The sequence below is a fragment of the Populus alba genome, chromosome 17 (assembly GCF_005239225.2).
Source record: "Populus alba chromosome 17, ASM523922v2, whole genome shotgun sequence".
In the NCBI taxonomy this organism is placed as follows: domain Eukaryota; kingdom Viridiplantae; phylum Streptophyta; class Magnoliopsida; order Malpighiales; family Salicaceae; genus Populus; species Populus alba.
This window is the reverse complement of record NC_133300.1, coordinates 10,383,825-10,455,913: the sequence shown is the minus strand read 5'-3', so window position 1 is coordinate 10,455,913 and position 72,089 is coordinate 10,383,825. Positions and strand designations below refer to the sequence as shown.

Here is a 72,089-nt window from a genome sequence, read left to right as displayed (position 1 = left end):
TACATATTGAGCTGATCGTCAGAATAAATTACTGATGCAATAATATGGATGATCTTGTATCTCTTTTAATTTATAATAAGACAACTAAGTTATACATTAATTTATGCATATTGCTTTCTGAGTTTAAAAGTACTGTAATAATCATGTTTAAAGTATTTTTTTAAAAAAATCTATTAAAATAATATTTTTTTATTTTTTAAATTATTTTTGATATTAGCATATTAAAATAATATAAAAATATAAAAAAATTATATGTTTTTAAAAACTTGATTTGAATTACATTTTTAAATATGATGTAAAATCCCATGGTACACGCTTAGTGTCAAGTCTCTCCTCTTCTGAAATTTATTATTAAAACCCCATAATCTAATATTCCATTTGAAGAACTTCTTTTAATTTGAAGGTTAATTGATGAATCTTGGAAACGAAGAATATCCACGCACGCACAAGTGTATTTAACTTCAGGATCCAGCGAGGTTGTCACCAAGAAAAAAAGTTAATTCAAAACCAAAAGAAATAAAGTATTCTCTATTCCATCATTTTTCTTAATTTTTTAAATTTTAGAAATTGAAATTTTATTTTTCCAAGCCATTTTTTACTTCAAAGAATTCAAAACAATGTTAAATTGACTATAGAGACACATGTTGAATATCTAGTGAGTTAATAAATTATTGTTACCAATATTTCAGACATAGAAATCTAATTATAAATTAAACATGTTCTAAAACTAAGTAATAAAGAGATTCAACTAATCTAACTTTAATTTAACAATAAATGTTCGATGTAATTAACTTAACTCGGCAAAAGCTTGAGAGATAGTAGGTGATTAATTTACCTCCCGCAACACTACAACTTGGATCAAAGAAAATTTTACAGTAAAAAATTATGTCTAGGTTATAGAAATCTTTTTGATATTATCATCAATTTTGATGTAATTGTTAAAACTCGACTCATTTTTTCTTAATTTAAAATTTTAAAATTAAATTATATAATAATTACATATTATAACCTTAATCAACTGTCTAAAAAGATAAATAAATAAAGTTTAAACCAACTTACATTTATGGTAGAAAGAATAATAATTATGAGTGATGAGGAAATGAAGGAGGGGGAAAACTAAACTTCAATAAGGTACTTTAAAGGGTGTTTGGCTTGGAAGTATGATAATATTTTATTAAAGATACAATATATTTTAAGTATAAATCACACCTAATCATACCTTTAAAAATTATAAAAACATGCTTTTTATTTTTTTAAAAAATACAAGCTACTTTATATCCAAACGCTTTCTTTTTTTTTTTTAATTTAACGTGGGTGTTCGAGTTAGCTTGCGCGCACCTCGACTAATCTCACGGGCTCTGAAGTTAACGACCATGTAAGCCTCTGGTGGCTATCATATGAGCAACCTAAGGCTCAAACCTGAGACCACAAAAAAAACAAACCTCTTAATCCCAAGCTTTTACTACCACTAGAGTTAACACTTGTTTAGTGGGCTGGGTGATAGCTGGACGTGGGCGCGTGACGCGAGGGAGAGAGATAAAAGCGTGGGAACCCGACCATATTGAAGAGTGTTCCGACTAATTCTTTAGTCTTCGAAAGCTCACTAGCTTGCCATAATTACAATTTACAAGAACAGCAACGTCGTCGTCGTCGTCGTCGTCAGTATCACAACATATCCTTATAGATAAGCTACACAGTGAAACAACAACACCGCCCTTGAAATTCTAAAAAACAAAAACCCACGCACGTCCGCAGGTAGTTACGGTTTGTCTCTGTCCCGGTTTGCTCCCCCACGCACTTCAAAGTTTTCTTTCGGTCTATCTAATTGCAGAAATAGAAGAGAGAGATGAAGGACCAGAAGAGTGAGAGCGATGGTGGGTATGTGAGAGCAGATCAAATAGATCTCAAGAGCTTGGACGAGCAACTGCAAAGGCATTTGAGTAGGGCATGGACTCTGGACAAAAACAAAAACAAGAAAGATGGAGATCAAGGAGAAGGAGATGAAGAAACCCCAAGACTCGCCAGTAACAATAACAGTACAACCATAGCAAGACAAGAATGGGAGATTGACCCCTCCAAGCTCATCATCAAAAGTGTTATAGCTCGCGGCACCTTTGGCACCGTTCACCGTGGCATTTATGATGGCCAAGATGTTGCTGGTACGTTTCCATGTGTGCATGTGTGTATTCATATTTGTACATGTGTTCCCTTTCTTATTCTTCAAATGTCTTTCTTACCTCCGCCACACCTCCTCCTCCTCCTCCTCCTCCGCTACATCCATATAAATTGAACGTGTTCTAGTTTGTGAAATTAATGTTATTTATTTTTATGTAATTTGGTTTCAAATTTGCTATGATCAGAAGCTAGGGTGTGCCCTTCGGCTTTGTTAAGAAGTTAAAAATATTAATTAATTTTACGAGGAATCGTCATTATATAGTTAACCCTTGGCTTTATATGCATCAAAAGCGATAAAATCCTTTGAAACCATAAACATATTGATCATTAGAGCTTGTTTTTTTTTTTTTTTTTTCTTCCGCCCCTGGTTGCTGAGGAATCCTCGTGCATTAAAGAAGGTAAATTCAAATAATTTATATGAGCCATCTCATCAGCTGGGTTTAAAAGAGGAAAAGGAAAGGTGTTTTGCTTTCTTTAACTTGTGTATACCTTTTAGCAATCCTGGATCCTTGCAGAAACCCGTGATTTCACGAGATTTTATGATTTGGCAGTTGGACGCAGCAGCATCTCCGTTAGCCTTTTTCTTTTTCTAACCTCAACTCTCATGTGTCCGAATTTATTATTGTTATTGTTTAATTGTTTTTCTGTCATGTTTTGGCTTACTTTCTGGAAATAAAAGGTTTGAGAATTAATTAAGATCAACTCCAAGTGCTCCACCTAAATTAACACCTAAGAAAAGCCTTGCCCCACTATCATTATTTTTCTTTTTTCCTATTTTCTCGTGTTGAGTTTTATATTCTTCCTCTGGCTTAGTTAAGCTTCTCGACTGGGGGGAGGAAGGCCACCGGTCAGATGCCGAGATAGCTTCTCTTAGAGCAGCTTTTACGCAAGAAGTTGTCGTTTGGCACAAGCTTGATCATCCCAACGTGACTAAGGTAAGATTTTGTTTCATGCATGAGTACCCTTCTCTCCTCTTGATTTCCCCAGATAACATGACACTGACTTAAAAGTTTGAAAACATCCAACCTTCCTTCCATCTTTAAAAGATGCATGTGAACCTTCACAATAAAGGATGCAACTTGTTCTATCATTCAAAGTATCACGGATAATCAATTTCGAACTTTAAAGCAATGACGTGCTATACTTACTTATGCTTCCCTGGTTTGGATACTTAAAATGCAACTGGCTTATATAATTTGGTGCGTTTTTTGGAGTTTTCTTTGTTTTGAGTGGCGAATCGATTGAGTTTTGCAAAGTGTACTGTAACATTTCCATAGCATTTCTGGAGTATTTCAACATGTATTCTCTTCAAGTACCCGTCTTACATCTTCGATGAGGATTGCTCTCATGTTTATATCTACTTCCTCTGAATCAAGCCATACTCCTTCTGCAGTTTATTGGAGCTACAATCGGCTCTTCAGAGTTAAACATACAAACAGAGAATGGTCACATTGGCATGCCAAGTAATATTTGCTGTGTTGTTGTCGAATATTGCCCTGGGGGCTCTTTGAAATCTTACCTCATAAAGAATTGGAGAAGGAAGCTTACTTTCAAAGTGGTTATTCAAATGGCACTAGATCTTGCACGAGGGTCAGATACTCATGCCCATTTGTATTTTATTTTGACCTTCTAACCATTCGGATGTTTTCCGTTTCTGCCATTGAAGCAATGCTATGCAATTCGAAATTATTGAAGCTGCCTTGTTGAATTCCTTATAGGTTGAGCTATCTCCACTCAAAGAAGATTGTCCATAGAGATGTTAAAACTGAAAACATGCTTCTGGATAAGACACGTACAGTGAAGATAGCTGACTTTGGAGTTGCTCGCCTTGAGGCATCAAATCCTAATGACATGACCGGCGAGACTGGAACCCTTGGGTACATGGCACCAGAGGTATAAATTTAGAAGCCACACAGGCCTCTGCTTCTTGACAATTCAGTATTAAAGTGCTTTATCATTGAAACCATAGTGTTATAATCGAGAATGTGAATTTAAGACTCAAGTTCGGCCATGAAGAACAGCTGTATCTTAATTTTACTTGCATGCTCCAGATATTCTAATGTAGATTCTTTCGCCGGAGAAGATTGACATTTCAATATGGTGAATTGGGGGGGTTGAAAATAGTTGGAAGGATTATATGCATTACTGAAATTGTTATCGTTTGAAATTTCAGGCTAATGTGGCTTCTATTTCTGTGCTAGAGTTTGTACATCTATTTAAGTGGTTGATTGTCAATGAATAGAGACCGCTTAAGTTAGCAATTTCCAAGCATTCATTTCAGCTTTGATAACATTTTTATCTTATCTATCATCAAAATATTGTGATTCTGCAGGTTCTCAATGGCAATCCATATAATAGAAAGTGTGATGTGTACAGTTTTAGTATCTGTCTGTGGGAGATATACTGCTGTGACATGCCATATCCCGATCTCAGCTTCTCAGAAGTGACATCTGCTGTTGTTCGACAGGTAGATGAAGTGTTTTAAATGCTGTGCATGGTTTTCTGCAATGTTTGAACCTCACCTACTGCTGTAAAACTATAAATTGCTCAACAGCCAAGCCTTTGAAAGTTTTTTCTTGCTCCTCTCACAGCCAAGCTTTTTTTGGTCAAATTACCATCCTTTCTTTCCTCTTTTTACTCAAGTGGCCAAGCTTTAAATATCTTTGCCCTATCTTAATAACATCTCTCTGTACCCCCCCTCTCTCTATAGATGCTTAGTAATCTTTTTTTACCAGTTATTGGAAGTCATAATATAACGTTTATAATAATTTTAACAATCACTCCAATCATAGAAAGCTGAAAAGTAAACAAACGTTTATAACAGAATCTAAGGCCAGAAATTCCTCGCTGTTGCCCGAGCGCTCTTGGAAATGTAATGAAGAGGTGCTGGGATGCTAATCCGGACAGACGGCCAGAGATGGAAGAGGTTGTCTCCATGTTAGAGGCAATTGACACGTCCAAGGGTGGAGGTATGATTCCTTCTGATCAGCCTCAAGGTTGTCTCTGTTTTCTCAGGTATCGAGGGCCGTGAAAGGCTTCCTCCATGAATTAAATATCATCAGGATATCGACAGTGAATCCTATTGACTGCTTCGCCTCTTGTTTTATTCAAGACACTGGCTTTAAAGAGCTGGGGGTGTAGTCTGCAGAGGCTATATGCTAAAGAGGAGCTCTGCGATACCTGTCTTTCTTGGACAATGGATTCTGTTTTCTTTCTTAAAAGTCACACCTCAGTTCTTGCTTCGTTTTATGTAATTGATTGAACAGTGTTTTCTTTTTCTTTTTCTTTTTCTTTTTCTTTTCAAGCAAATGCGAGGGGAGTCATACTTAAGTTTGTCATGCAAGGTATTGAGATATCATTTTATTTTTGTGTTTGGAATTATATTTAAATATATTTTAAGAATATATTAAATTTTAAAAAATATTAAATTAATATTTTAAACACATTTCAATAATTTTAATGTGTTATATTAAAATAAAAAAATTATTTTAATATATTTTTTATTAAAAAATATTTTTATAAAACTAGCATTTATAAACTGTTATTTATACTCTAGGATTAGGATGCGAGAGAGGACCCAACTCTAATTAAACAATAAAATAATATCTTTGGGTTTATAGTAAACCATGAACCAAGAAACAAACCATCACACCTATTTTTTTAATTGAGGCAAAACATGAGCCCAATTAATAATAAAATAGTATCTTTTGTTCTATACTAAACCATGTACCAAGAAACAAACCATCACATCTATTTTTTTTAATTGAGGCAAACCATGAGCCAATTAATAATAAAATAGCATCTTTTGTTCTATAGTAAACCATGTACCAAGAAACAAACCATCACACCTATTTTTTTAATTGAGGCAAACCATGAGCCTAATTAATAATAAAATAGTATCTTTTGTTCTATAATAAACCATGTACCAAGAAACAAACCATCACACCTATTTATTTAATTGAGACAAATCATAGCTCAAAATCTTTAATGGATATTAATTTAGCTATAAACTTGACCTATTGTTTTTTTCTAAACCTTATATTCAATCCAACTTTTATTAAAATATAAAATCCACAATCATGCTGGCTCATATTTAAGTAAAATTCTAACACAACATGCCCATCATTGCCTGATATTTTTTCTTTTAAAATTAAAAAATATTACAATTTGCAAAACAACACTTTAGATAATCAAGTAAACATACAAGCTCAAAGAACAAATATATCAATCTAGTTGTATTGATAATATTGAACTATAATAGTCATTGCAACATTTATCGACGCAAATCACAAATATTAATCACTCAATGATATAAACCTCATGATGTGGCATGATGTCGTGTGAAAATTTAGCATAATGATTCAAAATAAATTATAACATGCTAATTTCAAATTATTCATTGGTAATTGAAATAGCTTTAAAATCTCAAACTAATTGGCAAATAGAGAAATATAAAAAAAGAAGCATAATCAATTGCACAAGAACATACAAAGAATTTAAGTGGTTTGATAACTTAGACCCACTTCACGGGCAAGACGATCATAAAAATTCATTATGAGAAAGTAGGATATTACAAGGTGTCAGAAAATTATTCTCTCACATAAAATCCCAAAGTAACCCAAAACTTACATTTTCTCTCTTCTCTTGAGCCATTAAAGTGTAGAGAATGTAAGCACTCATAAATAAGCATTAACCCTAAAATATGACAACTTTAGATTTTTCATATAAAGTAAGGAAATAGGTATCTCTTTTCTCACTTAGGCTTATAATTTAAAACAAACTCAACAAATCTCTACCTTTACTTAAATTGAGTCAACTTACAAAACTTAAACTTCTCTTTCATTGTCTCCACCAATCACGTTTTAAGTATTACACAAGCTAATCAAGTCCAAACAATGCTTGAACTTGATTGATATAATACCTTGTGACATGATATCTAGAATAAAGTGTTATCCGACAATAATATGTTCAATCATTTCATGATTCATTTAGTTCTTAGCCAGATGAATAATACTCAGGTTATCATAATGCAAAACAGTCAACTCATATGACAAACTAAGATTATCAACCAAACTCTCAACCATAAAGCTTTTTGAACTGCCTCTATCAATGTCATATACTCAATCTCTATTGTAGATAAGGTAGCATTGGATCGCAAAATTGCTTTCCAACTAATGACACACCTCAAAAAAGTAAAAACATAATATGTTAGTAACCTCTACCTATTCAAATCACCACCATAATTTAAATATATAAACCCCTCAACACCTTTTCTAATGCTACTACACTTATCATATACCAAGCAAAAATTTGGAGTATCTCTAAGATAATAGAGCATCCATTTTATGGTTTGCTAGTAAATTTTATCAGGATTTCTCATAAACCTACTAACCACACTAACAATATGTGAAATGTTTGAATAAGTACAAATGATAACATATATAATGCTTCCAACTATATTAGCATATGAGCACCTGACATGTATTCCTTTTCCTTTTCAGATTTTAGTGACAAAGTTGAAGCTAACATGAAATAGGTGCAATTAGAGCACTCATTGTCTTGCAGTCATACAAAACCAAAATGTTTAAGTATTTTTTTGAAATACTTTTTATGTGACAAAAATAACTTGCCAGTGTTTCAATCTTTACGTATCTCCATACCTAAAATCATCTTTGCACCTAAATATTTCATCTCAAATTCGTCACTCAACCCATCCTTTAAATTGTTGGTCCTATATATGTTCTTGGAGGTAATCAACATGTCATCAACATTCAACAACAAGCATAAAAATAAATCATTCAAGAGCTTTCTGAAACACATATAACTATTATAGTCACTCATAAAGTAACAATTTACAAGCATAAAAGGTACCAAACCTTTTATACCACTATCTTGGTGACTGTTTCAATCTATATAATGAATTCTTTATTAAGCACACATGGTTTTCCTTGCCTTGAGTAATGAAACCCTCTAGATGATATATACATGCCCTCTTATATAACTCACCATATAAAAAAGCTATTTTTGACATTTAGCTGCTCAAAATCTAAGTCAAACAAAGCAACCATAAAAAGCAATACTTGAATGAAACTATGCTTTACAATTCAAGAGAACACTTTGTTGAAACATTCTCTTTATGTAAAGACTTTCAAAACTATGTGTGCTTTAAACCTTGTATCATCAACTAACGAGATTCCATCTTAGTTTTATAAACCTATTTGCACCCAATAATATTTTGGCCCTATGATGGTTTAATGAGCTTTCGTGTTTGGTTCTTATAAAAAGACTCAATCTTCTCATCACAACAAGCATTCACTAAGAATTTTGTTTGCAAGAAATCACCTTTTTATAAGAACAAGGTTAATGACCATCAATATTCTTTATAACTTTCAAAGTAAAATCAACTAGATCAACATGAACATACTTAACTAATGTTTTTATTTGTCTTATTTATCTTCATGTAGCAATATTCTAAGGTTATCCTTCAGGTGCTTTTTTTTTTATCAATAATATTATGCACCATTTTCTTAAAAGGCACAATTGAAACAATTTCCTCCAATGTCTCTGAAGCTCTAACCTTAAGCTCCACTTATTTGTTATTACCCTGATTCATCTCAACATCAACACTAGTTGACTCATTTTCATTGCAAAATATAATGGACTCATCAAAGGTCAAATCCCTGCTAGTAATAAACTTAGCCAACCTGGGAATAATACTCTCCAATTGATATCTCTTCACTCTATATGCATAGCCTAGGAATATGTATTTTCTTGTTCTCATCCTAAATGTATCTTTTGTAACATGAGCATAAATAAGACAACTAAATACTTTTAATTTAGAATAATCAGCAAGAGAACTAGACCATACCTCATATGAAGTTTTCAACTCCAAAACTATCGATAGAGATTTATTCATCAAAATAACAAGTTATGTTTAACTATTTTAGCCCAAAAGTTCTTTTAAAATATATATAGGCTAAAACAAGGAAAACTAAAGAGATTATTTTACCATTAAGAAATAATAAAACAAAATAATTCTATATTTCTTAATAAACTTATTATCCCGCAAGAATATTACTATTTCTTCTCTATACATACTACGTACCTAGAAGTTCTCAGCATCTATCATTTGAAAACATACACAGAAATATATTTAAATCAACAAAAGGGCTATGAAGTATGATTTATTCAATTATAGAAACAAATCATTCAATCATAGAAACAAATCATTCAATCATATAAATGAAATCTTTCAATTATATAAATTAAATTTAAAAGAACATATTTGAAATAATTTCAAAACTTATTGATATCTAATATAAAAGGAAATATCCTTATCGCGCTACATGAATTTCAAGTTTTCTTCTCTATAAATATCTACAACCTCGAATTTCTTTAATACACTAAGTTTTCTCAACAAACACAATACTACAAGAGAAAAAAAAAAACAAAAAAAAATGGAGAAAGCTTCTTTCAAGTTGGTGTTCGTGATTGTTTTGTTATTTTCTACTACCTGTAAGTCTCTCTCATATTTTTCTCTCCAAATTTACTAGCTACTTCATCCTCTGCTTAATTTTTAAGGATCATGCACAGTCTAAGCGTTCATTAATTATTTTTAAATACATTTTCTTTTTCATTATTAACAAATCAACACATAATATTTTGCTGCAGGTTTTCTAGATGGAGTTAAAGGCCTTGGATATTGTTCAAGTGACTCTGATTGTCCCTCTCGCTGCCCACCAGGTTGCACAGATGCTCATTGCCAGTATGTGGCAGAAGCTGATTACGAGTGCTATTGCGGCCTAAATCCGTGTCTTGGGTGATCAACATATTTACTTTCATCACTTTAATTTTCATACATATCGAGCTGATCGTCAGAATAAATTACTGATGCAATAATATGGATGATCTTGTATCTCTTTTAATTTATAATAAGACAACTAAGTTATACATTAATTTATGCATATTGCTTTCCGAGTTTAAAATTACTGTAATAATTATGGTTTAAAGTATTTTTTAAAAAAAAATAAAAAAATTTTTTTTATTTTTTATGTATTTTAAAAAACTTGATTTGAATTACATTTTTAAATATGATGTAAAATCCCATGGTACACGCTTAGTGTCAAGTCTCTCCTCTTCCAAAATTTATTATTAAAACCCCATAATCTAATTTCCATTCGAATAACTTCTTTTAATTTGAAGGTTAATTGATGAATTTGGAAACAAAGAATATCCACGCACGCACAAGTGTATTTAACTTCAGGATCCAGCGAGGTTGTCACCGAAGAAAAAAAGTTAATTCAAAACCAAAAGAAATAAAGTATTCTCTATTCGATCATTTTTCTTAATTTTTTAAATTTTAGAAATTGAAATTTAATTTTTCCAAGCCATTTTTTACTTCAAAGAATTCAAAACAATGTTAAATTGACTATAGTAACACGTGTTGAATATCTAGTGAGTTAATAAATTATTGTTCAGACATAGAAATCTAATTATAAATTAAACATGTTCTAAAACTAAGTAATAAAGAGATTCAACTAATCTAACTTTAATTTAATAATAAATGTTCGATGTAATTAACTTAACTCGGCAAAAGCTTGAGAGATAGTAGGTGACTAATTTACCTCCCGCAACACTGCAGCTTGGATCAAAGAAAATTTTACAGTAAAAAATAATGTCTAGGTTATAGAAATCTTTTTTATATTATCAATTTTGATGTAATTGTTAAAACTCGACTCATTTTTTCTTAATTTAAAATTTTAAAATTAAATTATATAAAAATTACGTTATTATAACCTTAATCAATTGTCTAAAAAGATAAATAAATAAAGTTTAAACCAACTTACATTTATGGTAGAAAGAATAATAATTATGAGTGATGAGGAAATAAGGAGGGGGAAAACTAAACTTCAATAAGGTACTTTAAAGGGTGTTTGGCTTGGAAGTCTGGTAATATTTTTTTAAAGATATAATACATTTTAAGTATAAACCACACCTAATCATACCTTTAAAAATTATAAAAACTTGCTTTTTATTTTTTAAAAAAAAACAAGCTACCTTATATCCAAACACTTTCTTAGTGGGTGTTTGTTTACACAGTAGCTTCTGCTTTTATAGCTAACCGCGTAAACTAAGTGTTTGGTTATACAAGAAAGCAGTTTTTTATTTGTTGCTCTCCATAATTTTTTCCATCAAACCGGGGTTTTACAAAAGCAGCTGGGAGCTGCTTCTCTCCAGTTGCTTCTCTTTATTTACCTGGGCACTGTTTATAACAGTGCCCATGCCAGGTGATGCCATTCTATACCACTATCTTGTAAAGTAATAATTTACAAGCATAAAAGGTACCAAACCTTTTATACCACTATCTTGGTGACTATTTCAATCTATATAATGAATTCTTTATTAAGCACACATGGTTTTCCTTGCCTTGAGTAATGAAACCCTCTAGATGATATATACATGCCCTCTTATATAACTCACCATATAAAAAAGCTATTTTGACATTTAGATGCTCAAAATCTAAGTCAAACAAAGCAACCATAACAAGCAATACTCGAATGAAATTATGCTTTACAATTCGAGAGAACACTTTGTTGAAACATTCTCTTTATGTAAAGACTTTAGAAACTATGTGTGCTTTAAACCTTGTATCATCAACTAACGAGATTCCATCTTAGTTCTTATAAGCCTATTTGCACCCAATAATATTTTGGCTCGATGGTGGTTTAACGAGCTTTCATGTTTGGTTCTTATAAAGAGACTCAATCTCCTCATCACAACAAGCATTCACTAAGAATTTTGTTTGTAAGAAATCACCTTTTTATAAGAACAAGGTTAATGACCATCAATATTCTTTATAACTTTCAAAGTAAAATCAACTAGATCAACATGAACATATTTAACTAATGTTTTTATTTGTCTTATTTATCTTCATGTAGCAATATTGTAAGGTTATCCTTCAGGTGCTTTTTTTTTTTTATCAATAATATTATACACCACTTTCTTAAAATACAATGAAACAATTTCCTCCAATGTCTCTGAAGCTCTAACCTTAAGCTCCACTTATTTGTTATTACCCTAATTCATCTCAACATTAACACTAGTTGACTCATTTTCATTGCAAAATATAATGGACTCATCAAAGGTCAAATCCTTGCTAGTAATAAACTTAGCCAACCTGGGATTAACACTCTCCAACTGATATCTCTTCACTCTATATGCATAGCCTAGGAATATGTATTTTCTTGTTCTCATCCTAAATGTATCTTTTGTAACATGAGTATAAGTAAGACAACTAAATACTTTTAATTTAGAATAATTAGCAAGAGAACTAGACCATACCTCATATGAAGTTTTCAACTCCAAAACTATCGATAGAGATTTATTCATCAAATAACAAGTTATGTTAACTATTTTAGCCCAAAAGTTCTTTGAAAATTTAGCTCAATACTACATAATGAGAAAGCCCAAGTACCCTTCTCTATCATATTTGAGACCTTGGCATTCCATAAGAGCCTAGTAGATAACATCATGAAAGGTATAAGGTCACATAATTGTTGTCCATCAAACAATCAATAGTCTGACCATAAAAAGTAGTAAACCCATCACTAATATAGGAGATAAACTTCCATCTACACCAATCTATATTAAGAAGAATCTTTCTTCATAACTAAGAGGACATTGAAGGAGGTCTGACATGCTAGAAAGATCTACCCTTTAAGAAAACATTGTGAACATTGTGAACCTATCCCAACCAGACTGATGATCTATCTAAAAGGAGTTTTCAAACATGCTTAAGAATAACTGCTTTATTTCTAGTCTGAATCCTCTTAATTCCTAGGCCACATTTTTTAAAGGGATGGAAAAAATAGGCTTAGATGACCTTAGCCTTTGAGTGTTAAAGAGAGCAACATTTCTAAGGAAAGGTAGTGAAGATACCCTTAATTCTCTTAATAATAGAGCAATGAAGAATAAACATGAAGGATCAACATATATGAGTGGAGAAGAGAACAAATTTGATTAGTTGAAGATGTCCAATATAAATAAAAGAAGTTGAGGTCCACAACTTGATCCTGGAGAAATCTGTTATACTAAACGCATGTAATCAGTGTGTGTCAGTCTAGTAGATATCAATCAGACATCCAGATACCAGACTAGTAAGAAACCTTGTCTGAAACCCAAAAAAGTCTGCAAAGAGGTCTCAAGATCATCATCAACTCTTGATAATAAGACATTGCTCTTCTCTTGATTTATAAAAAAGTCCTGACAACTCTATAAAATCATTGAAAGCCCTCATCACAATCTTGACCGAGTCTATATTTGTCCTACAAGAAATTATTGATGCTTTTTTATTACAACAATGTAGTAAAAAGTCTTATCTTTTATGTAGTATTCAATATAAGTCTATTTGAAAAATTAATCTTACCAATAAGGCTTCTTATTCTAAGGAGTTTTATTTTTATTATTACTCATACTTTGTTTTTATTAACATTTATGCCTCATTGGTGTACTAAGAATACTAGAAAATTGTATGCTTGTAGTCCAAATACATATTTTAAAAGGTTTATTTTTAATTTGTGCATCCTCATACATTCAAAGATAACACGCAGTTCATTCAAGCAGGTGGATTTTAATTTTAACTTTCTCATAATATCATTAATATAAACATTTGTATTGTGATTAAGCATATCATGAAATATCAAGCTCATAGTCTTTTGGTATATTGCACCAGCACTTTTACATCTAAAGGACATCCTTAGTGAATTCGAACATCTAAATACAATCTTGAAAATATTTTTTCTATAATAAAGACCTGGTTGTAACTAGATTGACCATATATGAAATTAAGTATTTTATTGTTAGATATTGTATTTATTAGCGTATTAGCCATTGGTATAGGATATTCATATTTTGGAGTTGCAAGATTTAGATATTTGAAATTTATGTTACCTTTAATTTGCCATTTTATTTTTTAAAATTGCCACTATATTGAATATTTACTAAATATATCTTACTAGCATAATAAATCCAACTTCTAAGAGTCATTCAATCTCTTCCTTCACATGATCAACCATATTTGGAGCCATTTTTCTTAGAGGTGATTAGTGTGCCTTAAACCTAAACTTGATTAGTAAAGGATGTTCGATCAAATTTCTATCTAAATTAGGCATTTCATTGTAATCCTAGACAAAACAACCTTTTATAAATATTTAGCAGTATTACTAGTTGTTTTTTAAGCTCTTCTAGCATACTTGTACTTATAAAGGTCAGTACTATAAGCATGTCTTTAGTTCTAAAGTTAACCATAATTAACATGCCTTGAACTTCACCCTAACCATTATCCATTTTTAATGGTGATAGAGGAAGACTAATCATATCAAGCAAGATTAATACACAATCTTGATCTAATTCTATTGAATAATTTGTTGCAGTATCCAAGACTTATTTCCTAAACAAGGTGTATGGTTGAGACTCCTCTCCTCTTACCAAATTATTTAGGTGTTGCATTCTCTTAAACTAGGCTTTAAAAAACTATCTTTGTTTTTATATCCTTTCCAAATCTAGAAGATGTTGGTGATGCCTAATAATGTCATTCTCCTTGTCATTAGGCTTGAATTATTACTATTATAGCTAGTGTATGTGTTAGTCATTGTTAGGAGATCTTTTATTCCTAAATGTTTTGGCTTGTCTCCAAGCTATTACATCATCAACATTTCCCCCAAGTCTTTACCTTTTGAAAGAATTATAGACTGGTAGAGCACTTATATATCTTATAATAAGGCATTCTTAAGCATGTTAAACCATCATTTTGGATTTTCCATGATCTATGTATTTTTCCCAAAACTAGTGTTCGTGATCGAGTCTAACCTTTGTCATGGTTTATTTGTCTTTATCTTTTTTAAAGCTCACCATTTCCAAGGACCTATAAGGCTTAGGAGTAGCAACTAGTGTAATAATTTTAGGTAATGAATTTTTATTTATCTTTATATCTTTGTCTAGAAAATTGATGCGTCCAAACTTTAGAGCTTTTTAGATTTAGTTCTTAAAGACTACATAATTGTTAGTGTCATAATTCTAAGAGTCATGCCATTTAAAATATTTCTTTCCTTTAATTTTATTAATAGTAAAGATCATGTGATTTTCAAATAGCTTAACTTGCCATTTAAGAATTAATTGGTTGAAGATTTCTTCATCTCTTTTAATGTAAAAAAAATATTTTGTCTTCAACTATCCTTTACTTCTTTACTACCAGATTTTGTAGCCTTCTTAGGCTTTCTCAATATCTTTACTACCAAAATTTAGTAGCCTCATTAGGCTTTCTTAATGTTTTTAACTTAAAAGATCTTTAATCCTTGATTTCAATGACCAATTTGAGATGTTGTTAAAGCTCCTCAAAGTATTCATTAGAGTTTGAACAAATCAATGAGTGAGCACTCATGACATTATTTCAATATCCAATAGCATAAGTCCTTAGTACATTTTATTTTTCTTGTTTTTTGAGCATCTTCTCATAATGAGTAACATCATCTATAAAGGTATAAATATCTAGGTAATTGATTCCTATGAACCTCTTATTTATGTTTCGTTATATTTCTTTTAATAGTAACTTATGCACCCCTACTCATATATAATTATATTGTGCTTAGTTTTTAATATTCTAAATCATAAGGTACAACTTTCTATAACCTTACTTCGACTATTTAAGCTAGTTTATCTAATGTGACTTCTTGTTTTATCCTATATAAGTACTCAGAGAAATGAGTTTCCATCTCTTGATAATTATTAATTGAGTTGGGTAGTTGTGTGGAGAACCATTGTAAAGTTGTTTTGGTTAATGAAGGATCAAATAGCCTTAACTTTATAGTAGGGTTGGTTGAGTCTTCGTCATATTGATATGTGACTTAAAGATGTATTCCCTTGTTGTTTGGTTATTTTTCCTAGAAAATTACTTAAAATCAATAATTTTTATTTGTTTAGAGATTATGTATATTTTATCAACATATTAAAGGTATGAATAAAACAAGTCTTATTATTTATCCTATTGGCTAGTTCAACTATGTATCTCTTTTTTATTGTTGATCAATAATAGAGAATTGTTATTCAAAGGGGTCAAGGTTCTATTGTTGTCAAATAGTTAATGAGGAATACAATTTTCTAGTAATAGGTTATTATGTGGGATATAATTTTATGGGGTTAAGTAGTTAGCCTGTTGTTGTCTATATACCTGAAAAATAATTAGTATGTCAAGAGAAATTACATTAAAGGTTAGGCTATGTTTGTTATTGCATCTGATATATTGGGAAACACCATCCTATAATAAAGGCATACACATTCCAAACACCCTTATTATATTAGCAATTGCTTTAGATTTCCTTAGAATTTACCCCCAATTATTTATATTCATGTCTTATTAGGCTTATTCTAATAAATTTTAGTATGTGTCTGATTCAACTAATCAAATATGATTTATATGACTTTGGATGACCGCCATTATATTATTTTGGTAGGTTGTATTAGATGTGTTATCCATATCTATTTATAAAGCCCTCACATCAGTATTATAAATATTTATATGTTGATGTGAGATTCTCTTTCAAGAGCCACAATGGCCAGTTAATTGAAATTTACCACACAATTCCATCTGATCTATAAAATGGATACCTATACGATTGTGTATGGCATATTGATACATTAATATGCTAGTTTATGGTTGGCTATTGGAACAGATAGGAGTGTAAGATATGCATAAGGGCACTAGGGATGTATCCAAATGTAGTTATGTGTTGTAGTTTGCAATCATCTATTTTCACAATAAAAAATCAACTAACAAATCTTACAAAATTAAAAATAACTTCAATTGGAACAAAGGTCATGAATGAGACACATTACAATGATTAATATTACTATTTTTTTTATACGAGAAACACAAGTTTGTTCCATAGATCAATTTATTTTCTATTTATTAAGAAGCTGATTAGAGTGCGGTAAATATTATTTTTTAAAGTGTTTTTTATTTAAAAATATATCAAAATAATATATATTTTTTTATTTTAACATCAGCATATCAAAACAATAAAAAAACACTAAAAAAATATTAATTTAAAATATTTTCAAATAAAACAATTAAAAAAAAAAAAAAAAAAAAAAAACATAGTTGTACTACAATGTGCCTAAGCTGAGCAATTATTGCGTCCTCCTATGATGTGACGTAGGAGTGGAATTTCTCACCAGTGTAATTGGAGACTTGCTGAAATTATTACGTGGATAGGATTGAATTGAAGTTTCAGAAAGTTGAGTGAAAGGAACCTCAAATTATGTAAGTTGCTGAACATGAGGTGGTTGAGTAAACTCTTGAAGACATGTATGTGCACCTAATATGACCGAATTCAGTCTAATTTCCACTCAATGAAGGTGCAAGAAGTTGTTGACCCTCGTGATTGATTGCATATTGAAGTTTAGTTATCGAATATTCCTTAATATGGGAAATATTGAGCGATCGTTTATTGAATTGCAGGCTGATTAGTCATAACTTAACCAACATTTTTTTGGCCCTTAGAGTTGATTGGTTCGCCCTATAGTCGGTCATAAAAGCTGATTGTTTGGCCCTATAGTCGGTGCACATGCTCGGAATATAGCTGGCAACATGCCCTTGGAGTTCGAAGGGAATAGCAGCAGCAGCACAACTAAAGATTGTCCAGAAGGATAGAAATTCTTGGATGATTCCGTAGATCCTAGTTTATTCCTCGGTATGACATTATAGCGTCCCATCATTTGTGTCAATTTACGTGATGTCAAATTAAATCTTCCGAGGGAAAGACATATCTGGGATTGAACCTTTTATAGAGGCGACAATTACCTCTCAGGCGAATGAATTGTGAGTTTCACATTATACGCAAAGGAATGATAGTTAAGGTTCTTACATAAAGACATGGAAAGGTACATGGAGATCGTGGATATCAATTGAAGGAGATTCAATTCAAACTAAAGATCTTGGGAGTAATTTTCTGCTTTATTAATACAGATAAGTTTCTTGTTGATCTTCATGGATTTCTATAATGGTAGCTAAGCTTGTATGATGACTTCAGGAATACAAAGAAAAACTCGACTGGAAGGATGACTTGTACAGGATGGTGAGCTTGACTACAAGGGGAGTACTCGAATTTGCACGTTGTAATTTGTGAAATGCAGGAATGCCAAGTGTTACAACCATCAAACCTGGGGATGCTAAGTGTTACCACCATTAGACCACAAGAGGCCAGTGTAATTTACCCAATCGAGAAAAAAAGATGAATTAAAAAGCTCCATAAGTTTACCAAGTAGATGGAGGTGAAGGCAAGGATCTGCTTTTTCCATTCAAAGAAACACTGAGCGTCTAAAAAGTGATTCGGAGGTGAAGGCAAGGGTCTGCTTTCTTACATTCATGACATATCAATATTATCTTCAAGTAGAATTCTACATGATGCACAAACAGAATTTATTGCACAGAAACTTCGTCCAATACTATGGAGGAAAATTTTATTCAATGCCACAAATTACATAATAACGCTTATGGTTTGAGTATGCAACAAGATGAACGAATAGATTTTAAACTGGAATGCTACAATTCCCTGGTGATGAAAAGCTTGTAGTCATTTAATGAAATCAACAGATCACAAACTTCAAATCTATCATGGTATTTCATTTCAAGTAGTCACCAAACTCCTAGAAGCAGATCAAATACTGAATGGACTAACCGGCAATCTTATAGCTTGGATTAACCAAATTATTTAGGCCAGAAACCACTTGAATAGACTCTATGACATCACCAACCTTGAGATCTGCTAAAGAATCCTCATTTTCTGTAATATAACCAAAGACAGTATATCGACCATCCAATATATTTGCATTGCTGGGCGTTAGCTCACTTTCTTTTAGTAGCCAAAATACTTGGCTTGAAGCTGAGTTGCTCTCAAACTCCTGACAAAAATAAAATTTAAAATTTAAAACACGTCAACTTCCAGAATAATGGCATCGCCTGATACATCAAACACATGTGAGAGAGTTTAAAGTTCAAGTTCTCACATCTCTGGCCATGGCCATTGTTCCAAAAGCATTGAATGGAAGCCTTGTTTGAGCCTTGTATAAACCAAGCTCCTGTCAACAAACAAAGAAATGATATCAGAGAATCTTACAAAATCAAATATTTTCTGAAATAACAAGAGAGAACAATGAAATAAGATATGAAATAAACATGCAAGATATACCTTCAGGTAAAACAATGAAAATTTGACCAAATACCCAAAAATAATGAAAATTTTAACGCAAAATGTTGCGATTTCAATGCTATATTAAAGCTTCCACTGAGAAAGTGAGACTAAAAGAATTTGAACATTGTGGTACCACACAAATTAAGGCACCTATATGAAAAATCCATCACTGGAACAAGGAATACTTATTTTTCATCAGCTGTAATCAGCACTATGAATTTCAATCTGCCATATTTTTCTAATGACTAACTAATTAATCAAACTCACATGTTTGTTTAGTTATATAAAGGCCCCCGTGGTAAAAGGCAAAAAACTCTTGCCAGAAAAGGAAGGCACGACCCATTCCATGTGAGGGGTTGTACTTTTCTTAAAACTGCTGACTCAAGTGAGATAAACACAAAATCGTGTGATCATTCAACCGAACATAGGTTCAAGGGAGCCAAAATTACAGAATAGATTTAGTACAATTCTAATATGGACCTAGATAAAGTATACACCATAGATGAGACAAAAAATGCAACAAAACTAAGAATTTTTTGTCAAAGATCTTGTATTCTTTTTCAAATACGTATGAGTGCATTATTACCTCCAAAGTTGTCCCATAGAAAGGAAATTTCTCTCCATTCACCATGATTTCCAATGGTATTGTCCGAGTTTTCTCTGTACTAGGATCAATAAACCCCTCTGCAGGACCTTCAGGATCTCCGGTTTGAACAACAAAGCCATCCGCTGCAAGACATCCAAGGAAATCTTAAAGGTATTAACATAAACAAAATCTCAAACTAATGGAAACATTCCAATTTATGTTAGATAGTTATATTACATTGAAGTTATAAAGCAGTAAAAGGCAATTTTAGCACCATTTTGAGAGAAATGATGAACATGCATCCATCATTCAACTTTAATCTTATGTAGTTTCCTAAGATATTTTACCTCTTTGAATTTCCATTCCATCATAGAAGTGCCGTTCCACCAAGTCTAAAAAGTTCCCAGCTGTTACCGGAGCATTGTAACCATCTAGAATAATCCTGAAAACACACTCGTCTATATTGGGGTTGTCTTTAACCTTGACCTTCATATCCACAGTTGCTCTTCCCTTCAAGACAGGCATGCTCTGATATTCCTCAGGCACTTCGTATGGGAAGCCCTCCACCATATCCTCTTCAACACTGCAGAAATGCAATGCCCCAGGAAGATCTCAGCTGCATGTCAATGACAAGGATATGAGAATAGCTTTTATCTTAAGAAGATTAACTTTTTCAAGTCCTCAATTTTTTTTTTAAGAAATATGCAGGAGGCAGTTATAAAAGAGGTACCATACATGGGCACATTGTCGTCGGTGATCCATAGCATCATGGGAGTGGGAAAAACAGTAGCAATGGTAAGAACTTCAGCCATGTGGGGTATTGTTGCATACCAGATGTCATGAAGGAGGTCATTCTAAGTTCAATTTTTTTGAATACCATATGGTTGTGTTGGAGACCAAATCAATGTTGGTGCCCTAGACGTAAGATGCAAAGGGAAAATGATGCTTTGCAAATAAGATGGAGAAGGGAGAATGCTAAGCAAAGTTTCACGGAGGTATGTTTTATGAATTTATTGCCCTTTGACCTCAAATCATGCTTTGAAGATTACCAAATCTTTAACCATTGTGGAATATGCTAATATTTATGTGGGCAACAAAAGAATGAGATTTTGTATTTTATTTTATTAATCCTAACGTTTGCATTTGGTATGGGGTTAAAATAAAATTTTGAAGGAGAAGGGTTAAGGGATTAAGATTTAAAGGTTAAGTATTAAGGGTCTAAAAAGTGTTTGGCGTGAAATATTAAGGATGTTTAGGAGGAGTTGAAAATTATAGGGATAAAAGCGGGTCCTAATATAAATCAAATCAATTTTTAAATTAAATAAACTTGTAAAATATTAAATAATATTATACTTAGGTCTAAAATGAGAAGTGTAAGCGAAGAAAGAATAAAATTAATAAGCTTTAAACAAGTTTTATACAAAGAACATATCAACAAGGCATGATGGATTTCATGAAGAAACCAATCAAGAAATCCAGGAAGGAAGCAAAGTGGAGACTTAGATTAAGTGTTCAGTTTAATGGTCATGTAATCCAACTTGATAACACAATTAGATGGTTTTAATATAATCTAAAATAGAATTCACAAAGGTTAATCTATTAAAATTAAAATTTTGCATAAATCGATCGACTGTTTAGTGTTACCAAATGAACTTGTCGACCTCTTATTCATCAGTGATAAACACTTGAGAATTCTGCAGGAACCAATCGACCGTTTGAGCTATTAGTAGGATTATAACGGCTATAAATAACTATTTTTTCATAGAAACATATATACATAGCTTTTCTAATTGTTAAATTAAAGGGGGATTCAAAACATATAATGATATACAAGCTATTCTAAAAGTAAAAACACTTTAAAATCATCAATCATTTATTATACTCTAATTTGTGCTGTTAAACCTTCATAATCTATTACAAGAATATTCAATCTCATTCTCATTACACTTAAAACACCTTCAAATCCTAAGTGTTATCAAGTAAGATGTAGAGATATTAGAACTTCAATTGTAATATCCATTCTATTGAGAGATTCTTGTGAAAACAAAATACTATTATAAACCTTTGAGAGTCAGGTAAAAACTCTTGGTATTGAAATGGAAATGTCACCAATGGAAAAATCTTGAAAATGACATATCTTTAAGTGGACAAAATCTTGAAGAGAGTAGTGAAAAATCTTGAAAAGAAAATATTTTCAAGTGGTGTCAAAATCATGATGTGGGTTCACCAAATGATTATTGTATTCTTGGATTTGGACTAGTGAAGGAATGCAATATCTTTAAGTGGACAAAATCTTGAAGAGAGTAGTGAAAAATCTTGAAAATAAAATATTTTCAAGTGGTGTCAAAATCATGATGTGGATTCACCAAATGATTATTGTATTCTTGGATTTGGACTAGTGAAGGAATGCAATACTCAAGTATACTTTGGTGCTTGAAGTGTGGATGTAGACTTGTTGAACCATGTTAAAAACAAGTTTGCAAACTCTCTCCCTTATTTCTTTACTTTAAGTACTTTAATTATATTATTGGTTATTGTGTTTACTTAAAGTAATTTGCATTATTTGTAAAATTAGTGATACACCTAATTCACCCTCCTCTTAGGTGTTAAGTTGCCTTAATCCTTGAACAACATCTGCCAAGCTGTCCAATTGTACATCAATATCATCTTGTAAACACCTCATGGAGAAACATGAAACATCAAACGTTCAAAAACCTCTATTTAAGTATTCTTCATGGCTGTTCTTTCAGATGAATATTTATTACAAGGCTAAAGATATTGTGAGAAGCCAACTTGCAAACTTCACAAATTTTTCCAGGCTGTTATTAAAAATCAGATTCAGTGACATGAATTGATTTTGTTATTATCAGGTTGCAAACTTCACTAAACCTCTCCATTTCTGTAATTTGACATTAGATTCAACATGATATGATGAACCACAATCACTCCTGCGACATAAAATTTGACAAATATTTTATCCTTTATAACTTCATCACAGTTTCATCATTCCGTACAGACTGTTTGCCCTTTCCTTTTCTTTGCTAAGTACTTCTACAGTGGCAACCATGCCAAACCATTAGATGCAATCATGCAATCGTCATATTGCAGCAGCAAAAAAATAAAATATGGTATGGTACTAACAGAGAAAAGCATATGTCATTGAAGTGCAACAGGAGAAAAGTTGGGTCTTCAAGCACTTGACCCATTTTGAAGAAATCAAGAAGCTCAATCCTTAGCAAAATGATTCTAGTACAAAACTCACCTGCCAACATAATTAAGCAGCTCTTTCTGCTTAGTTGCAACTGCATCTCTGTTCCGACCCTCCACAATCTGTTGAAGTTCATTCATTCCAGTTTCAAGTTTATCAAGCAACTCCACTCCATGGTCCTTCTTTGATTCAGCTAAGCCCGAGATAATCAAACTCTTTCCCTGCTCAAGGGATCGAGATGCTTGCCTGACATTCTATATTACTCAAAAAGAAAATTTATGACTACCGTTAAGCCATCATATATCCAAAAAAAAAGAAAAAAAGAGGGGGGGGGGGGGGCTTAGGGTTTCTTACTCTCTCCACAGAATCAAGTGCCTTGACTCCAGCAACCTTGAGACTATCTGTGATATCTTCAAGTGGCTTCTGTACTTCCCTTATAGCTTTATTGTCAATTGGAAGAGCATATCTTAATAATGCACCCGGGTCCTTGATTGGTGGTCCAGATATTAACACTGAGAGATCAGGCATTGCTGGATTAGCTGCATAAGCGTTTGGAGACCAATCTACAAAAGGCATTCCTGTTACCAATCCAACCGCCAAAGCAATAGAGATTGCATATTCCTTAAAGGGAAATAACTTTTCATTCTGCACAAAAAAGATAAAATAAACTCTTATCATTATTCCTTTCAAGGCATTTCTATGTTTGCTGCAAAAGGAACAGGCTGCAGGCTTGCGACGGGAAAGGGAAATTCTTTGGCCGCCTGAGAAATTTAGGATAGCAACGAGCACAACAAAAAGTTGATGCCCAAGTTGTTTACCAAGTTAACCACATTGTGGGTTTTGTAGGTGCTCAGTTCAAAATTCTTTTACACGGAAGTTTAATAAATAATTCAAAACTGAATTAAAATGTCAAATCTAATATCATAAATCTGTTGAAAAAGACCAGATCTAATATATTCAATTGAAGGGTACCATATTCCAAACAAAAACAACAAATACCAGTTTATTATGAAGCTGAGCCTTCTGGGAGCTTTTGAGAGAACATCTGAGAGAGAGCTGCCTACTCCACCAAGCAGCATTGACATGGCTAATGTTTCCCCAAGGAATATGGCTTCTGGGTAGTTTGGAGATAGACAGGGAAGAACAATAGTGGCATGGGATTATAGCTGCCATGGTATTTAGTATTTCAATCCAATAGAGATTGACAAGACATATAACAACGGGGCAAAATGATAGCTAAATTGATGTCTGGTTTATGAGTGAGAGAAAGAGAGTACATTAGATAAGGTTTTGGGTTAGCTGGGAATAAAATAATGCAGAAGTCATCCTCACGATTTGGATAAGGTGCCTTTACTTTCAGATTTTATTTTTTTTTTTTTTTTTTTTTTTGAAGATAGACCCTTAAAATAAACAATTCATAATAATATTATTATATATTCATCATAAAAAAATATATTAAAAATATAAAAAATATTTTAAATATTTTGAGTCGAGCAACCAAATAATCAAATAAACTTCCGATTGACAATTATATTAGACCCTAGAGTTTTGTGCCTGGTATTATTACCCTACCTAAAAACCAAATAATCAAATAAACTTCCGATTGACAATTATATTAGACCCTAGAGTTTTGTGCCTGGTATTATTACCCTACCTAAAAACTTAAGTATGATAATCCTTAAATAACACAAGCAAACAACAAATAAATAAAAGATAATTTTCAATTTAGTTGTAGGAGAGAAAAAAAAAATACAAATAATTAAAAAATTATTTTACAAAAAAATATTAAAAATTAAAAGTGAAACTATTATTACAATTCATAATAAAAAATTTGTTGATCTATAATTATTTTTCCAAAATCGTTTAACTTCTGTTATAACAAGATGAAAAATAATATTATTGATAAATCAAGTTTATTTATATTTATATCCAATGTAAAAATTTTAAATATTTAATATTTATATAAATTTTTATATCTAACTATTATTTATTGTTCAGTATAAAATTTTATATATATATATATATATATATATATATAGATATATAGAGAGAGAGAGAGAGAGAGAGAGGTTTGAATGAGTTTTAATAATATCTTTATCATATTTATTATCTATTAAGTAAGATAATTATTAAAAAAAAAAATTCATTCAAGTCATTTAAAATAGCATCCAATAAGTTCATATTAAATTATCATTTTTAAATCTAAGATAGTTTTTTTTATTATTTAATAACATGACAGGACTCGAATATTCAACAAATGCATTTCTATTATTTTAATTTGAATAATTGGGTTTTTATATTCTTTAATTACAACATTGTGTTTTTTTATTTGTAATTTTAACTTTTGAATAGAAGGATTGACATGTGTTAAATTATATTAATTCCAATTTTACAAAAACATTTGACAAAACAATATTAGAAACTTTCAATTTATTTACAAATGGAAACGTGTTTTCAATTTTATTTTATTTTTTCTCATTTGCATTGGAAAGTACTTTACTCTTTAATTAAAAAAGAAAAAAATATATTACAAAATAAAAAATTCTATTTGGTTATGCTAGAAATATTATTATTTTTCTAGCTAATTGTTTATTTAGTCAAAGCTATATTTTATTATTATTATTTTTAAAATGAAAGAAAACCCTAAAAAAAACAAATTTTACAACACATGAAACAATTATGCTTATGAAAAATATATATTTACCACCATCTAGTATGTTTCATTAATAAATCCACAAATTTATATTTATTTATATATTATTAGATTATCTTTCGATTTTTAAGACACAAATGATCACTATAATAGTTTATTAGTTTATGATGATGAAAATTAACACAAATATGTGATGAATTTGTTATTTTTTTTTAATATTAAAATAAAATAAATTTATTTTGCTAGTTTGAATAAAAAAACTTTTATAAATGAAAACTATAAAATTAAAAAAGGAAATAATTTTATTTTTTTAATTTTTAATTTTATTTTCAATTAATTTTATCATTATCATTATCATTATCATTATTATTAAATTTGTAACAAATAGAAATCTAACTCACAATACTCATTTTCTAAAAAAGTCAAAACTTGATTTGGTTAGAGCAAAAAGACTTTTATTACTTAGAACTAAAAGTTTTATAGGACCTAGTTGTCTAAATGAAAATCACGTAAGTATCTTTGTCAAAAATCAAAATAACAAGGAATCTAGATGTTATTAGACCATAATTTCTCAATCAATGTAAAAAAAAATGATCATACGTGGTAGAAATAGAGCTTATGTGGTTTATATAAATGAAAATTAAACCCAAGTTTTTAATTGACAAAATATTTCTAGCTTTTTGTAGAGGGATAGAAGAAAAATAATATAAGTCTTGACTTGAAAAAATTCTTATTAAAATTCCAAAACATTTATGTCAAAAGACTTGGGTCCATCCATGAGGCATTATCTATATCCCATTAAAAATGAAATTAAATAACTATAAATATTTAGACAATCTCAACCATCCACAAACAAAAAATAATGATGGCTAGAACAATGGCTTAGTTTAGGGGAAATTTTTATTCATATCATATGATCCTTTACTTGGAAAACATTATTAGATATATCATATGTATCTTCATTTTTATAAAAATATAGAAGTCATTATAAAACTAATTCATATATAACTAACAAATGTTGAAGCTTTTGACAATTTCTAGTTTAAAACCATAACAAGAGGTTATAATAGTATCTAAATGTCCAAGAACACATTAATAATATAAGATGAAATTTAAAGCATGGGTTTCGACCATAAACAAAGAAAACATTTTAGACAAGAGTTTTGACAAGATTAGACTTTGCTAATATATAGATCGTTTAAAAGACTTATCTTAGTTGGCTATGGTTGACTTTATAGACTCAAAAAGAAAAAACTAAACATGAAATATGTAATGTAAATCATGAACTCCATACAAATGCAAGTATATCATCATTGCAGTATTATAAGCATAAAAATATACTATCATAAATGAAATAAAATGCATGCTTATACACACGTGACTATCTTAGTAAAAGACTTGGTATACCTAATGATCAAGAAGATTTAATAACAAATAATCTCACAATCTCAACATAACCCATAAGAGGTGAGTATAAAACACATATAGGCTTAAAAAGGATGATCCTTGATGTCAACCATGTCATTTGCGTCAAAATCTTACATGCATAACACATCTCAAGCATTCACAAGTCCATTTTAAAATGTTAAAGGTATCAATAGACATTACAAGCATACACTTATATAAACACATATATCTATAATGCTCGAAGTTCAAATATCAAACTTAAAAGGAAAGCAATATAAGGGAAGCAATAGAAGTAACACATGTTTTTAAAGCCTAAAAATCAAACATGAATATTAAGAGAAATGAAGCAAAAATAACAGTATCAACACTATAGAAAGAGTGTGGCAGCGGTTGCTTTTCAAAGTGTTTTTCACTTTATAATGCATCAGATTAATATTTTTTTATTTTTAAAAAATTATTTTAACATCAGCACATCAAAATGATCTGAAAACACAAAAAAATATTTTAAAGCAAAGAAAACAATAAAAAAAATAATTTTTTTCAAAAAAGCTTTCAAAATACAAAACCAAATAGGCTCTAAATCGAGACCTTATAACTAGGGGTGTTCAAAATAACCGAGAAAACCGATAAAACCAAAGAAAAATTAACTGAAAAAACTGAACCAAAATGAAAAACCGATTCAACCGATTGTCAAAACCATAAATTTTAACAAGTCCGGTTCGGTTTCGATTTTGAACCAAAAAACAGAACAAACCGAACCGGACCCATTAAAAACCAAAAGTTACACAAATATCTGAGGTATAAATTGTAACCTAACCCTAACAGTTAATATAACATTCATGTCTCTCAAAAAAAGCCGCTACCCCCCCTTCTCAATTAATTTCTAATTTTCCTTTCCCGTTTCTCAATCTTCCTCTTAGTTAATTTCTAATCTTCCTTTCCCATTTCCCAATCTTCCTTTCCAGTGGGTTTATTGAATGAGCTTTCAATACAAAGGTCACATTTTTCAACTTTACATACGAAAATTGATGGCAAAGGGCAATGGAAACCATAATCTTCCTCTTTTTCTTGTTTTTATCTTTCCTCTCTTTCATTCTTAGTTGTCTTTCTTGTGGTCAGTATTGGTGGTAATGGTTGAGATCGACGGGACTAATGGCAATGGAAACCATGGAGGAGTTGTTTTGGATATTAAAGATAATTATCCTTTATCTGGCTCAATCAAGAAAGTTTCTGTCTTGAATTTTTGTGCCTTTCATGTAAAAGTTGCTGTAAAATTCATCTTCTTTCTGTGCCTGTGTTTTCTCCTTGCCATGTGAAAAATCTGGATGATGGGATTAGGTTTCCTGGTTTTTTGCCAAAAAAACCAGACTTAACCGAACCGGATCGGTTTGGTTTGAACCGGTTTTCGGTCCGGTTCGGTTAATATTTCACAAAATTAATGTGATTAGGTTCGGTTGGTTTTTTTAGTCTAAACCGAACCGAACCGTGAACACCCCACTTATAACTTACTCCCGAGAGACCCAAAACTCTAATTTTTTAAATTCTTAGTATTTCTCAAGTTTTTCTCTCATAATCTCTCTCTTATTTCCTTCTTATTGTTCCTTTTCTCCCTCTTTTTTTTTTTTTAATCTAAGCCCTAAAATTATTTTTAGACAGGATAACTAACTTAATAAGATCGACATGAATTATCAGATATCTAGGTAACCCAAAATCAATCATTGAGGGGTTAAGACAAAAACTAGAACAATAAGCTTTGTACGGGAGCATGCAATTGCTTTCTTAATGAGGGTTGGCGAGATAATATGTGAGGAAAAATAGCTAAATAAAACAACAACAAAAAAAAAGATAAAATAATAATAACATATCGCAATGAAAGGCAAACTACTTAAAGATTGGAAGATGCCAAGATTGTGAAAGGGAAATATCTAAAATGGTTCTAAATGACCTTAAAATTAGGAAAATCAATAGTGATAAGGTGTGTGGGTTTAGAGGATATGAAATGGGCTAATTGAGAAGGTCTTGTATAAGTTAGAGGCAAAAGGAGGCTAGGTATTTGGATTTGGAATGTGATGGTTAAGGACCTCTTCTTACTTCACTATTGAAAAAAAATAGACAAAGAAGGTTGGTCAAATATTTATATCGCACCCTTGAAACAAAAATGTTCGATGTGGTGAAAGTTCAAAGCAGTTATTAGAAACCAATACCTTTTCAATTTTAGTCCTCCTGCAATTCTAATTACTCAATTTCCATCCAAATTTAAGTTATACAAAAAAAAAAACTTTCAATAAGGCTCATCGACAAAATAAATGAACCTTTTTATTTTCCTATATTTTCTTTAAAGTGATCCTTAACTCTACAAAACTATCAATTGCAGTCACAATCAACTATAAAAGTAAGAAATATATTCAATTAAATTCTTGATTGAATTAATAGGACCACTTAAATCATACTAATTTTTTCAAATTTGGTCTTCGATCCTTTAATTCCTATTGATTTTAGTTTAATTATACCATTGGAACAAATATCATATCCAATTAAAATCTGGAAAAAAAAATTTCAGTCAACTTGAATTGTTTTTCTTTCTTGTTTTTAGATTTTTTTTAATGTATTTTTCACTATTTATGAAAAAACAACTTGAGGTCAAAATGGGTTATAACAATAATGATGCCCATTATTTTAATTTTTAGGAATTGTTTTTTTTTTTTTTATCTTTTACATACTTAATAGAGATACGTTCCACTTTATTGTGACTAAGATGTTTTTTTTTTGTCAACTTATAAAATATATATGCATTATAATATTTTTTTACATCATCAAGAGAAATTATAATTGTGAACCAAAAAGATAATGAGTGCTTTTTAATAAAAATAATTTGAGAGTTATGCGTTCTAAAAAATGCCAAAAACATTTCAGATGCTAATTGAAGTTTGAGCCAATTAAATTGATTATCTAACTAAATAATATCTCAAATATAATATTATATATTAAATCATATGAAAAAACAGTTCTTTTCCAACTTTTCTTGTTTGCTATAAGATTTCAATCTTAACTTCAAACACATCGTTTTTTTTTTTTTGGATAAGTTACCGAGCCTAACAAATATGAATTGAAAGCTTTGGATGTCTAGTTTTTGGCCCAACTAGAATCGAAACAAAATTTCATTTGTAGTTTTAAATATGACCCAAACAAGTACACGAAAGTCTACTTTGACAAATTTGCAACATGTTAACTCAAAATTCCAAAATCAACACAATTAATTCCTCTTTGATCCTTTTAGTTTCACACCTTGTAATAGGATTAATTGGTATCTCTAGTGGATCATTTGGTGATACTTGTTGATTGTATCATTCCCCCTTCTTAAAAGGATTTGTTCTCGAATCAACAATAAAAACAATATTTATGGGTAATATAAATCCTAGTAATCAATCCTCCAATAAAGAATCAGAAATACTATTTAGCATAGGTTTGTTAGTATAAATTACATTATTCACAACTTATTCGCTTACTTTCTTCATAAGTGGTTTTTCTTTTATTTCTCTTCTCTTGACCAACTCATTATTTTTTTCATCTAAAATCTCTCCAATAAAATATCATATTGTTCTATAAAAATGGTTGAAAGATCTAATTTGTTATGGTTATTATCTAGAACAACTTATATGTGTTCCAAACTACCAACCTCTTATTATTGTCTTCATATTGTTCATCTAAGCAATTTCTTTTGCAACAATGCACTTCATAATCATTATTCTTCTTATCCTTTTTCAAGTTCGTTGGTAAGTGAAAGAACTTTAGAATTATCACAAATCTAAAAACATATCTCTTGTTTTGCGTTGCAATCTTTAACTTTATAAACATTATTGTTGCTCTCATCTTAAAATACATTAGTTTTCTCTAAACTCTTCCCATTCTTTTTTCCAACAAGTTTTTAGCCTTTCCATTCTTAGTTTTAAAATTTAACATCTTTGAATCACCATATGAACATTATGCATCTTTTTAGCATTGGCATGTAGCTTCTCATTCATCAATTAGTTTATTTGATTTTTTAAAACATATTGTAAGTTATTTATCCTTTCCCACCTTGATGAATCTCATACAAGTTTTTTTATCAACAACATTCACCGTAAGCCTCTCTAGTGCAACTTTTTTTCATCTCCAGCAGCTTCAACCGTGAACCCCTACCAGTCGCAACCCCTCTTGGTTGAACCACCACCATCAACAAAGATTTCCCAAAACTAACAAATGCAATTATGGCATCCTCAGTGCAAGTAACCTTTCTCTTTCTCATGTTTCTTTTGCAAGTTGTTTTGATGAAATGTAAATAATGGTAGGAGAATATGAATGCTGGAAAAGTATAAGGAATCACCAGGAAAGTTCAAAGAGAACATGATCAAACCCTATCATTAAGAAGAAAAAAAGAGAAGCACCCTACCATCTGGAATCTTTGTTTTTAAACCCTGCAATCATGAAGAAAGTGATAAGAACCATGTTATTAGGAACTTCTCCAGGAAAAAAAAAAAAAAAAACAAAGTTCAAACCCTGTTATCAGAAAGAACATGAAAAAGCTTATCATCAAGAATTTGAGTTTTGGGAACTCTGCCATCAGAAATCTCAATTTTTAATTCTACAATTAAAATGTTTTGGATTTAATCAAAATAATTAAAGACACCCTTGGAAAATTCTAGTTGAAGGGGATCATTAAGATTCAAGATTTCAAGTCAAATAAACTAAAAACAAAAAAGACAATTGTGTAGGAGAATAGTTGTGAGAATACAGTTCTCCTAGTAGACAAAGATTTTTGTTCTAGTTAAAAGGAATCGTCAGATTGAGATTTTGAGTTGATCGAGTTATAAACAAATATTTTGGTTCTTGTTAAAAGAAAATCACCAGATTGGGATTTGAGGTTAACTGAGTTGTAGAAAAAAAATCTGATTATGGTTAAAGAGAATCACCAAATGGGATCTTCGGTTGACTGAGTTGAAAACAAAGATCAAGGTTCTGGTTGAAAGGGGTCTCTGAATTAAGATTTTAGATTGACTGAACAGAAGTCAATATTTTGGTTATGGTTAAAGAGAATCTCTATAAACAATTTGATCATGGTTGAAGGGGGTTGTTGCAAAGACACAGTTTCAGGTCAAGCAAACTAGAAGCTTTGAGAAGATTAGTTTTGGAAGAATAGTTCATTTGTCTTTACAAACATACTACATAAAACACTTAACAAGTTTTTCCACTATAAGTATTGGCTAACAATTATAAGAGAAATCAATGATATGTCAAGAACAACGTTCCACCAAGCAACTCCCTAGGAGATGGCTAAATACCTAGATCCTAGTTTGAATTGAGAAATGAGCAAGTTGCTTGTGAAAAAACCAGTTTTTGAATTTTTAAAATGGATAGGTCGCTCATAAAAAAAGATCAATTTCAAGGAAGCATAGATGTTTGTTGAAGTTATTTTTGAAATTTAAAAAGGGCATGCCGCCTATGAAAATAAACTGATGTCTTGAAATGGGCGGGCTGCCCATGAAAACAGACTGATTCTTTAAAATAGACCAGTTTTTGAATGTGCACGTCATTGTTAAAATAAAATAGTTTTTTAAAAGAATTGGTCGCCCCTAAAAATAGACCGGTTTCTTTAAATGGGCAGGTTACCCGTGAAAATAGACCAATTTTTAAACAGACAGGTCGCACGTGAAAATAGACTGGTATTTTTAATAGGCATGTCGTCCATGAAAATAGACCAACTTCTAAAGTCGCCCATGAAAATAGACTAGTCTTTAATGGGTAGGTCTCCCATAAAAATAAACTTGTTTTTGAAAAGGGCGGGTTGCCCATGAAAACAAACTGGTTTTTTTAAATGGACAGACCACTCATGAAAATAGACCAAGTTTTGAAAGGGGTAATTCACTTATGATCATGAATAGTTCTGGAACCACAAATTAAGATCTAAATAGAACCTAATCTTGGGGCTATAACATGGGATGTTCATCTTAAAGCTCAAGAAACACATGAACTTCATCAATCTATTAAGACACGTTATACACCGATGAGATATGGACTTCTTATGAAATGTGAAAATGATTAGTTGTTCATGTTTGATAAGTCTACCAACTACGTGGAAAAAATATCTAATACTGATTATGAGAAATGACTTAAGGCCATGAAATCAGAGATGAATTTCATGTACACCAACCAAGTATAGACCTTGATTGATCCATCTAAAGGGATAAAACTCATAGGATATAAGTGATTCTTTAAGAGAAAAACTGACTTTGATGTCAAGGTACAAACATACAAACCTAGAGTAAATGCTAAAGATTATAGATAAAGAAAAAGGAGTTCACTTTGATGAAACCTTCTCAGCAGTAGCTATGTTAAAATCTATAAAGATTCTATTTGCTATAGCAACATACCATGATTATGAAATTTGGTAAAAAGATGTCAAAATTGCTTTCCTAAATTAGGATTTTCAAGAAGATGAGTATTTTATATATCTTGAAGGTTTTGAATTTAAGGTATTTGCTAACAAAGTATACAAATTATAAAATATCATAAATGGACTTAAGCAAACTTTAAAGAGTTAGAATATCTTATTTGATGAGATAATCAAATAGTTTGATTTCATTAAAAATATGGATGAGCCTTGTAATCATAGTTTTAAGACCCGGCCAAGTGGCCGACCTGGTCCAAGGCCCTGGTTACGGGTTTTGACCAGGTCATCGGGTTTTGGCCCGGTCAATTTTAAAAAAAAAAATCAAAACAACATCGTTTTAGTAAAAAATATAAATAATAAATAAAAGTTAACAGGTTTGTAGCCGGGTCATGCAGGGTTTTTCCTTCCCCTGTTTTTTCTTCAACCCGGGCCGGTTCCAGCCACGAGTCGACAGGGTCCCAGGTCGACCCGCCGGGTCGGGCCAGGTTTCAAAACTATGCTTGTAATTATAAAAAGGTTAGTAGGAGTGGAATTGTTTTCCTAATATTATATACAGATGATATAGTATTGATAGAAAATGATATTCCCTTTCTCCAATCAGTAAAGATTTGGTTATCCAAGAATTTCTTCATAAAGGATATGGAAGAAAAAGCTTATATAATAGGAATAAAGATTTATACAAATAGATCTAAAAGGTTACTTAGATTATCTTAATCTACATATATAGATAAAATGCTAAAATGGTTTATCATGGAAGAATCCAATAGAGGATATTTACCTATTTCATATTAAATACATGTCTACAAGGATATGTGCCTTAAGACACAAATAAAGAGATATAGGATGAAAAAGATATCTTATACTTTGACTATATGATCCATCATATTTGTGATGTTATATATAAGATCATATGTATTTTATGTTGTCATCATCACAAGAAGATATCAATCTAATCCATGTGAGGGTCACTTGAAGATATTTTAAAATATTCTTAAATACTTGAGAAGAACAAACAATGTTTTTTAGTTTATGAATGAGATGAATTGTTGTACATGGTTATTTAGACGCTAGTTTTTAATCAGCTATTGATGATAATAAATCTTATCCAGGATATGTTTTTATGCTCTTAATAATGGTGGTGTGAGTTAGAAGAGTTCCAAACAAGAGACCATGGTATATTTTATAGATGAATTTGTATACATCTTTACGTTAGAGACACTAAAAGAATTTGTTTTGATCAAAAGGTTCATCATTGAACTATGTGCAGTTGTAAACCCCCGTAAATAAAAATAAATAATAACAACAATAATAAAAAAAAGAAAGAATAAAAAAAACAACACATAGGATCGAAGTAATGACGTTTCGATGAGTAATGGATATTCAATATGAAAGAAATGAATAAATAGTAGGAATGACAATAAATGTGTCATGTGAGAGAGAGAATGATCTCCATAAAAAAAATTAAAGATATTGTTGACGTCGAAAAGAGAGTCATGATTTTTAGTTTAAAACTTGTAACGTTGGCGAAACCAGTGATGAGTTTCAATTGATAAAAGAATAAGAAAAAAAAATATAAGATATGTAAACCCCGGTCAAAACACGTATTCTGAAAAATTAATGATAAATGTGGTAATATTGAATTTATTGAGTATAAATTAAAGGGAAATTGTCATGAGGATCTAAGTAAATAAATTAACGCATGAAATTCAGATTTTAGTGTAAAAGACATTAATTGTCTAGTTTTACGATATCGATGATATATCTCAATCTGACCGTTGGATCGGATTAAAATTATGTAAGGAATCTCCAGACATATTTTTTCATATTAGGTTCAAATTTCGTGTCAATCGGAGTTTGGAAAAGATTTACGAAGAGTACTGAAAATCGGGTAAATGAAAGAAGATGACACAAAGGGCATTTTTGTAATTTTATCAAAACAAATACTCTCCTCTCCTCTCCTCTCTTTAAAAAACAGAGCACGTCCTCTGCAAATGAAAAAAAAAAAAAGAGGGAGACCTTTTGTTTTGTCCCATTTTCTTCATTTTCTTTTCATTTCTTCAAGCTAAATCAAAAGGGAGTGTTCTTAGGAGGATTCTATCCAAGAAAACAAATTAAATAACAACTTAGAGAGTTATAGAGCTTGAGAGAAACAAAGATAAAAAGATGGAAATTGGAAGAGGAGGACATGATTTTTGTAAATTTTTGCAAGAATTCATTGAAATAAGTGAAAGTAGCAAAGGTAAGCAACATACCCTTTAGTAATTTCGTTTTTCTCTCTTGTTCTTGCATGAGGAGAAGAAAACCTCCAAGTTTAAAATTCTAGGGTTCATATAAATATTTTGGGGGAGTAATTGTTCATGTGAATTTCGAGATTAATTGAATGATAATGGCTTGATTTTCTGAAAAATAGAAAGAATAAATTGATTTGAAACTATGGGTTTTGGGATTTCAACAAGGCAGGCACTTCGATAGACATAGTTTGACTTTCCACCGTTGGATTAAATTGATTTTTGGATATATTATTACGCTTAATGTCACCTACATTCTGACCGGAGGGATTGTAAATATCAGACTTTGTTTGAGGTCTGTCACCGGAGGAACATTTATGGAAAATCTCCCTTCAAAACAGCCTTGTTCGTCAGCTGTTATATCATCATTTAACCGTTGGATTGGTTTGGATTTTGTATATGTCGTTCATCCAGATGTTATTTAAATTCTGAACGGTTTAGATCCGAAAATAACACACCTATCAGAAATTGAACTTCCTGATTAGCAGGTCTCCAAATTTCAGGTCAGTCCGGTATTGTTCTGATATCGGGAGTTTTAACCGTTGGATGTATGTTAATTTTGGATATGTTATTATTCGCAATGTCACCTACATTCTGACCGGAGGGATTGTAAATATCAGACTTCGTTTGATGGCTGTCACCGGAGGAACATTTCTGGAAAATCACCCTTCAAGACAGCCTTGATCGTCAGCCGTTATGTACTTCCTGAACAGCAGGTCTCCAAATTTCAGGTCAGTTCGGTATTGTTCTGATATCGGTAGTTTTAACCGTTGGATGTATATTAATTTTGGATATGTTATTCTAATGACGATGATGTATAATTCCACCGTTTGGATGTATTGAATTCTAAATTTAAATAATGATGTTTTAAGTTTGGTTTGAAAAATATTGAATGAGAATATGAGGGTTAGCATAAAAAGTATGTTTTGGGACTAAGGATAAGGACAATGGTAATGGGTTTAATGATGATGGTTGTGTTTGTGTTATGTTTGAGTCATGTTTGATGTGTTGATAAGTGATGGTATAGTTAAATTCTATAAAGTTCCCGATTCATTCATAATATTCATTAATTCACAAAATCAAATACTTTCGTAAACAATTTCCATGAATGTATTTTATTTTCGTACTTGTCATTTAAATTAAACGCCCATTTAATTCAATTCTTCGTCCATGATCTTCAATGTCCAAAGGGCATGACTTTTCGTCACCGATTTTCTTTTGTCCCAAGACATTTAATCTATCACCAAACACTGTAATTTAACTTAAATTTCATCAATGACTACACATGCCAAATTTTTCCAAAAGCACACTCAAAATGATTTCTTATATCATAATTCAACTTACAACATGATTTCCCATTCTAACACAACCAAAATATTAGTCAATCATTATTCTTTATAGAATTTAATTATACCATCACTTATCAACACATCAAACATGACTCAAACATAACCATCATCATTAAACCCATTACTATTATTCTTATCCTTAGTCCCAAAACATACTTTTTATGTTAACCCTCATATTCTCATTCAATATTTCTCAAACCAAACTTAAAACATCATTATTTAAATTTAGAATTCAATACATCCAAACGGTGGAATTATACATCATCGTCATTAGAATAACATATCCAAAATTAACATACATCCAACGGTTAAAACTACCGATATCAGAACAATACCGGACTGACCTGAAATTTGGAGACCTGCTATTCAGGAAGTACATAACGGCTGACGAGCAAGGCTGTCTTGAAGGGTGATTTTCCAGAAATGTTCCTCCGGTAACAGCCCTCAAACGAAGTTTGATATTTACAATCCCTCCGGTCAGAATGTAGCTGACATTGAGAATAATAACATATCCAAAAATCAATTTAATCCAACGGTGGAAAGTCAAACTATGGCTGCCGAAGTGCCTGCCCTGTTGAAATCCCAAAACCCATAGTTTCAAATCAATTTATTCTTTCTATTTTTCAATAAATCAAGCCATTAATGATTCAGGATGTTATATTAAAAATGTAGGAGAAGCATTCACTCGACTTCTCAGGAGCTCGTATAGTAGGAGCTTTGCAGGAGGGGCACAACAACAACAAGGAAGAGCGAGTTGAGCTTTTGCAGCTGGTAGGTGTTCTATACCTACACTTTTTATGTAGTGTTAATTTACGAACTTATTAAATTCTTGGTCTTTGCGTCTATGGGTGAAAACACAAAGAGAGGATAAAGTGAAATAAACGAGAAATTCAAAATGGATTTAAGTACTTGATTGGGTTAAGAATATGAATTACATTAATAGACTTCGTTGATGACCATTCCTCGAACTTGATTAGCCGGTCCTGAATGCGGAGGCTAATGATGTTAGTAAGGTTTACTAACATCGGGCTTAAATGTTGACAAATGGTTGATTAGCTTCGGCTAATGGCATCCGAATGGATGATCGGGATGAAGGACTGATTAGCTTTGGCTAATGGCATCCAAATGGATGGCCAGGATAAAGAATGATTAGCTTTGGCTAATGGCATCTGGATGGATGGCCAGGACAAATGAATGATTAGCTTCAGCTAATGGCATCCGAATGGATGGCCGGGATGAAGGACTGATTAGCTTCGGCTAATGGCATCCGGATGGATGGCCAGGACAAAGAATGATTAGCTTCGGCTAATGGCATTTGGATGGATGGCCAGGACAAATGAATGATTAGCTGCGGCTAATGGCATCCGAATGGATGACCGGGATGAAGGACTGATTAGCTTCGGCTAATGGCATCCAAATGGATGGTCGGGACAAAGGATGATTAGCTTCGGCTAATGGCATCTGAATGGATGGCCAGGACAAATGAATGATTAGCTTCAGCTAATGGCATCTGAATGGATGATCAGGATGAAGGACTGATTAGCTTCGGTTAATGGCATCCGAAGGGATGGCCGGGACAAAGAATGATTAGCTTTGACTAATGGCATCCGGATGGATGGCCGGGACAAATGAATGCTTAGCTTCGGCTAATGGCATCCGAATGGATGACTGGGATGAAGGACTGGTTAGCTTTGGCTAATGGCATCTGAATGGATGGCCGGGACAAAGAATGATTAGCTTTGACTAATGGCATCCAAAGTGGATGACCAGGGTGAGTGAATAGTTAATGATATTGACCGGTGCTGTCAATATCAGCAATCACACAAAACTTGATTAGCCGGTCCCGAATGCGGAGGCTAATGATGTTAGTAAGGTTTACTAACATCGACATAATCATCCCTGAAAATGAGGGATACTGAACTTGATTAACTTTTCGGGTGAGAATAGTTAATGATATTGACTGATGTTGTCAATATCGACAATCACATGAAACTTGACTAGTTATTCCTGAAGTGAAAGCTAATGATATCAAGAATCTTGACATCAACATTTCCGGAAATATTCCAAGATATTATGGAAAGAAAAATCTGATTGGTTATTCCATGTTAGAAATAGTCGATAACATCAATCAATGGTATTAATTTTGATGTTTATAATGAACTTGATTAGCCGATCCTGATATGAGAGACTAATAATACTAAGGAAAATTTATTAGTATCAGCATTCCCTTCCAAGTTTTAGGGGAGAGGTAATAATTAAAAATATTAATGAAATGGGGATTGAAATCTTGATAGGATTATTCATTCGGCCTTGAAGATGCAGATATTGATTGGAAATTATGGAATAAGATGGGCGGAAGAACTAGTTACCCGGTGATGGGCTAGTGGCATTAGTTTTGTTTTCTAATGACCAGAATATACAACTTGAGTTAAACTTACTTATGTGGTGTTAATATTGTCAGGATGCCTAACTTGTCAGATTATAAATGGAATGTTGGATGATACCTAATTGTTAAACAAAAATGGTAATTTGTGTTTATGTTATGGATTATTGAAGAAAAAAAAAGGAGAAACTGATGAAGATCTAATTCTTGTGAAGGATGGAGGCAAAGCAAATATCGTATCGCTTGGCACGTGAGAGTAGAAGTTCATTAACCATGGTAGGTGTTATACACTTAAGGAATGCAATGCTATATATATATATATATGATGTATTTTGAATTAATTAAGGAATTGTAATTGATATAATTTGAGAATCATGTCCTGCGCACATGAAGGATGTTAAAGAAATTATGACCGATAATGTAAATATGTTGTATTAAGGTTTCGAGTTGTTCCTGGCATGATAAGAATTTGGTGACAATTATAATAGTGTAATAAAATGCCAATAATATTCATATTATTTGAAGATGGATTGGATGTGAATATTGCGAAAATGATGGCAGGTTCCATGATAATGAGAGATTTTGTTGAAAATCTAAAGAAACATTGGAATGTGTTGAAATGGGCACAAGAAATATGTAAGTTGAATATATTTATAAAATAAAATTGGACCGCAATCATGATGAGTTTGACAACTTATATGGAAAAGCCATAATGGGTATAATAGATGTTGGGATTGAAATTGATATAAAGAGATAGAGTAAGAGGGAGAGAAATCACATGGTAGATATTATACTGAACTAAATGCACTCATGAGGTGAAACAAGACACAAAATGAAAATGTTGAATGATTCTAGGAAGGATGGATAGAGACGTAATAATGGAAGGATAAATGAGAATTTCAAGGAACTGTGATTGCATATCGTTGAATATATGTTTAATTTCGTGCATATATTGTGTGATTTTCCTTTTATGCTATATTTATTATATACATTATGAAATTGCAGGTCCTTCAGATTCACGCCAGGAGTAGCGTTTTAGGTCCTCTAGTTTCCTTTTGCATGATTGAATCAGAAGATGAACATTAATGTATTTTTTCTTTAAGGAACTAAATGACTTAATAATATGTAATAGTACTCTTTTTACATTAAGTGTCGGGACATAAAAATATATTATTCTGTATTTGTAATCTTAGTTTGTTTACTTGCAATTATTATGAATTATGTGTGTTAATGGGAAAGAAATGAGCATGCGAAATGTGAGGCATGTATCGTGAGTGATGTGTTGTTGAGGTTCTACATAATTATGATGTGATTGAGAAATAAGTATAACTGTACATGATGATTGTCGATAACTTGGGACCTCTAGATATAAAGGAAACTCTGCCAAAATTTCCACTGAAATTTTGGCAAGTCTCAGATAAGTTCGGTGGATAAAAAAAAAACCCATTTATTTAAAAGTTAATGCTCAAAGTTCTTTTATGAATGTACTAAATTACAGGGCGTTACAGCAGTTCTTAGCATTGTTGATCTAGTAGCCATATATTGTGATAACAATGAAGTCATTGCAAAAGAAAAGAAACCAAGGTCTCATCAACTATCCAAACATGTACTTAGATGACTCCATTTGATTAGAGAACTCATAGAAAAAAAAAAAGATATAAAGTTAGCAAGTACACATGAAAAAGAATATGGTAAATCCTCTCACTAAGATATTATTCCAATGAAAGCATATCACCATATAAAGTGATATGGTATTAGATATATGAGCGATTGGCTTTAGTGTAAGTGGAAATATTGTTATTATATATGCTTTAAAGCCAATTGGTTGGTTACACTTGATGCTAACTTTATTTATGCAAAAGCATATTTATTGTTAATAAATATTTTTATTTATCTTTAATATTCATTTATATGTGATTAATGAGTCACACATGTAAAAAAACTATTGGAAAAAAAATTAAATTAGGATAATTAATTAAGTGAGACTTGATTCTAAATAGGTTTTAAAAATTAAAGACTAGACTGTAATATATACATAGGATTGGACATTGCCCTACCGCTCATCAATCCTTCTTCATTTCAGACTATAAATATTTTCTCCTAATAAGTTTTAATCCTTGATCTACTCATTATGCTATTTATTCTTTAATTCTTTGATTTTAACCTATAACTTTTTTATGTTGCATGGATCTAGTTTAGAATTTAATTTATTATTATTTAAAATGTAATCTAAGTGATTATTAACTTAATTAAATTGGTTTGTATGAATATAATAGATCTTAAATTCTTGTTTTGTGTTTGACATCTTTGAAGAAATAATACTCTTATGATTTTTATGTGCATAAAATATATTTGTTGAGATTTGATGTGGGATATGCATTATTAGGTTAAGATGATAAGCATATTTTATATTATCTTTTTATTTTGTGTAAAAAAGCTTTTGAAGAACTTTTTGTCAAAGAAGTTAGCAATAGGCTAAATTTTTATTTTATAAATATGAAGACTAGTTCTCTATTTTAATTTCTATGTGGTTGTATTTATTTGATATGTTATTTGTCGTGCTTTATTTTTTTTTATAACTAGCCACTTTAAATGATTATTTGATGCTATGTCAATCTAGATTAGTTTAGATGAGTTTAAATATAGGATTAGAAACCAATTTGATTTCAATATACTAGTTTTATCTTGATTTATTGATGTGTTATTATTTTATTTATTTATTATTATCATTATCATAATCATCATTATCATCAGGATTAATAGCTTAATTTGTTCATAGATAATGAGCTATTTCTTTTATATGTCTTTATATCACTAATCAAGCTAATTTTGTCATTAAATATATTTTAAGTTTCAAATCTATTACTAACAGAGATTTCTAGGTCAACTTGAAATGGTTATGTAATTTGCATTTGATATTCAATTTATACTTGAACACGCATTTAAGTTTATTGCGTGCTTCTAATATGCCAAGCATTCTAGTCATTTAAAGTTGCAAGTCATTCTTCAAATCACCTCATCTAGAATTCATTAAAAAGGTCAAATCACAAACAAACTAAAAAATCAGGATAGAAATGTGGGCACAAATATTGGACTTGTAAAATAAAACATCAGTAGGTTAAAAATTGATGATAAACTCATTAAGGAAACATTAGGGTGACTAGTCTTTGGTCTTTAGTAGTTTGTTCAAGCAACCCCTTAACTAAAATTATTAGGACAAGTGTTAGATTTTTCTTAGTTTTCACCTTCAAAACAAATTGAGTAGTGACTCTTACCATTCTCCAAGAGCTTCTTTTCTAGATCATTTAAATGTTTAGGTATGACAACACGGGGACGACTCCATAAATAACATATTTGGAACTTACCCTATAGACGAGTCCTTCTAGGACAAGGAGAGATTTACTAAAAGCCTGTCACTAACCATGTCTTTGACTCTCTATCTTTTCAGGACATTGTCATGGTCAAGGAAACAAAAATAGAGCGTGAGTTAGGAGGCTATAGGTTGGGTCAAAAGCTAAGCTAAAGGAGCTGTCGACACGTTAGAACTTGCATAAGAGGGCTGTCTAAACAGCCATTGAACACGCTCATAAGAGCGTGGGGTTTGCTGGTCAGTCAGATTTTATCTCCCATTGACTGATAGAGCTAATTTCCAGGCACCCCACGCATTCTTTGACGCCATGAAAGGGATCCCAAATAGAAGGATCATACTGTAACGAGATGACATTGAAAGAAAACAAATTGGTGAATTAGAATAATCAAACCTACAGCTTAGAAAGTGTGTGTAGATGATTGATTGATGGTCGAACCACTATAAAATAGAGATATCATAACCCATCTTCCTACTCTGACTCTTTCAATTTCTTTTTCTTTTTTTCTTTTTTTGTGAATGATACATTGATTTTTGTGTGGATTAGTTTCTTGGAGTATTTTGAAAGAAACAGATTTTATTTTACACCTCATTGACAATCTACCCCACTTTCTCCTTCCCTGCCTCACCCCAGGCTTTTCCTCCGTATGCTAGATACCCGAGCAAGCCTGGATTCCCTCATCATCATTCTGGTTCTTTCCTTTTCTTGTTAGACTTCCTGCTTACTCTGCTTTTGTCTGTTAGATCCAAACCAGGCAATGGCTTCTTATCCACCATACCCACAGGCTTCAAACTGTTGGTTGAATCTAACTTCGGCGTGGTCTTCTCGTACACAATCGCAGCATCAAGGGAATATATTCGTAGAGCTAGGGAAGCAATTGTTGAAGTCTTGGCAGCAGCAGAAAATGATGACCAGTACCACCACTCATTCCGCAAATAATCTGTCTTAATCATCTCCTCCAATATAATTGTTGCTTGGATCATCTGAAACAAAAGGAGAATTTATTTGCAGGGTTATCATATCTAGGAGCAAAGATAACTAAAACCATGTTGTAATGAGTACAATAATACTCAGATTATATCTAATTATTTACAGTAGAATTTATCTGAAACATAAAAGAAAACTCTATTTGCAGCCTTGCCATATCTAGGAGAAAAAATAACCTAAAACTATGGAGTTCAAATAAATACAATAATACTACGTTTGCTGCTTTTGCGGCTGGAGTTGCTTTCACTCCAACTGAACTTGCAGAAGCGTTTTGGCAATGGACAAGCTTGTGTGAGACCCATTCAAAATTATGGTCAGACCATTGATTTTGCAAAAACATCAAAAACTTGATTTTGGTGCTTTTATCAAAGGGAATTGATTATTATTGTTGTTTAAAGTTGGAAAAATAACCTTTAGATATTGTTTGGAGACACTAAGATATAAAAAATATTTTCAATACATGTACCTTTGAGTCAATTTCAGAGCATTTTTTAAATAATGTTTTATTCAACCTTCTCTCCATAAATGCTTTTTTTGAAACCTTGCTTCTTCTTTTTCATGCCGGGTAAGCCACAACAATACCAAACACACTTGGATTCTATCTAATTATCTACTTAATATAAAAGATCGGATGGGATACATCCAACCAGATATGAAGATAACACCAACGAAAAATTGAATGAAGGTTCAATTAAATAAGGTCCTATATACTGAAAATGAAATCAACAACTCAACTCCAATAAATACAGGAGGGAAAAAAAGAGCACAAATCATCAACTAACAAATTCCCGATGACCAACATTAGAATTGCATCACTGCAACTACTGCATAGCAAATGTGCTCTTAGTGCCACCAACATAAGCAGAAGCATACATGCCACTGCTATCATACAATATGTGCACAAAAAGTAAACATATATACATAAATGATTTGTTAATGCATGTCAGGTAATCCTAACCTGGCTACTATTTTGCCAGATAAAAAATGTACCCACTTCTATTTCAACAAAAAAAAAAGTTGGTTCAGTTAAAATACAGTCCCACAAAGATCTTTTCTCCCGTGCCTAAATTATAGTCTAAATAAACAGTTACAGACTACAGCTTTCCATCTCCATCTCCATTTTTCTTTTTCCAACCAAAATTAGAAGTCACATTCATTTTTGTGAAAGAAATAAAGTCTCTATTGGTAGAAAAGTGAGATAATATACCATAATAATCTAAAATTTTTGTAATGATGATCATGTAAATTTCATCTTGCATATGCTTTATCCTGTTTAGATAAAGAACTTTCAAAAATTTCTACTATTTATTAACACAAAAAACCTAAGATGATTGTCAGATTTATAAAAGAAAAATCAAGGGATGGAAGTGTGGATGCATCAACAACAAATAGTTCAGTTTTTCTTTTTAGCAATAACATGGTGAGAGCAAGAACCAATATAAATTAAAATGGAAAAGAAAAGGCTAATCTTTGTTTGGTAAAAATGTTCATGCAGTAGAGAATGGTTGCTTGTTTTTAATTTCAGTTTGGAAATTGTTTCCCTTTGTTAACTAGTGTGCAACTTATAAAGGAGGAATATGGAAAACACAATAAAAGACTTTCCAGTTCTTCAGATGGAAAATAGTTTTTGGACACAGTTGTGTTATCTATTTCTTGTGAAAATTTGTTCTGTAGAACAGCCTTGTTTTCCACAATTAAACAAGCTTTAATGTTTTAGGCTTCTGCTCCTCCACCCCCTAGCTCCCAGAACATGAAATTATAACAGAAACAGCACAAAAGTAAGTCCAACCAAAAACAAATTCATAAGCACATCAAAACATTTGTAGCAGCACCAAAGGTTTGATAGGCATGCAAAATGCATTCTAATGGGTAATGAAATTAGCACCCAAAGAATAACAAAAGCAGTGAGACAAACCTCATAGATTGATCCTGCAGATTTAACATACACACGCCAAGTCAATCTTCTATCCAAATTCACTTTTGAGGGTTTAAGTGATTCTTCAGGAAGGGCCGCTTCCATATCAAGCAAATTGATCTTTAGTCGCCTTAAAATATGCAAAACTTTTCCAGCTAAGGGCCTCAAGGATGACCGAGGAACTACACAGCAGAAACCAGCCCCTATTTCAGGAAAATGTTTATTTGAAGAAGATTTCTTTTTTCTATGTTCCACATGTCCTGGAGGTGGCTTCTCGGTTTTTGATACTTTGCTAATTTCATTTGCAACAGATTTCCATGAAGAATTATCATAAATATTATCAAGGGCTGCACTGCTTTCGCTCTTTTTTCCTTTTGAAACAACCATCCTTCCATCAATACTCAACTCATCACCACCAACACCATTATTTTCTCCTTGATAAAATAGCATTGACATGGAATGATTGAGGTCAGATGAAGGAGATGTGATAAATGAAGGAACCCCATTTGAACCAATAAGACCTATTTTATGTACCAATTCCTTGTTGGAATCTTCTGTCACAAACTTGGAACTGATTTCACTTAAGTCATAGGGGCATATCCCTTCATTTTGAGATTTAATTAACCTCGACCCAAGCCCAGAGGAACCACTTCTAGAAGTTTCAACCACGTCCATTTCACTGATAGGCACCTTTTGGGTGGTCTGGGATTTCGTATTCCCCTTTACTTTTACAAAACCACTGATACATTCACTCTTTGCATTGCCTGGTGTAATTAAATTGCACCTACCGCCATTATGCTCATTGAATTCAATATCATCAGAGAAAGTTCGGTGGCAAGAGAGGCAGTGGTATCTGGAAGGTAAAATGGGCTCTAAGCAATCACAACGGTACATTTTCCCCTCGCCAGTCACTCTTGCCCTTTTGACCAGCTTGTCACTGGTGTGTAACTCCACCAAGGGACCATACTTCTTCTCCAGAAACATGGCAGCCTTGGTAACAAGATAATTAGAAAATGCAGTATTGTTGTTGTTTGTGATCAGTGACAAAGCTTGATGCTCTTCTTGAACCAAGTCTCTAGTTTGTCGAGTCTCTTGATATCTTTGCTTCAGACACTGTGAAATGGACTCTTTCAGCTCTCGTTCCTTTTGTACATCATCGTTCAACCAACTAATGAGTTGTTCAATTTCCTCCTCACTTTCATAAGAAACACATGGTGAGCACATAGCCAGAACATTATTTGAAGTGCATTGGAATGGAAAGAAGGTTTTTTGCTCTTCCAGATTTAAACGAGTGCCAAACTGATCTGAATTCCTTTGCTGCAATGTCAAACTTCCATCAACAATAACTCGTTGATCACTACCTCGTCCAGTTGAAGCCCAGTACAAGCGACCTCTGGAATCGGAACCCAAGAACTCCCTCCGCACAGATAGTTTCAAAAGTTGTGATTGTATCCTGCTAATTGAGTTCTGCAGGTGTAGAAGATCATTCTTAACAGCGCTCAACTCAAGATGGAAGCCTTCTGATTCATTGATAGCAACAGGAGGCTCATGCTGACTCACGCAACTGTTCTCTTCTAATGCAGTGCCGAATCCTACATCTGGTGGTGGCAGAAGAGAAGTGCCTCTTCCAGCATATCCTTGCAAGTTACCCTGGAATTGAATTTCATCGACATCACTCATTATTTGAGACAAATTATTTGGTCCGGATGATTTTTCATTTTCTCGAGAAGGTAATTTACTACCATCCACAACAGCAAGGGGATCATTTACTTCCTCTTTAGTATCTGTATGATTCACAGTTTGGCTGTTACAACTATGATTTTTCCCAGAACTTGATACAGAAGGGTATTGATCAAATCCATTAATCCTAGTCCCATCTTGGCCACCATTTAGTGCTGACACATCATGACCGAAGGAGCTACAGTGGCTAGGTCCATCACTCAAATCAGGTTGTTGTCCCGCCTGCTTGGGCTGGTTTGGAATTGCAGAAGCAAGGGCTTCCTTTAAACCAACTTCACCAACTGCACTACCATCCATATCTGCAGCTCTGGAAGCCAGAAACTCTTCTTTTGATTTCATGGTTTTCCATTCCATAGAGAATGCACGCAATTTCTGCTGCATCTCATTTGTTGTTTCTGCACACTGTTCAAGGTTTTGACGAATAAGACCTGAGTTTAGCAGCTCATCACATAGAAACTTTAGCAAGTAGATTCTCTGCCAATAAAGAGTGAGCTTGTTAAGAGAATATGAAAAAAAGGAGAAAAAATAAATAAAAAATCATAAAACTAAAAGCTTAAGCAGACACAATAATGTTCACAGATTTTATTGCCATCACTGTTATGTTGTTCCCATCAATTACATTTGAACAAACCCTATTCCCTGTACCAAACTTTAAGGAAGAGTAACAAATTCTATAAAACACCACAACCATTTCCCTTATGAGAAAAGAATATCTCACATGTGACAAGACAGAAAAAATCATGTATGAATCACATGGTAGGATCTCCATAAATGAGTCTTTCAATTCAGTGTTTCTCTCATCAGCAGAAAAGTGACTTGAAACAATTTACACCTGACATTTTAAAATTAGATATTCATTAAAGCATTCAACAATACATGCATGTGATAATTTTTCAAGGGGATCTTGATGTTACATTTGATTAATTTTTTTCTCTTTTTAAATCACAATTCACTGCAGAGTTTTGCAACAAGTTTCTTCGCTTAGGGAATAGTGGGAGGTAAATCTGAGTTTGTGCACTTCCATCATGTATAATTCTTCAGCTTTTGAGTTCAAGGAAATAGGGAGGCACATATGTCTAGAAAAGATAATATGAATCAAGACCTAGCAAGGCATATTGGAGCGAGAAAGGTACAGAGCACTAGATCCACGCACAAACCTCATCAATGCTAAACTCCCAGTACTCCTTTTCTTTCATTGTAACAGATAAATGTGAGAGTTTCTCCAAGTAAACACTGGTAATTTCTCCCTGATACTTTTTACAGTGGACTATCCCAATAACCTGTGAAATTCCTGATGCCTCCTGAACCACATGTTTGCTGACAACACAAGATGGACAATACCAGTTCCCTTCAGGAATCCTTGCAAGTGGAGGATTCAAGCAATAAGTATGATACTCGGCATCACAAGTATCACATAACAGCACACTGTTATCATCTTTATCAACACCACATACTTTGCAGACCCCTTCATCCCAAGGAGCTTTTGGAACCTCGTTTATTGAAGCAAGAAAATCATCTAATTCTTTCTTTATTTCTGCACTAATGTGATCCAATTTAGCATAACCCTCAAATTTCTTAACAAGGGTGACCACCTACATGAAAAAATAAATACATATATTATATCTTCATAAAGGCATCAATAAATGAAGAGATAAGGAGCGATGAGTGACATGAGCCATAGTAATGCACAAGGGGGGGAGAAAGGGATGAGATGAGGGGAAGGAAGAAGGTGATAGGGACATCACATTTAAAATTTACCACAAAACAGCAGGAATATACAGAAATAGCAATTATAACTTTGCTTACATGATCATAGATAATTCAAAAACTTTATACCCCAAACCAAGAAATCTACCATTGATGTATTCTTTGACCAGAATGATGTCTCGATTGATGACAAACCAATTAGTCTACCCTTGGGTTTCCAAGGAGGACTATTCTCTAAAATGATATAGCAACTCCATCAAAGAGTAAGAAAGAAGGTCCATTTAACAACTCACCTAGGGTACATCATCATCATCACTTCATATTCTTCAGAAATTTGGATTGTCTTGTGTCCATGTTTTAGTTGATGGATTAATAAGACAAACCCTTACATTGTGCCAGCTTGATTAAATCAGCCCCCTCCAACAGGTTTTTTTTTTTTTGTTTTGGATACTTAGGTTCACTATCTTTGTTCCATCATTAACCCAACCGTCCTCCAACTGCATGCAATGAATGATTTTGGCATCTGTTAAAAATGTCATAGTGGAACCTATGGTTGTCAAATCAAGTTTCAATTCATGCTAGAAAGCATATTTTAAATCACATCAACTTGTGGATTTTAAGATTTGGAAACAAAAAATAAATTATTGCAGAAGATAAATACCACACTACAAATTTCTAACCATGTTTATTAAAATCTCGGATTCAAATAGTAAAATTCATTTTTGTGTAAGATAATAGTAAAATCAGAATTTTAATAGCTAAAATCATAAAATTGAGATCTTATGGGATTTTCTAGGACTTTATATCAGCTCAAATTTTTTGGGCTACTTCCTTGTAGTCGGGTTTTCTTTTGGTTCATTATTTATTTTAATCTTGGAGCCACTGTTTAGTTTTAGTACTTTGTTTTTTCTTTTTTAATTTGAGAAGGTGGATCTTTTTTCTTCACTGTTTAATTTATGAGATATGGATAATGAATACTTCTATAGTGGATTTGATATTTAATATTAAAAAACCAAAATACTAAATATTTTTAATGCCCGAGCATTTGCTTTTGTTTCTAGGCTGGGTGGATCAAACATCCCTAAATGAAGGTTTGCTATTGTTAAAAGATACATCTACAAAAAAAAGATTGAAGTGACAAAATTGCTTTGTTGACTATAAAAACCAATGTAGAACATAATTTAATCTGCATCTCGAATGCTTTAGAATTCAGTTAAGTAAGAATAATCGGAGATGAGTTTTCAAAACATTGTACATGTTTATTAATTACTATTTTCATCTAAAAACAGCCTATTACTGATTCTTTTCATTTCTTGTTTCTCCTCACAATTATTGGTACTTCTTAACTCTGTGAATACGCTTGTTTTGTCCAAAAAAAAATAATTTGCTTGTTTTACTTTATGTGTGTGTGTACTTCACTTTGACATGAATTAGAGGATGCCCACAAGAATATGATTTTTGTACCAACTGTTTGAATTATGATAGTTAAGGTCCAATGTGTATTCTTATTTTGTAGGGTTTTAATAATTCATGAGGTGTTATGATATTACATTCCAAACTTCTGATCCAATGTTTTGAACCCTTCAATGATCCTAATTAGAAACCCGATTTTAACAACCTTGTTTCTAACAAAAATAAAAAAACATTTATTGAACAGAAGGTATATCTATTCATTTCACTTGATCAGTTTCAAGTTATTGAAGACTCTAAAGTCTCAAAATTCAAAAGATTAGAGAAATTGTTCCATGGTACTCGGATATCCTAAAAAGTAAATCACTTCAAAGATATCCAAAAGCTAATTTCTAACCAGTCAAAATACTAAACCTGGCAATTTTAATAAATAGTAATCCTCCCTAATATTGATATCACCATTATCAGTATTCTTGCACTGTTTCACCCACTCATTTCTCTTTCTTTACAGGAATTTTGATTTCTTTACATTTTGTCGTTCAAGACTTCTAGATTTGGAGCATCTTTGATGTTACCATCTCTTCCAAATTATGCATTTTTCCTCTAAGGTTTATTTTTTATTCGAGTTGACTCTGCCATGCAACAAACCATACCAAGTTTAATTAAATTATAACTGAATTGCATGATTCACATCCATCTATGATTCAGTCTATGGCTCACATTGTTTTGTATGTAAATTGTGTAGAATCTGAAGATTTTATCTCATGATTAAATGTCTACAGATTTTTAGCAACCATATTAAATAACAAGTGCCCCAGATTTTATCTCGTCATTGAGTTAAGCCTCATGGTAGTGCAAAACAACAAAAATACTCTTCTATGCAATTTGTCAGACAAAATGTAATCAAAACACAAATAAAAGGGAATGAAAGAACCCATAGAAGTTCTGCCTCAACCAAGCAAGAGATACAACCATCCAGAACATAGCTAAATCATAGCTACCAAAATACACCCAAGCAAAAGCACCATGCTATTCCACCACCCAAGAAATTTCTAGACTTGTGGAAATAAATATAACCAAATCATAGAGCAACTTGAAGCAGTGAATCTTCATGACAATGAACTTCACCAAGAGAGGGAAACATTTAATTAACTGACCACGATTGTTATTGGGATACTTTTGTATGATGGAAGTGTGAAACATGATAGAGTGAAGGTGTTTGGTCAGTGGGGAAGTTTAAGCAAAAGGAAAGGGCAAAAAACAGAGAAATTTAAAGAAAGACCCTAACGTGGCATATGATTTATGATTATATGCTTTTATGTGGTACATACCACGTTTTCAATGATATCAGCAGTTAACAGCCACGCCATCAGTCATCTAGCAGACATCTACTTTTGGACTTGTTTACCAAATATATATAACTTGACAGAATAAGAAAACTCCAATCAGAGAGGTTTTTTTATTCCCAAATTTTTTTCATACATCACGAATTTATTTTCATAATTTATTCCAATATGACTGTCCTGAAAAACTTCAATTCTCCCAAGATGATCAGCCACATGCTTAATGACATGATCATTCAGCTAAAAGTTTAACTTAATGCTAAAAATGAAAATTCCTGACAGCATCATGACATGAATACATGATAAATTTTTATTTATGGACAAAAATTTCTAAATGCGAATACATCATGTTACTGAGGTCTTCATTCATGGCTAACTACGACTGATGCATTAAATACATGTACATAGCAATGACAGAACAAGTTTAGCGAGCTATTGAGAGAAGACAAGGTGGAAGCTATTATTTCCTTGTACATGACTGCTAATAATGAAACAACTTCAGTAAGAAGTGGAGAGAGGAGGGGGCAGAAGTTATTACCTCCTTTTCAAACAATGATTCAAAGTTTTGGGAAAGTGTCTCAGCTAATTCAACCAAATCACCCTGTTCCCTGAATGCCATGCGTACATGGCTCCATAACTGCCAGGTAAGAGTATCAGTAAGTAGATTTTACTGCCACTCAAAGAGTAACAGTAGTAAAACATTAGATCATCCATAGCAATCTATCAAGTTAGAAAAATATCACTAACTGAATTCAGCAGAACTGGTTGAGATAATTTGAAAAGAAAGCATAAAGATGATTGAAATTTATTTATTTTTCATAGGAACAGAATACATACTAGACCATTTTAATAAAATGTGAAGGTGATGTAATTCTTAAAAAGTTACATATATAATAAAGATGACAGAAAAACTTAAACATTAATTTATCAAGGACACTTGCCAAAAAATGAAAGCTATAAAGATAATCAGCCACGAAACTGCATTACAGGTTTGATTCAAACATGCAATCACACATAGCATTCAATGGACCTTTGCAACTTTTCCTACTGTACTTGAAAAACTGTTCAAACCTTCTAAAACCTAACTCTTCAGAATTAGGAAAACAACTCCACAAAAGCAGATGGAGAAACAGAAAACAATTGTCTAGATTACATCCTGATTCTAGAATTAATTCTTCGTGAAAAACCAAGAAAACATATTTACAACCAATTATCCAGAAACAAGGACCTGGTTTGAATTTCCATTAATGTAATTCTATTGAATTAGATGAAATAACACATGAACCAAACAAGACTGTTGTTTCCTAAGGTGGACAATTTGGGCAAACAACTGCCAGTAGTGTCTACCACTGGCAAGGCAGAAAACACTTTTTATTTTTAATTTGTAAACATGTTCTCCACAGCTTTCTATTTTCTGAAAGAAAATTTAGAGCTGGAAAATTCTCCAACAGCAAACAGAAGCACACGAATCAAGTTTTGTGAGATCCTTGATACATTACAAATGCTAAACATTACACCAAGCATGTCTTTCCAAGATGACAGGAAATCTATAACCCACCTTGACAATAAGAAAAGTAGAGCCTCCAAAAAGTTTCAGAAGTGATAGAAAATAAAAATTGATACTGAATTTTTACTACAACTTAATCACAGGGCAGAACAAAGAAGTTCACTACCATATCCAACATATAAATGCAATAAGAGCATTAATTCACATAAACATACTTCAGGAGTTGAATGAATGAATAGCATACAAAATTAGTTCACGTTTGCAACATGCAAAGGAAAAACTTTCCATGTTAGAAAGCAACGAAAAGCTAGAATCATCAAAGGATTTACATGTCAAGCCAATTCATAATAAGTATACAAACCTCTCGAACATCTTCGAGAAAAGATTCATGCGAACCACCATAAGCTCCAGCTGCTAATCTCAAATCAATAGTCCTAAAATCCAGAGGACGAGAAACCATAGCTGGAGATCCAAGAAGCCCTTCATCATCAATGTCGCAAGAATTTCTGAGATTTCTTCCCAGCAAGGTGCAAAAAACTTTTGCATCATCTGCGGCAGCAGCTTCCCGCAATACAATACGACATTGTTTCATTATAATGTCAGAAATAGGTATCGATATTTTCTTTTTATTTGTCTTGACTGCTTTTTGCTGGACTCCAGTTAATACATCTGCTAGCACTGAAAGCACAGCTTTCTGTGTTTGATCAACAAACAGCAGTGAATTCAGAATCAAAGCCATAAATCAAATTCTCATAACAAGAAATAATACTAAGCTGAATGAAGCATGCTCTTTCATAAATCATTTTCAACAAGTAAATTATAGGTGAAGGCTATATGAGACAGGAGTAAAGGGAAAACAAACAATTGGAAGAGATCACTTTCATCAACAATAAGGCACCAAGTTTAATCTTAGGAGCAAAACATTCTTACATGCAATTCACCAAATTACTATACTGAAATAAAAAATTGCTGCAACAAAAGATAGTTTGGACACGCATGTTCAAGCAGGAACTGCAGGTCTCAAATTTCAAAGATAAAAAGCATGAAGGTAGAGCACATTATTCACATCACTTTGGATCCTCGCACCGTTTCTGTTTCTCCAATGTTTTTAAATCCTGGCCAGCAAATTTTCACTAAAACCATTATCTTCAAATTTGTAATGGGTACTGTGAAAAAATGAGCACAATTAAGTTTCCACAGAAGAGCACAATTAAGATAAAAGGCTTTTGTGAGGATACAAATATTGTTTCCATCTCATATTGTCTTTAATAATACAATTACATTTCCAAGAAGCAATGTTCATCAATTTCATTTTTTTTTAAATCATTCATATGCACTAGGGCTTTTAAAAATTTGTACGTCAAGTTCTCAAGCTTCTGTTCTGAACACAATTGGAGGTTGCAATCAAGTGTCATTATTAATTTCACTTACAAATTTCCAACCAGGTAAGATTTTTGGTTCCTAGAATTTACTTTTCAACCCCACTCTTTTGTTGTTTAAGAAAAACACTATGGCAACACCACCATTTGAGTTTAAGGTAAAAGTAACATCAACTGTTTCTGCTAGGGTTTGAGTAGTACTGCGCTTCAAAACTTCCATGTTCTTTGGTTTACATATTTTATTTTGAACATCAAAGTCTTAATGTCTTTCAAAAAGGGCCAGAACAACCATGTTTTAAAAATTTTCCATGGAGTCCTATAGTACTCAGAAAATTTTTGAGTACAACGAAAGGTTTCTGCTCAGCATGACTTGCGAGGCAATGGGAAAGAAAGCAGATTTTAACTTCATTTTATGTTTGAAACGCCAATCATCTTCTCAAGCTCTTATTATTTAAAGTGCATCCCTATTTTACCCACTGAATTAACAGCACTTTTAAACAGAGCTTAAACTGCATAGGGACAGCACCTTAAAATATCAAAACAAAGTAACATTCAGGCTACAGTGACAAAAATAAATCAATAAGCATAAGCACAGAAAAATATACAGCACAGAAGAGATTCAAACAAGGAAACAGATTTTTGTACAACACCTTCGTAGGTCCTGATGCATTGCCCTTGTACACTTCCTTACTAATTGAATGTTCCAATCTTGTTTTTGCCCATTCTGGTGGACATTTCTCCAGAGCATCGTAAACACACTTTCTGATTCTAGCTCCTACATTAGTGGGTAGCTTTCTAACAGGTTCCAGCACCTGTGCCCACTCTGGGATGTTACCATCTTTCATGTTATTATTCTCATGATCACAACTTGTATCAGCTGTTTCATCTTCTATGCTAAGAAAATCCTTTTTTCTGCTCAAAGAACCAAAAACTTTTTTTGTAGCCTCTGCAAGAAACTGAAGGCAAAGGTTAAGAAATTAGTGTACATTATTGTTTTTCTTTGTAACTTTCACTGCATCTGGAAGCAGTTAACAAGCACACACATTAAAGCATATGCACAAACCAGCACCACCAAGCTCAAGTAGATGCATCTAGATGCATCATGTTGAAGATCCTAACACTCGATTCCTTTTTGAACAAGGCTAAAGATAAATAACAAATTGTTTCTCTCATGCTACTAATAATTTTGAAAAAAGGTCTTTCAATATAATGTTTTGAGTTGACAGGGGGATTAAGAGTCAATCTTACAAGTGCATCAGCTTCCATGCCTGCAACTCCAGTAAGAGCGCCGCAAAGCACCCCACCATCACCTTGTATGCAGCGAAACACTCTGCCCATTTCACGACCAGTAATCTCAGCAGATTCAAGATTACCATCCATAGTTAAGACTGCTAAGATGTATCTCCTGGCTAATTCTGGCCAGGTCAATTCATTAATAGGGAGCATATTGAGGTTATTTCTTCTTGTTGGAGCTGAGCTATCTGCATCTTTCCTCCTTCCCCGTTTTGATTTTGTCTCCCCAGAATCAAAATTTGGATCTACTAGTGGAGCAATCTTGCATTGTAGCTCACTTATTAGCATACCTAACAACGAGCAATGTGCATTAGTCGAAGCTACACCACTGCAACTGATGTGGGTAACAGATGCAACTGTAGCTTGGCCTCCATCCTTCACTCCCATCCTACATCCTTCATCATTAACACATGCATGTGAATTACCCTCACAAACTGCCATGCCAGATTTATCAGGTAAAAATGAGTTTAGTCCACTCATACTATCTGCTTCATAAAAATCTATGGCTTCACTACCATGGACCTTGTTCTCAAGATTCTTTAGAAGATGAGAAAGATTAGACCATGGATTGATAAGTTCTTCTTCAAGTTCCTCTAAGGAAAGAGGCTCTTTCAAACCCAATATTTCATGGAAGCGCCATAATAACTCCAATACCTGCACAGACCCAAAAGTGTGAGCCCTAATGATTGAAGCAACTAAGCTCTCTATCCAGAAAGAACACACTGATTCCTTCAAAATCCTATACAATACAAGTAATTAGCATATGCACACACCTGATAAAAGTCACCAACAAGTACAGGCGGGAGCCTGGAACACAAAGGCCTCCCAGGAGGATATTGATAATCCCCCAAATTCTCTTTAGCCAACCTGGCTTTTTTGGATCTTTGAAATAAAGCATCTGATTCTGATCTACTTTTTCTTTTAGCCATTAAGAATCCATTTCCAACAGTTGGAGACACGGAATAACGACCCCTATTAATCAGAAATTCATACTTCAAACAGGCTTTTGCACCAGGGAGCTGTTCTATCATTTCTTGAACGAATTCTGTGTCCAGCCCAAATCTATCCTGATCAAGCCATTCTGATAATGTAGAAGAGAAAGCCTCAAGTTCACCCTGGCATTCCAACGGGATTCCAACAAAGTTGGGGCAGCTGCAAAATTTGGCTAATGAGGCAGAACTTACATTGCTATTTTCATTCTTGGTATACAAGCCTGATGAACCCATTTCATTATCTGCATGGTTGCAGGAGACCTTAAGAGTACCTCGCTGTCTATGTATTTCAGAGTAAGCATCCACTAATTTCTGAGATATCACTGTCCATGCTGAAGTTGAGGAACGCTCTTCCACTGAAATCTCACCAATCTCCTCTCCTAATACTTTATCACTGAACAAAAAGTTTTCAGAACTGCTATCAAAGGAGCTAGTTTTCATAATCTCTGATGTTCTATTTGAACTGCCCTGAAGACAGGTTAGAACATCATCATATGATGGTGGGGCAGGGTCTGCAAGAATCAACTCAATATTGTCATCACTTTCGCAATCGATATTGTGGGAAATCATATGATGACAATCTTGGTTATTGTAACTACTATACTGGCCAAAGTTTGTCCTAAATAGAACAGTTAGCCCCTGAGGAACAGGCAACAATGAGCATGAGACCCTCCTAACCTTGAAAACAGGTCCAGAATCACCACCATCTGATACTTCACACAAAAAAATGGATCCAGTAATCTTATCATGCCAACAGGATCTATAACCTACAGGCCAAATCAGGCTAGCATTATGATATGTAGGTCTCACATCGATTTTTCCCAAAGAAAGAACAAAGAAGTCTTCAAACTGGACAGGAAGTCCTTCCTGAAAGAAACATGAGGCACAGTAGCACGCACAAGAATCAGGTAAACAAAGAAAATGCAATATTTTGATGAGCACAAGTTGGACTGTATTTTTATCACCATGGCAGCAGTGGAGAATTACAACTGTATAAATGTAGATTGAATGTGTACTTACATTAGATGGCTGGAAATCAGATATGCCATCTTCTTGCATCTCAAATTCTCTAACTTCACCGAGGTTAGCGTTGTTAATTTCAATACTTTGACCATTGGAAAAAAGCTCCTTGCAGTGGCCGCTCACCAAAGTTGTTTTATGTTCAGAAAAAACATTGGTAAGTGAACATCTTTTGGACTTGCTCTTTCTGGGCAGATGCAAAGTTTCCTGTGGAGAGGGAGACACGTAACTTGCTGAGTCCATGTCGATTGAATTACGATTAGGCATCAGGCCAAGATGGCAAGCAACCTCGGACATCGAGTGAAAAGTCTTTCCATCTGGAGAGCAATAAACTGCAAAGAGGTCATAATTACTGATAGAATGTTTAAATTCGACACTCCAACCTTCTTCCAGAACACCATGCCTTTCAGAAATGAATTCTCTGAGACCCTGCAAGAAAATCTCACTAGGATTGCGGGACAATAATCTAATGGTTGTATTATTCCTGCTTCTAAGGCTTCCTTGAGGGAAACTCATCCCTGCATCCTCAGCACTTGTATCTGCAGTTTGCATAGGACGCATTACGTCTGAGAAAGGATGCATCCGAGGCCCAGAACTTAATCCATACCCGGTGTAGAAAAGATTTGAATATGTGAGCGGGGGGGCACCAAAAGAATTATCACCCTGATTCTGAGTGTGCTTCCTAAAATAAATGTAAATGGAAACAGTAAGCATAAATGAGGCATCTTCAAAATGAAATAAATATGTAGTTACAAAAACCCAGGAGTGCATTTGGCATGAATAAATTGAAAGAATGATTAATGATAATAATCTATGCACTTAGTTAATTAATTAGATAGATAGATAGATAGACAGCAGTTTCACCTCAAATTTGAAAGCAAGTCATCATCGGCATCGCTTGGTGGCGAAGCGTTGATGTCCAAAATCCGTTTAACACCTAATGGCCACCGTTTGCTCTTAACGCCGCCACTAAGGCACTCTCCACATAGCCATTCCGCCGAATTAATAGCTTGCCTTCCAGCGCAACCTAGGTGGAAACCACGCTCGCAACCGTCACAAACAACCACTTGGCCCCGCACCTCCGGCTTTCCGCATGCCCCGCACATCGATCCCTCGGCCCGCAACCCAGCAGCCATTCCCGGCGCAGGGTCTGGGTTCTCGTGAAAGGACAGCACCACATCCAATGAATTTTCTGGAGGAGAAGAGGTCGAAGTGGAGGGGATCTCATTGAGATCGATGCCTAGAGGGGAGCGACTCGTTATATCGCTTGAATCGGTTGTGAGTTTCATTATCCGAGTTGCAATAGCAACATACTACTAGTAATAAGCATTGTTCGTCTGAGTTGTCGTTTTGTTTGGTTTTTGAGAGAGAGACGGGAACATGCTACTAATAAAATATGTATGGTATTCGGCGAAGACTCATAAGCGAGCGAACAGCCATGCTGTTGGGCATCACTATTTTTATTTTTATTTTCATTCGGTTCCATTTATTTTTTAAAATATTTTTATTTTCATTCGGTTTCATTTGATTCAATTAAATCTTTGTAATATATATTCACACATGTATTGTGTGTATGAGTGTGTTTTTATGTGTGTGTGAAAGAGAGAATAATGCATGAATGCGAAAATGAATGGCAAAGTGATTTCGTGTAATATGAACGAAGTGAGGTATGATTTAAGACAAAAATATAATTTTTATTTTCAATATTTTTGGACAATAAACTAAATAAATTAGAATTTATTGATGAATCACGTAAATAAATTCAATATTGAATCATAACCATAGAAATCTCACTAGTTTAATGTCAAATCCATTTTAAATTTCATGTTAATAATATGTATAGAAAATATAGCAAGTCACATGCAATAATGTTGTCTATATCAAAATTAAACTATACATGTGTCAATTGATTAAAACAATAATTATTCACTGTTAATTAAAAAGTAAAAAAAAAAAGACAAAATTGACTAGAGTATAATTGACCTTAAATGATCAATTGATCATTGGTAGCTTGTACATATTGATATGAATACATACACCTACCAAAAGGATGCTCGCAAATAAAAAAAATAAAATTGTAATAGGATTAAGATTGAACAATCTTTATATATTGCAGACAATTTATTTAGGATTAAAATTTTATATTTATGTTAAATTCTATTTATATAATAATATAAGTAGGTCATTTAATAGCTTAAAAAAATGATCAATCCTCTATATATATATATATATATATATATATATATATATATATATATATATATATATATATATATGTGTGTGTGTGTGTGTGTGCGCGTGTGATTTATTCATAATTTTTGACTACATGTTGCTTTATTTCTTTTGTTCTAGATTTATTTGTTCATAACTTTTATTTTATTTCTTTTCTTTTTCATTCTTTTCTGGTTTGTGTTATTGGCATTTTCTCATTTGTTTTGAACTTGTTAGAGCCAAGTTTACAACTACACATTCCATTTGATTATCAACACTACATATTTTTTAATTGATATTTTTTTTTGTTGGAATGAAGAAACAAGAAACAAATAGTATATTGATTAAGAAATCAATAATCAATCAATAGGTTGACGATAATCGATCATTAAGATTATCTATAATATCAATATATGAGCACGCCAAGTGGGGTAAATTTGTTAGATCAATAATAAATTTATATTCATTTGAAAAAAACTAACTAGAAAGAACATTTTTTATATTGATTAACCACCCATCAATACAAGCAATTGATAAAGATCATTCTTCAGCCATTAAGATTTTGATAATCATTTACTATATTAAATGCCAAAGGAACAACTTATAATAAACTTGTCAAAAGATTACCAATTAAAATAAGCAATTGATAAAGGCCATTCTTCAGCCATTAAGATTTTGATAATCATCCATCATATTAGGTGTCAAAGGAACAACTTATAATAAACTTGCTAAAAAATGGCTATGTTAGTGTATATGCCTTGTATGCAATCGAGGTGGTTACATATGACATTGACTTTATTTATGCAAAACATATATTTTACTTATAAAAAACATTTTTTATATTTTTTATTCATTTAAGTTTTATTAACGAGTCTAGATTAAATATAAATTCTTTTTTAAAAGAAAAATATAAAGTGATTATAATTATAAGGACTCATGTTATATCAAAACATTGTTCATTGTTTACATTGACTATAAACAATCTATAGGCAATGTTCTATTAAGACTAAATATTAATTAGAGTTGTTAAGATTGATACATGTTATGTTTTTCCATTTTATAAAAGGAAGCAATCATTCTTATAAGTTAAGGTATAATGAAAACAATGAGTTAATATGTAGGTGTTTATTAAATAACAGGTACATTAAATTAGCAATCTTTAAACTTAACATTGCAAAGTTATCTAATATAGAAAATGCTATATTTTGATCTTGACTACATGTCGCCTTAATAAAAAATATCAAATGAAAATATATTGGATATAATATAAATTATATGAAATTGTTTATCAATCAATTCTGAATGAGCATGAATGTAAACTTCTTCACAATACTTTGCTTCATCTTGTAAGGATCTCACCTTCTTTTTTTTTTTGGCTTTTTTTCGAGCCTATATTTCTTCTCCAAGGTTCATTTTGAGCTCTTGGTTTTCCAGCCTAGGTTGTTCTATTAGCTTTTTGGCCTCTGTTCCATCCAAGGTTGTTAAAATCGTGTTTTCACTCGTAAAATCATACGATTTTACGAGTTAAAACATGCATTACGGGTTGAATCGCTTGAAAAAATTGAAAATGGATAAAATCAAGTTAAAATCGGGTGAAATCGCAAAAATCGGATGAAATCGCACAACATCGCGATATCAAAACCGATTTTGCGATTTCAACAAAATGAGGAGCTGAAAGTTTAATTCCCCCCTCATGTCCAGCTGTCAGATGCTTATTGGATTTTTCTTTCCCCCTCACGTGACTGTCTTTAGTTCACTTCAGTGACTCAGTCTTCGAGCGAGATTCGAGAACACTTACAAACTGTCAGTAACTTTGTACTCAGTCAATGCATTTAATAATTTGCCTTGATCGAGTTACATGGCAAGAACAGGACAGCATGATAGGCACATCTGAACTGTGTCGTGTGGTTTTTGTCACTAATTTAACAGGTTATTGCTGTTTTTATTAGTTAATGTGTATAAATCATTCACTAATCTTTATATTTTTTTTTTTTTAATCTAAACTATAAACAAACGGGTAACCCAGCTCCCAAATTCTCAATTCCCAAATCATCTAATGTTATCCTCTCTTATCATATTATGAAAATTAATCCCTTGAAATCACTCCGGTTAATTAGTTGGCATATCCTACTAATTAATATCTTTGAAATTAAGTCAAAATCACACCATAATTGATCGAGTATAATTATATCTACCGCGAGAAAATCTTATGGTGCCAAAAACAAAACTAGTGTTATTTTATTGGTTATTTCTTGAATTAATTAAAAAAAAAACATAAAACCGATTATTGGTTATTTTCTTGTTTTAAGTTTGTTGATTATTAGTTAATGAAAAGTTATTTTAAATTATGTATGACTTTTATTTGAATCATGTATTTTAAGATACTTGAGCTATATATGAATTTTTATTTGAAGGCTTGAAATATATAAGAATTTTTATTTGAAACATGTTTTTTAAGGTGCTTGAACTATGTATGAATTTTTATTTGAAACATGAATTTTTTTTTAATGTATTTTAAAATTCCTTACGATTTTACGATCCGAGTTTGTGAACGACTTTTCGTTTCGTGTTAAAATCGTGATTTTAACAACTTTGGTTCCATCATCTGCTACATAAATTATGTAGGTGTTTGATAATATTTTATATTAATGATAAAATATATTTTATTTTATTTTATCCACTATTAATTAAACAGGATGCACTTATATACATTTATCAAACAATTTTGTCTTCGTCCACTAATTTGTCTTGTCTCATTTGTTTTTATTGTTTTTGTCTTTTCTATTCCAGGACAGTAATCAAACGCTATATAAAAAAATAAAATAATATGTTATACATATTTTATTTGAATGATAAATTATTTTGTATTTATATCTCTTTAATTTTGTATTTTAATATTAAACAAAAGACTTGGTTATTGTCATTATGGTCCTGTTAGCATTGCGTTCCAACCGTATTTTTGAGAATTTTTTAAAACAAATTAGCTTCAAATTAATTTTTTTAGATCATTTTGATGTGTTAATGTCAAAAATCAATTTTAAAAAATAAAAAATATATATTATTTGAATGCATTTCACAATAAAAAAATATTTTTAAAAATAACTTCTCTTGTACTCTCAAATAGAATATAGAGCTCATTTGTAGTTACGTTTTAAAAGTGTTTTTAAAAAAATTTAAAAATTTAATTTTTTTATTTCAAATTAATTATATTTTATGTTTTCATATTGTTCTGATGTATTAATATCAAAAATAAATTTTAAAAATAAAAAATATTATTTTAATATATTTCTAAATAAAAAAATACTTTAATAAATAATTCTTACCAAATATAAAAAAAAAATTCTTACATGCGTTTTTATTTTTTAATCAATCACGATGTATTAGTTTCAAAATCAACTTATTATTTAATAAGAAAAATATTAATGACGTCTGATACGGTGGTCCCTCACTGACACAAAAAAGAAAATAAAAGGTCATGGTGATGGATCCTAAGGAGACAAGAACAACGACGCTAGAAAACCTAAAAAATGGTCCTTGTTAACACTGCAAAGTCTATTCTACATCCACGAAGCACTCCCTCCAAGTCCAGAAGTGGAGAGTTGTAAGCCCAGGGAATAGGCCCACTATAAAGCCCATGAAGTACAATCTATTTCGAGGGTTTAATTGTCGCATCTGGTTGACCAACTATGATCCCACGCGCCTTGAAAGGAGCGTGGGGTCCACAACCAGTTCTTCTTTTTGGCATCCTTTACCTCTCGCACTTTGGAAATTAGTGCTGTCTTTGGTTTGCTTTTGTTTTGTGTTTATTATTTTTTTTGTTGTTGGCAGAGTGATTTTTGAGAAAGAGGGTGAGAGAAGCAGACGATTCCCATTTCCTCCCTTCTCAGTACCACTACCAAACCAAACAGCTTGCCTGTAATGTACCTTTTAGGGTTTTAAACCATCAGCTGCAAAGACTGAGAATCAAGGTCGGTAAGTCTTCATCCTTTCTTCTCTTTGATAATAATGTTCTATTGGTGCTTGGGTTTGTGCTTGATGATGTGTTGATACCTACAGAGAAGCTTTTTTGTTTTATAAGAAAAAAAAAAACAAATGTTACTTGCAGCACCCAACTACTACCTGCTACAATTATCTTGTAGCGAGTGAAAGCGAAAGTGAAAAATTTGAGCAAAGCGAAAGGAGATAGGAACGCATTTCCGCTTTGATCTGGAAAATGAGTTGGGTTTGTGCTTGAATGCTTGGTAAAGTAGAGTATATGATGATCTGTGTGAGGGATGTGAAAGCAAAAGGAATAGATGGTTGATGTTAGAACATACCCATTTGAAGATGTCGTCGTCGTGGGTTCAAAACGATTACCCGCCTCCTCTTCCTCCTTCCTCGATGTCTTATCCGTATTCTACCAATACTGCTTCTTTCCATAAAGATTCAAACCCTTCATCTTCTGGTTCTAGAATTAGCCCTGCTGTTCTTTTCGTTATAGTGATTCTTGCTGTACTATTTTTCATCTCTGGTTTGCTCCATTTGCTTGTTAGATTCCTCATAAAACATCCGACTTCTTCAGCTTCCTCTCAATCTAATAGATACCCTGGAATATCTGGCTCAGATGCCCTTCAAAGACAGTTACAGCAGCTCTTCCATCTCCATGATTCTGGTTTGGATCAGGCTTTTATAGATGCTCTTCCTGTTTTTCAGTACAAAGAGATAGTGGGTCTAAAAGAGCCATTTGACTGTGCTGTTTGTCTCTGTGAATTTTCTGAGAAAGACAAGTTGAGATTGCTTCCTATGTGCAGCCATGCTTTCCATATCAACTGTATAGATACTTGGCTGCTATCCAACTCTACATGCCCTCTTTGCAGGGGAACCCTTTTCTCTCCAGCTGGGTTTTCAATGGAAAACCCAATGTTTGATTTTGATGACTTGAGAGAGGATGATGGGTGTCCTGGTAATGGAGATAATGGGTTCGTTCCCACTCAAAAGACCCTGCAAATTGACGAAATTGTTGTTGAAAAGGGGGTTTTGCCGGTAAGACTTGGTAAATTCAGGAAGCTAAATGGCGAGGCTGGGGATGCAGGAGGGGAAACTAGTAGCAGTAATTTAGATGCCAGAAGATGTTTTTCGATGGGTTCGTATCAGTATGTGCTTGATGATACGGACCTCAGAGTTGCCTTAGGCAATGAGCGGCGCAGTCATGATATCACGCATGCCAGAGGGACAGAACAGGATGTGAATCTTTCAGTTGATAGGGATTTGGAGGAAAACAAGATTAGTAGCTTGATCAAGGGTGAGAGCTTCTCTGTATCCAAAATTTGGCTTTGGCGCAAGAAGGGCAAATTTTCTAGCTCATCAGATGCACCGATGGGTATAACTTCATCATTAGATGTGGATTTGCCTTGGATGGATGAAAAACAGGAAAAATGAAAGGCACTTTCTCTTGTAGGATGCTAATTCTTAAGGTATTTTCTTGTCTACTCATTAGCCATTGATCAAAGATTGGTACGCTTTTCTTGCCTTGAAATTTTTTTGTCTGGAGGCTTAAATCAAATAAAAGATATTCGTTGTGGTTGTTGGTGTTCTGTTCGTGAGTTTAAATTTGATTTTCCATGAGATTCCAAGTACACTTTGCGATTATGAGTAGTATACATGCATATATTATTATGATGTCCCTTCACTAGTTTGATAATTTCGTGAACTTTTGAAGCATAATAGCAATTTGCTTGCCAAGTTTCTTATGCAGTATTAGAATTAATGTTTATGTTGAAAACTTTTTCATTAGAACAATGACATACAAACAAAATTCAATATAAAATTCTCAGATAAACACATATGTCAGTTAAACTATTTTAAACTCTTAAGGTCTTTGGTGAGCAGAATCAAAAATGCAATTTGACACTTCAAGTGTTTGGTTGTCTTTGATGAACTCAATGTTTTCTACTTCCAAATTGAATCATTTTGAATATCCACTCAGATTCTCTCCTTTTCCTTCCTGGCATTATGAAAAACTTATTTTCACGGATTAAATCTTATTGCTTACTGAACTTCTTGCGAATCTGTTCCCTTGTTTCTGCAATACATATTAATGAATGTTGGCCATTAATGAATAAATTCACGGAATTCTAGTCTAATGTTGCATGACTTCACGGAAAATGCCTCCTTCTGTAGGCTTTGAAGATTCTACGCTTGGATCAGCTTTGAATTTGGGAATGTTTGGTGTGGGGAGTCTCAAATTCCCACTGCCAAAGCAGCATCACGATGCCTGTAAATGGTGTTTGTTTAGGAAGGGCTCTTTGGACATCACATTCTCCACCTGCCATAGAGCTCGATTGAGGAAAATCACATTTCCTGGTGAAAATCTTATCCACGCTCATGTCACGAGGACATTTGAGTAATTTGATTATGTTTCAAAATTGAATGGTCTAAGGAAAAAAACAACATATGGAATGTTAAGCTGATGTAAATGGTGACTCAATTTCCAACAGAGAAACACAGAAAAGCTCCCAGTATACAGAATGATCTGCTCACTTTTGAACTGCCCCATTGTCGCAACCCATCTTTCGAGCTTGATTACGTGTAAGATATTTTTTTAAAAGTATTTTTTTTGTTAAAAAAAATATCAAAATAATTTTTTTTAATTTATTATATCAATATATTAAAATAAAATCATTGAAAATTATAAATAAAATCAGCCGACACACTTCCAAAACACTCAGAACACATTAGAAAGCATTGAACCTCGTTTGATTGCCAATGGAAGTCCCATCTTGAAGCTGTAGACAAGAGGACGCTGTCCACAAAGCCGACAAAAAATTCAAAACTCTAATTATAAACTCTCTCAGGTCAAATCTCTCTCTCCTCTTCAAATTTTTATTTTAGCAGAACATTTATCCCTTTATAGTTTTTTATTTTGGGTATAGTTTTTGTATTTGGGTCTATTTTAAAATGATGCCGGCAATAACGATTTAACATTTAGAAAATGAAATTTTTTTAAAAAAAAAATTATTGTTAATATTAACATATTAAAATAATCTAAAAATATAAAAAAATTATTTTAAACAAAAACAATTTAAAAGTTCCGAATACCCTCTTAATCTATACATTGCTATAATTTTATTTTTTTTTAAATAACAAAGTATTTTTTATGTTCAAATGCTGATTTTTAAGCTAAGCTCTTTGTGGTTTTGCTTTGTTTTCTTCATCCGTCCCTCTCATCTTAGTGCGCGACTAAAGGTGCATACTTAAATAAAGTATATGAATCTCGTTCTTGCCTCTTTCCTCTACATGATAAGCTCGATGCCTTGTCAAAATTCAAAAATAATGTTCAGCAAGTCTTTAGTTTGTGGATATCATGCTTGGTAATCTTTGTTCTTAATATTATCTTCATGCTTTTAACTGTTTTTTTTTTTTTTTTTGCATTTTCTATAAATTTCATAAGCTTACACTTAGTTCTAATTAAGCACAAATCCTAGTTTAAATTAAGTTCAATACATGAAAATTAAAAATACAAGTGTAATATCTACACACAAAAAAAGCACAACCCAATATATCCAAATTACTTGAAAAAAAATGAATAAATCAAATTTACAATTTATAAAATATAAAATATTAAAATAAATATAATTATCCAACTATTTCCACCACTACCCTACTCCTTAAACATTCATTGAATAATAAATAATTGTGAACAGTAACACTTTCCATGGTGAGTGGTATAGGAATTCTAAAGGGAAGAGGGTTGGTTATGTACAAAGTACAATCCTGCAGAAAGGTTGCCGAAGGTTTCTAACCGAAAGGAATTCATTTATTTTAAGTCACTTCATTGACCAACTTATCTAATTATATTGGTGAGTTCATTTATTGAAGGTTCACTAATCATGTTCGGTATGTTGGAGAAAGGTAAATAGAATAAGATAATTTTTTTAAAAGTTATTTGATGTATTTTTGGATAGTATATAAATTATTATTTTTATTTTGTATAAGGTTGTTTAAGTAAAAAACTTTTTTTCTACTAAAAGTAACAGGATAAGTTCGTTTAATTTTTTGTATAAAAGTTAACTTTGATCGATTAAATTTAATGTAAAAAATAAAAATAATTATTATAATAGTTTTAAAACCTAATTAGATGATCAACACAAAATAAAGCCCGGATCATAGACTGGAATGATCATCAACTCAATCAACGTAAGGATAAAAATGGTTATTATTATAATTTTTAAACCCGATTAAAGGACAAAGCCCAAGTTAGGTTAATCATTGATCCAGATCAACATAAGGATAAAAGCAATTATTATCATCGTTTTAAAATTAGACTCGAGGATTGACTTAGGGCAAGGCTTGGGTCACGGGTCAGGTTGATCATTGACATGAATTAACATAAAAATAATTATTATCATAATTTTTAAACTCAACTAGGAAGTTGACCAGGGGCAAAGCCCATGTTACAGGTCAGAATGGTCAACCCGGGTTGACCCGGGACAGTGTAAAAATAAAAATAATTATTATTGTAATTTTAAAATCCAACTCAATGTTGACATGGGGCAAAGCCCATGGGTTGACCAGGGACAGTGTAAAAATAAAAATAATTATTATTATAGTTTTAAAATCCAACTCAAGGTTGACATGGAGCAAAGCCCATGTTATTGGTAGGAAGTGTTAACTCAAGTTGACCCAGGTCCATATAAGGATAAAAATGGTTATTATTATAATTTTAAAAACCAACTTGAGGTTGACCAAGGGCAAAGCTTGAGTCACAAGTCAGGATTGTCAACTTGGATTAATCAAAGTGAACATATAATTAAAAATAATAATTATTATAATTTTAAAATCTGACTCGAACGTGGACCTAAGGCAAGGCTTAACCCACTAATTGAAAGGATCAACTCTAGTTGAGCCAATTTTTTTTAGAGAGAAAGAGAAAAGAACCAAAGTAACCTACTTTTGATCATAAAAATTTCCAAAAAAAATCAATGAATCTTTTATCCATATTTTATCTCGGGGTGATTGGGTTGCAAGTTAACTTGGGTTTTTAATCAGGTGAGGCTGGATTAATCATTTCTCTATTTTTTTTTCTTAAGTTTGAATAGGTCCAGGTCCCGGATTGATCAGGTTCTATCTAGTATCTACCAAACATAAAATAAAATAAATTATTCAGCAAAAAATACCAAATAAGACAATTATTTATCCAATATTATACATTCCAATAAATACTTTTCATTTCTAGCATTCCAAACACTATCTAAAATGTTTTGCATGACTTTTGGGATCGAGTCCAAATGGAATGCATCAATACTTCTCTTTTCCTTGGTCCCAGGTGGACGGTTTCGATATATTATAAATAGCTAAAAGAGATCAGTGTTTTACTGTGGACGGTTTCGATCAGTGCAGTCCATAGTAAAACACTGATCTTTTATCCCTGCTGCTTTATGTTTTTTTTTTTTTTTAATTTGTTTCTTTTGGCTATTTTTTTATGCCTTTTAGAAAATTATTTTTTTGCTTCTTTTTTTTGTTTTTTTAGCAAAAATTTTTTTCTTTAATTTAGTTTATTAATATTTTATTAATGTTAAATTTTTTTATTTAGTTACCAGACTTTCATGACACGTTTTTCGGATTTAACGAGTTAACCTGGTTTGACAAGTTAACCTAGAATATTTTTTTTTTGCTTTTTATTCTTTTTAATTAATTTTTTTTAGTTTAGTTTAGTTGTTAATGTTAAATTTATTTCTATTTAGTTATTAGATTTTCATGATATATATCCCGAGTTTCACGGGTTAACCTGGTTTCACGGAAGAACCCAATTAATTTTGGGTTGACCCGTCAATTTTTTTATTTATTTTTATTTTCATAAATTTTTTTGTTTAATTTAGTTTGTTAATGTTAATTTTTTTTATTTAGTTATCAGACTTTCATGACACAAATCTTGGGTTTAATGGGTTAATATGGTTTAACGAGTTAACCCGGATTTGTTTTTTGATTTTTTCTTTTTAATTAATTTTTTTCGTTTAGTTCAGCTTGTTAATGTTCACTTTTTTTTTATTTAGTTACCAAACATTCATGACACGGATCCGGGGTTTAACGGGTTAACTTGGTTTGACGAGTTAACCTGAATTTTTTTTTTTGCTTTTTTTTTTTTTTATTTTAAATTAATTTTTTTCGTTTAATTTAAATTGTTGATGTTAAATTTTTTTCTATTTAGTTATCAAACTTGTATGACACGAATTTCTGGTTTGACAGGTTAACCTGGTTTAACAAGTTAGCTCAGTTAATTCTGGGTTCACCCATTAATTTGTTTTTTCATTTTTAATTATCAAACTTTCATGATGCGAATTCAAGGTATGACGGGTTAACCCAATTAATTCATATTTTTTTTTTCTTTTTCTTCATTAGTTTTTTTCTTTCTGTTGGTTTTTTTTTTTTTTTTTTTTTTTAACTAATCTATTTAATTATCACACTTTTATGACACGACATTGCAGTTAGACCTACGTCCAATGTTATTGGATCTGGTATTGCAGTCCAGACACTTTTATGCTAAGGGTTAACCCAAGTTTAATGTTATTATTAATATTATAAATATTACTCTTGGATCAGACGTTGCAACCAAATCTAAGACTCTTGGGTATAACTTTGCAAAACAACCTAATATTTTTAGATCTTAGCTTTTTTTGAAATACAAAAAATAATTGACCTGCGGTATCGCGTGGAGCATATATCTAGTGGGACATAAACCTGATCATTACAAAATTTAGGGCCCGTTGACCCTTGCTCCGCTCCCTCTTTTCCCCCAATTAAATTATGCCATAAAAAGAATAACAAATAAATTAAAAGGTCAGGCTTTTGGTGCCCCGCGCATCCCTGTCAATCTCACCCCAGAAAAAAAATTCAAATTAAAAAACTGAGCCCTAGGCCCAACCAAGTCGGACCGTTGCCGCATGCTCCGTAATCGTCAAGTTGGCTTTAGGCCGGATAACATAATACAAACCCAATGAATAAAATAAAAGAATAAGGTGGGCCCCAGGCCCATTAAATTATTGAAATTTAAAATAGATATTAAAATCAGTCTAGAACCCACATGAAAGCAGCTCCAAGCAAGCCAGCTCACACCAAATCAAAAGGGAACAAGCTAATCCATTTGATTGATAATCCACTGCCTGAAGGTCCAAGACATGCAGCACTTGCTTTTAGGTACATTTGCATTTACTATTTTGCCATGTCAGAGCCAATCCGAGCCAACTACTAATCCACTTATATATTTACATTTTTTATTAATTAATCTCTTTATAAATGTTTATGGGTCTTTTTCAATTAAATATACAGCATGTTCATGAGAGATGAATATTATATATACTCATAATCACAATATAATCCCAGGTTGGTAATAAAAAAAGTAGAAGAAAATGATAACATTAAAAGAAACCCAAAAGAGTATTACAAATCATTATAAATTAAAGTAGTGTTTTCCTCTTTTTAAAAGTTTTTCTTTTTTTTATTTTATTTTTTTAATATTG

At 32.3% G+C, this 72,089-nt stretch overlaps 4 protein-coding genes and 1 long non-coding RNA gene across 8 annotated transcripts; 3 read left to right on the top strand and 2 right to left on the bottom strand.

The window, feature by feature from the left end:
- The first annotated feature begins 1,569 nt into the window (after nt 1–1,569).
- On the top strand, nt 1,570–5,513 carry LOC118058273 (serine/threonine-protein kinase 54). The gene is made up of 6 exons (XM_035070987.2): nt 1,570–2,159; nt 2,989–3,110; nt 3,569–3,765; nt 3,894–4,068; nt 4,508–4,642; nt 5,000–5,513. Exons 1-6 carry the CDS (start codon nt 1,847–1,849, stop codon nt 5,204–5,206), a joined length of 1,149 nt encoding a protein of 382 aa, XP_034926878.1. The 5' UTR covers nt 1,570–1,846; the 3' UTR covers nt 5,207–5,513.
- A 13,163-nt stretch (nt 5,514–18,676) lies between these two features.
- Nucleotides 18,677–24,528, bottom strand: LOC118058239 (peptidyl-prolyl cis-trans isomerase CYP38, chloroplastic). The gene is made up of 7 exons (XM_035070946.2): nt 24,215–24,528; nt 23,570–23,860; nt 23,270–23,469; nt 20,355–20,590; nt 20,008–20,150; nt 19,237–19,308; nt 18,677–19,131 (listed from the first exon to the last, which is right to left on the bottom strand). The coding sequence occupies exons 1-7, from the start codon at nt 24,386–24,388 to the stop codon at nt 18,904–18,906; spliced, it is 1,344 nt and encodes a 447-aa protein (XP_034926837.1). The 5' UTR covers nt 24,389–24,528; the 3' UTR covers nt 18,677–18,903.
- Nucleotides 24,529–35,711: 11,183 nt separating this feature from the next.
- LOC118058242 (uncharacterized) lies at nt 35,712–40,936 on the top strand. 2 transcript variants are annotated; one of them, XR_004689127.1, is made up of 4 exons: nt 35,712–35,941; nt 38,012–38,110; nt 39,938–39,998; nt 40,728–40,936. It is a non-coding gene; the product is annotated as an uncharacterized lncRNA (long non-coding RNA). The 2 variants fall into 2 exon arrangements; XR_004689126.1 differs by having other exon boundaries at nt 37,991–38,110.
- Nucleotides 40,937–43,445: 2,509 nt separating this feature from the next.
- On the bottom strand, nt 43,446–59,788 carry LOC118058238 (methyl-CpG-binding domain-containing protein 9). The gene is made up of 10 exons (XM_035070945.2): nt 59,248–59,788; nt 58,384–59,065; nt 57,145–58,230; nt 56,327–57,025; nt 55,729–56,034; nt 54,061–54,393; nt 52,731–52,829; nt 48,890–49,324; nt 45,993–48,206; nt 43,446–44,073 (listed from the first exon to the last, which is right to left on the bottom strand). The coding sequence occupies exons 1-10, from the start codon at nt 59,670–59,672 to the stop codon at nt 43,774–43,776; spliced, it is 6,579 nt and encodes a 2,192-aa protein (XP_034926836.1). The 5' UTR covers nt 59,673–59,788; the 3' UTR covers nt 43,446–43,773.
- Nucleotides 59,789–64,320: 4,532 nt separating this feature from the next.
- Nucleotides 64,321–67,003, top strand: LOC118058241 (RING-H2 finger protein ATL46). Of its 3 annotated transcripts, none has more exons than XM_035070948.2 (2): nt 64,321–66,047; nt 66,754–67,003. In XM_035070948.2, the coding sequence occupies exon 1, from the start codon at nt 64,897–64,899 to the stop codon at nt 66,010–66,012; it is 1,116 nt and encodes a 371-aa protein (XP_034926839.1). In that variant the 5' UTR covers nt 64,321–64,896; the 3' UTR covers nt 66,013–66,047; nt 66,754–67,003. The 3 variants fall into 3 exon arrangements, with proteins under 3 accessions (XP_034926839.1, XP_034926842.1, XP_034926841.1); XM_035070951.2 differs by lacking the exon at nt 66,754–67,003 and having other exon boundaries at nt 64,322–64,562; nt 64,700–66,157; XM_035070950.2 differs by lacking the exon at nt 66,754–67,003 and having other exon boundaries at nt 64,322–64,566; nt 64,700–66,157.
- Nucleotides 67,004–72,089: the final 5,086 nt, after the last annotated feature.

Coding starts and splice junctions, on each gene's coding strand:
- LOC118058238 (XM_035070945.2), bottom strand. CDS start 59,672: ATGAAACTCACAACCGATTCAAGCGATATAACGAGTCGCTCCCCTCTA. Junction 59,066..59,247: donor GACTTGCTTTCAAATTTGAG/GTGAAACTGCTG, acceptor CATTTATTTTAG/GAAGCACACTCAGAATCAGG. Junction 44,074..45,992: donor CTGCAGGATCAATCTATGAG/GTTTGTCTCACT, acceptor CTTTTGTTTCAG/ATGATCCAAGCAACAATTAT.
- LOC118058239 (XM_035070946.2), bottom strand. CDS start 24,388: ATGGCAGCTATAATCCCATGCCACTATTGTTCTTCCCTGTCTATCTCC. Junction 20,151..20,354: donor TGGAATGGAAATTCAAAGAG/GTAAAATATCTT, acceptor GATGTCTTGCAG/CGGATGGCTTTGTTGTTCAA. Junction 19,132..19,236: donor CAATGGCCATGGCCAGAGAT/GTGAGAACTTGA, acceptor TATTTTTGTCAG/GAGTTTGAGAGCAACTCAGC.
- LOC118058273 (XM_035070987.2), top strand. CDS start 1,847: ATGAAGGACCAGAAGAGTGAGAGCGATGGTGGGTATGTGAGAGCAGAT. Junction 2,160..2,988: donor TGATGGCCAAGATGTTGCTG/GTACGTTTCCAT, acceptor CCTCTGGCTTAG/TTAAGCTTCTCGACTGGGGG. Junction 3,766..3,893: donor GCACTAGATCTTGCACGAGG/GTCAGATACTCA, acceptor AATTCCTTATAG/GTTGAGCTATCTCCACTCAA.
- LOC118058241 (XM_035070948.2), top strand. CDS start 64,897: ATGTTAGAACATACCCATTTGAAGATGTCGTCGTCGTGGGTTCAAAAC.